The sequence below is a fragment of the Elephas maximus genome, chromosome 18 (genome assembly GCF_024166365.1).
Source record: "Elephas maximus indicus isolate mEleMax1 chromosome 18, mEleMax1 primary haplotype, whole genome shotgun sequence".
NCBI lineage: Eukaryota > Metazoa > Chordata > Mammalia > Proboscidea > Elephantidae > Elephas > Elephas maximus.
Window position 1 is genome coordinate 10656461 of NC_064836.1, and position 68358 is coordinate 10724818.

General features: G+C 45.4%; 1 long non-coding RNA gene across 2 annotated transcripts; it reads left to right on the forward strand.

Annotated features, from left to right (window-relative positions):
- The first annotated feature begins 10755 nt into the window (after nucleotides 1-10755).
- LOC126061571 (uncharacterized) lies at nucleotides 10756-52420 on the forward strand. 2 transcript variants are annotated; one of them, XR_007513833.1, is made up of 6 exons: nucleotides 10756-11006; nucleotides 11118-11256; nucleotides 13221-13368; nucleotides 31201-31311; nucleotides 51541-51623; nucleotides 52320-52420. It is a non-coding gene; the product is annotated as an uncharacterized LOC126061571 (long non-coding RNA). The 2 variants fall into 2 exon arrangements; XR_007513832.1 differs by lacking the exons at nucleotides 31201-31311; nucleotides 51541-51623; nucleotides 52320-52420 and adding an exon at nucleotides 20044-21088.
- The last annotated feature ends 15938 nt before the right edge of the window (nucleotides 52421-68358 follow it).

A 68358-nucleotide genomic window follows, 5' to 3' on the forward strand; every position in this document is an offset into this window, starting at 1 on the left:
AATGCCTATGGAACAGCAGGCAGAAATCAAATGACGTATTGCATTGGGCAAATATTCTGCAAAAGACCTCTTTAAAGTGTTAGAAAGCAAAGATGTCACTTTGAGGATGAAGGTGTACCTGATGCAAGCCATAGTGTTTTCAATGGCCTCATATGCATGTGAAAGCTGGACAATGGATAAGGAAGACTGAAGAAGAACTTCTGCCTTTGAATTATGGTGTTGGTGAAGAATACTGAATATACCATGGACTGCCAGAAGAATGGATAAATCTGTCTTGGAAGAAGTACAACTCGAATGTTCCTTAGAAGTGAGGATGGCTAGACTGTATCTCACATACTTTGGAAATGTTATTAGGAGGGATCAGTCCCTGGAGAAGGATATCATGCTTCGTAAAGTAGAGGGTCAGTGAAAAAGAGGAAGACCCTCAAAAAGATGGATTGACACAGTGGCTGCAACAAGGGGCTCAAGCATAGCAACGATTGTGAGGATGGTGCAGGACCGGGCACTGTTTCGTTCCGCTGTACATAGGGGTTGCTCTGACTTGAAGGCACCTAACAAAAACAGCAACATACAATGAGGGCTCCCCTGAACCCCAGACTAGGTTGTCCAATTGCCTCTATGACACCTGTGCTTGCAACTCCAACTTTACATGCTCAAAACCCAACTCCTGATCTTCCTTTAGACTGTTCTTCCAAAATAAGTAGAAACTTCTTTCCATTTGCTCAAGCCAAAAACCTTGGGGTCATCCTTGACTCCTTCCTCTCTTTCTTTCACACTCCACATCCCACCTGTCAGCAAGTCCTGTTGTCCTTACAGTCACAGTATACCAAGAATCCACCCACTTCCACTGCTACCAACCTGGTCTCTTATCTTGACTAATAGGAAAGTCTCCTAATTGGTCTCCTTGCTTCCACCCATGCAATCACGTTAATCGTCTGCTCAAAATTCTGAAGCGCCCATCTCATCCAGAGGAAAAGCTGAGATCCTCCCAGTGAGGCCCAGCCATCTGCTTACCCCACTGCTCTGACCACACCTCTCATTATCCTCAGCTCTGCTCCAGACACAGCTCCCCACACTGCTCCGCTCCATGCTGCAGCCCCAGGGCTTTTGCACATCCACATTTTTCTGCCTAGAAGGCTTTCTTCCCCTCCTTTCCCGGCCCCCAATCCAAATAGTTTGCTCCTTCAAGTTCTTTCTTTGTGATGTCTTCTGATTAACTGAAATTAAAATTTAAATTACAAGCCATCTCCCACCCAGGCCTGCCAGCACTCCCCAGCCTCTTCTCCCGCATTATTTTTCATCAGACACACAATATATTCATTGGTTTGGTAATTGTCTTTCTCCCCGACTAGAATGTAAATTGGACGAAGGCATGGCATTTTGCCCATTTTGTGCACAGTTTTTTATCTACCACACAGAAGACATTCGTAAGTAACATATTGAATAAATGAATGTAACCACTTCACTTCATAAAGAAATTAACCCCCCGCCCCCGGCCCCGCAGCGTCCCTGTCCCTCAGCCTTAGCCTAGGCGAATGTGCTCTTCCAGGCCTCTCTCCTTCAGTCCGTGGTTCTTCCCACCTGGCCTGGAGTTTCCATGAGGACAGCTTGAGGTGGCGGGGCGGTGGTGGTGGTGGTTGGTGGTGAGGAATGTGCCCTTCGCTCAAGACAGCCCCCAGTCTCCCCCGCCGCCCCACCTCCGCGCCCCCCGTCCCCCGGCCCCAGTGCCCTCCACCCACGCGCCGCCTGGGGTGACGTCAGCCTTGCACTGCAGGCCCAGCTGGTTTGCCGGTGGCGGATTCTCGCCTGTCCCAGAGGGAGATCAGATGACCTCACCCTCCGAGCTGAGCGAATGGTTAACCAGCCCTGTCTCTGAGACCAGCAGCCCGGTGCAAGGGCCTTGCAGGCGGGCCCACGCCCAGAGGGCAGAGGGTGGAGGGGACTCCTGGCCTAGGCCGGGGAATGCAGTGGATGGGTCCTTGGCCACTGCCTTATCTGCATCACCGCTCATGGGTACCATGATTAAAGGTGAAACCGTGTCCATCATGTATATAAATTTATATATAATGGGGAAGGTTTCCTGATGGCAACCTGCATTTTACATTTTACATGAGTTCAAGCATTGTTCAAAAAGCCTATCTGCACTTAAACTAAGATATACGATGTATATTTAAATAACACTTTCCCTCTTAAGATTTTAGCATTCTGTCTATTCCATTCGTCAGTCTTCAGATTATCCAGGATGCCAAAAGTGCTTCCCAGCCTAGAAGTACACCCAGGAATTGAAATAAAACATTGAACTAGTATTGGCACTTTGGGGCAGCAAGTTCTTGACTAGGGGAAAGAAGGAAACCCCTCTCATTAAGCTAGTCTGTTCCCCTAAGCGGACTGTTGCAGAGGAGAGTTTGGCTGGAGCTCTTTCCTTCTGTGATGACATCGTCCACATTTGAATTGTGTCCTTTTTCAAAAGGTGATTTCTCATGATTGTAGTGAATTAGAAAAAAGAGCTACTTTTCAAGACACTTAGGGCTCTTGTGTAACAATTCTATTTTCAGTAGTGGATGTCTATTGACCTAGGGAAAAAAAAAAACCCGAACTCATTGCTGTCGAGTGGATTCTGACTCATAGGACACAGTAAAACTGCCCCATAGAGTTTCCAAGGAGCTCCTGGCGGATTTGAAGTGCCAACATTTTGGTTAGCAGCCATAGCACTTAACCACCAGGCCACCAGGGTTCCGGTGTATTGATCTTAGGAGTTAGTAAATGGTCTTCTAGGGCTGAAAATGCAAATTAAGCTGATTTTGTTTCCTCAAGAAATATTACAAGATTCTGGGTTTTTTTTTTTTAATAAAGTATACACACACACACACGCATATATATATAGTTGTTGTTAGTCAATTCCAAATTAGGATGACTCCATGTGTGTCAGAGTAGAACTGTGCTCCTTAGGGTTTTCAAGGCTGTGATCTTTCAGGAGCAGATTGCCATTCCAATCTTCTGAGGCACCTCTGAGTGGGTTCAAACTTCAAACCCCCAACCTTTCAGCTAGCAATAGAGCACTTAACCGTTTACATCATGCAGTTTTATTCACACAGTCTCTGGATTACAAAGGTCCATTCCTAAATCTGTCTTTAAGTCGAATTTGTACGTAAATTTGAACAGGTAGGTACAGTTCATATCTAACAACAGTTAGTCAAGTGTTTGTTTTTTTAGGTCCTGGGAAGATAGGGCTACAGGGGGTACAGGCAGGCAGGGGCTTTGCCCTACCCCAGGTGAGCTGGTGGGAAGTGGCACTTGGTCCAGCCCTACACTGCTGGCCCAGGAGTTGTGCCCAGTGCTGAGGGGGTGGTGGTCCCCACCATGCTTTTTCGGAAGAAATGGAGATTGTACCCGAGCACTTTGCCGCTGCTGTCCCGGGGCACTGTGGGTAAAGATGCTCCAGCCGGGCCCCCAGTGCGCTCTCTGGAGCACCTTCAAAGGTGGGCTTCAGGCTGGATAGCCACTGAGGGCTTTCTCTCCTCACACCCCAGCCAGTCAGTGGTGTCACTGGAGGGGTATAGGGGTTTGGGGGGCACGCAGACCACACTGGGTGACACTGTTGGAAGGGGTGAAGCCAAAATGACTGTCTATAAAATTTTTGTACAGTGTTCCAGCAAAAATTTATTATTTTTTTATAGAAATATCCCTGTAGTTAGTTATAACAACAAGAACATTTTTTGTAAGCCCAGCTTACGTGTGCTAATATACCTACAAGGCTCAAACTCTATGCTGATTTACCTTTTGAAGCTTCCGACGTGCTCTGGTCAGAGCTGCGTCCTTACCCCATCACAGTGATCCTTTAAATCGTGTGGTTCCATCTGCACGGGCTACAAGTGCTCGCTGTTGTTGTCCTTGGTGCCAGTGTTTTTATAGTTGCCGATTTTGTCACATTTTTCTGGTGTTTCAGCTACAATATTGTGGTAATTAGTATTTATGAACCTAGATCAGTATCTTTTTTTGAGAATGAAGTAGTAATTAAAGGAAAAGAAGGAGGAACATTTAAAAAATCTCCCTCTCAGTTACTAATAATGTAGTTCAATGTAGAAAGGTTTTATAAAACAATTTTGTTGTTAGTTATAAAATCTAAGAAATATTACATTAAGCAATTTACAACTGTATCACATATTATTCTATGATTAAAATCGTTCAAAAATATTACTAAGGATTCTGTAGGGTCTGGTGCAGGAGGAGGTCCATGGGGGGGGGGGGCGAGTTACGGCACTGGGTGACACCAATCCTAGTGACGTCACTGCAGCCAGCGAGGTTGCAGAGGAGGCACGAGGTGTGTTGTGCCCCCAGCTCTGTTCATGAGCTGCCTCGGAAGCCTGCGCTCCTGTCCCTCAATCGGCAGTAAGATCCTAAGGCAAGGAAGGCAAGAACAAGCAAGGGGGTGGGGGCTGCAGACTCCAGTGTCCTCCCAGTCCTCCTATGGGAAGACAGCAGGGCTGCTACTGGCAGAGAGGGGCTGCAAGGGGGAGAAAGAGAAAAGGCCCAGGCTCTCCTCCCCGCGTGTGCCTTTCTGTGCATAAAAAAAATTAAAGAAACACTTGCAGATGCACTAAAACCGCTTTAGCATAATAATGTGGTAATAATAATAACTTCTTGATGCACTTGGCTAAGTAGCCCCTGTTTGTTTTTAGTAACCACTGTATGTACCTAGAATTTTTAATGTAATAGGATTTATGGGGGTTGGTTCGTAACTGTGGGTTGCACATAAGTCGAATGTTCATAACCTGGGGACTGGCTGCATATATAAAAGCTATGTATGTATATATTCAAGCTTTATACATATATATATATATATATAGCAACAACTATATATACATGCATATGATATATGTGTATACAGTATATATATAACTTTAAAAGAACACTGGGAGAAAGATAAAAATTCAGAAAAGGACATCAGGGTTGATAATCGTGTATACATTGATTTGTTCCACAAATATTTAATGAGCTTTTATTAGCTATTGAATACCACAATACATATTGAGGGTATAATGGGGGAAATGAACAGAGCTGTTCCCCTCTCTCAAGAGTTTATAGTCTGTGGGATTAAAGGATAATATTCTGTAAACTGCACAGCTGGTGAGGCCTGCTGCTAGTTAGAGCTAATCTGAGTCAGAAACTGTAATTGATCAGTTTGCAGGGCTGGGCTGCACAGAGGCAGTCATGGGTTAAGCAGTAGTCCCCACCCTAGGCCTGGAGCGTAATAATACAGAAGCAGTCAGCACAAAACACGCCATAGCATAAACATTGCAGTTACTTAGTTAGAAAATAACAGCAGTGAAGGTGTTCCCTGGAAAGACACTTCACATCTTGAAATTTCTGGTTCATCTGGGCCAGCAGTCTGCCTACTGTGACCTTGAGTCTGGATTGTCACCAGGACCCCAATCAGTCCTCAAGGGGAGACTCTGCCTCCCTCTCCATCCTGGCAATACCTTCATTTGTTCCAGTCCCCGAAGCCCCTGCCCCTGGGGATTCCCAACCTCAGTCTTCTCTCTGCCGAGATGCTCCCCTAAGTATTTTCTCCACTGCTGACTCAGAACTTTGAGGTGTGGGACATCCACTCATTGGTATCCAGTTGGCTTACGGAATATATCTGGGTCAGCAGCAGTGTGACATTCCTTTTGTGACTTGCTGTAATGATTATCCCTTACCCATTGCCATCCAGTCAATTCTGACTCATAGTGATCCTATAGGATGGAGTAGAACTGCCGCATAGGGTTTCCTATGCTGTAATCTTTACTGGAGCAGATCACCAACTAGGTCTTTTCTCTCTTGGAGTGACTGGTGGGTTTCGAACTGCAGACCTTTGAGTTAGCAGCCGAACGCTTACTTAACCACTGGGCCGAGAGGGCTCCTTCCATAAAGATTACAGCCTGGGAAACCCTATGGAGCAGTTCTACTCTATCCTATAGGGTCACTAGGAGTCGGAGTCAACTTGACAGCATACGGCAACAACAATCATCATGGAAGCAAATCGCCAGATCTTTCTCCGCAGAGCCACTGGGTAGGTTCGAACTGCCAACCTTTCAGTTAGCAACTGAGCACTTAACCGTTGTGCCACGGGGGTGCCTCCTTTTTACTTAAACACATTTAATCCAAAAGGAAACTTTACATCTCAATGTCTCATCAAGAGTTTGATGTGCTAGATGTCACCTTGCTAGCATACATTAAAAATGAATTCACATCTATTAAAGTTTTAAAAATGTCTGTCCTCGTACCATCTAAGCGCACCTTGGGACCACCGGAGCACCAGCAGCACCCTCACCACCTTGGGAAACCCCGTCTTTCAGGAAGGCAGCCTGGGGTGAAGTGGGGGGAGGACTGTGGAGGTCAGCGGACCTTGGATCTCACTCCGGCATTGCCCTGTGTGAGCTGTGTGACCTTCAGCAAATGTCTGAACGTGTCTGAGCTCAGCTTCCTCAGCTGTAAGCTGGGGATGCTGAGTCCCTAGCTCGTGGGATTAGTGAGAGTATTAACTGATGCTGTGCCCACAAAGCACGCAGAGTGGCCCATGGCACCTCTCCTTAGCCAGCTACTACTGTCGTTAATGAGGGAGTCCTGGTGGTACCATGGTTAAATGCTCGGCTGCTAACCTTTCGGTTGGTGGTTTGAACCCACCCAGTGGTTCTGTGGGAGAAACCTGGTGATCTGCTTCCGTAAAGATTATAGCCCAGATAACCCGATGGGGCAGTTCTACTCTGTCACATGGAGTTGCTGTGAGTCAGAATCGATTCAACAGCACCCAACAACTATTGTTATTACTGAGCAGAGAATGAAGCAATATTTGGGCCATCTTCTCCAGGAAACCTTTGCTGACACCCACCCTCACTGCCCCAGACGGGGTTGGATATTCTGTGCTCACCAAATTCCCTGGAACTCTGTCATAAAGTTTCTATTCAATAGCAGTTTGAGGTAAGAGACTGGTAAGTCGCTAACGGGGGTGTCTAACCTGCATTGGCTCTAGAAGGCTTTAGGGAATGTGCAGTGGGCAGCCCTGTCACTACTGCAGTGTGGCAGGCGTGTACAGAAAGTGACACTGATTCAACAGGTGAGGGATGCTGTGGCATTAGGTGGCTGGTAGGAGGAATTGGTGTTCCTGCCCCTCATTAGAGTCAGCGCACCTCTTCTCCTGCCCCCAGCCAAGGGCAGCAGAGAGAGGGAAAGCCCTAGACTGTTGACCCAGGAACAGTACTTGGTGACCTCTCACGGCTCCTTTAATGTCTGAAAGGAAGCTCAGAAATCCCCCCAGTGCAGCCTGTCTTATCTTGCCTCCAGCTGGGTGACCTGCCCAGGGAAGAACAATGACAGTAACTATCCTAACATTTGAATTGGGCTTTATCACCTGCAAAATATATTCACATTCAGTATCTCCCTGGGTTTGTAAATGGCAATTCTGAGGTGGGCAAACAAGTATTATTATCTCCACTTTATAATGAAAGGGTTAAAAAAAAAAAGCTAACCTTTCATGGTAATATATTACTATTATATACATATATTCCTAACCAGCAGCCAGAGTGACCCAGCTAAATCATAAGTCGGTTCAGGACTCTTCTCTGCTCAGAACCCTCTGAGGTTGGTTCCCACCTCACTGGAGTACAAACAAGTCCCTGCAAGGTCCTCCCGAACAAACGGCTCCCTTATGCACCTGACCCACCTCCTCTCTCTGATGCACAGCAGCCACGCTGGCCTCCTCAGGGTTTCTTGGGGGCTACTCGCACTCCCACCTCAAGACCCTGGCATTGGCTGTTTGCTCTACCTGGCATGTTCTTCCTCTGGAGATTCGTAGCAATTGCTCCCTCACTATCTTCGGGTCTTTACTCAGATATTCTTGTCTCAGTGAGGGATCCCTAACAACCCACTTTCTATACGTTGTCTCTCTCCTTAGCACTTATTATTATCATCAAGTATACAATATATTTATGTACTTTGTTTATTGTCTATCACCCCACTAGAATGGAGGCTAATGTCAGCAGGCAGGGGTCTTTGTTTATTTCACTGATATACACTGGCACCTAGAATAGTACCTGAAACATGGTAGATAGTCAAGAGATATTTGTTGAATGCATGGAATTTTTTGAGAGTTTCCTGTGGACCAAGGATCCATGGTAAGCTCCTTGAATGGATTAACCTTAAGAGGTAGGTAATATTATGACCTGCATTCTACGTGAGCTCCTAACTGATTCCTGCTGAGGCCCTTTCAGATATCCTTGATCGTCTGTCCTCTAGCTCCTTTCAATTACTCAAGTGGGAAAATGAAACCTAAGGAGTCTGCCCTCCCTCTAAAGAGGCCATGTGGCAAACTCTGGCCAATGACTCAGCATCTACTGCTCTCTGGTTGTGTCCTGGCCATGGGCTGGGCAGGTAGGGCCTTGCCTAAGACCAAGGCCATGGCTGTGAGGGAGGACCGGTGGGCCAAGGGCAACCCTGGCCAATGGGCGGCATGGGGTGGGGAGAAGGTGGAATCTGGGAAGGCAAATGGGAACTCGTCAATGGCACTTTGTGCTGCCCCTCAGTGGGCTGGTCCCCCAGGTCCCAGGGTGCCAGCCCCCTGCAGTGTGATATAAGCTGGCTCTAGGCTGATTGGGGTGCAAACAAAAGACCCAGGTTACTTTTGTCCTCCACCTGCCCCTTGTCCTCTGTTTACATCCTTCCTTCCCGTAAATGAGTTGGTCACTGGGCCCCGCTGGCCCAGAGCCAGACACACCTGTAGGACAGGTTGTGCAGAGCTCTTGGGGGTGGGGAGCTGGCGGCTGTAGTGGCAGGTGATTCAAATCCTTGGGAAGCAAGCTCTATTCCTTTCTGTGGCAGTAGTCAGGCCAGGATCTTGCTGCCTTGGGCCAGGGATTCTTAGTCAACTCCAAGAGGATGAGATACCCCCAGGGGGCCTTCCTTGCCCAGGGAGTGCCAGGAAATTATATCTATGTCACCAGAGGCGGGAGGACCAAAGATTCTTCCGGGAGACATTTCCTAGAGGGAAACTGAGGTCTAAGGAGAGACAGAAATGGAGTTGTTGATAGTCTCCATGCTTAAGCCCTTGCTCCCCTGATGAGAGACCCCCCCGTCCATAGTGGTGTGGTGCTCTGGATGAGGTGGTCAGCTGGGCGAGGTCCTGCTGAGCTGGGCTCACTCCCTCCTCATAGCCTGGGTACCCCTGCAGAGCCTCTGCCCCTCTCTGGCCTTCAGTCTCCCAGTAGGGCCAAGTGAGGAAGCAAGAGTAAACATGGAGGTCCACATCTCTGGAAGGAGTGAGGGAGAAGGCAGGTTTGGGGAAGGCGTAGAGGAGAGGACCAAAGGCGCCAGGTAGGGCAAGTCTGATGGATAGTCAAGAGGCAGAACCTCTATCCCACAGGAAGAGAAATGCTGGGTGTCCAGCCCTCAGGGCATCTGCTATCCCAGGTTTATTCAGGCAGGTCGGAGTGGGGAGTCTAGACAGGGTCACGAGGCCTTGGGTAGGTGTGACTCAGATGGGAGGAGAAGTTTCCTCCTCCACCGGGGTATTAGTTGATGAAGTTCATGTCAGATGTGTTTTCCGCCTGGTCTCTCTGTCTTTCTCAACAGTGATGATTGGGCAGTCAGTCACCAAATATGTTCTGACTGCCTACTGATGTGCACAGCCCTTTGCTAGGTGTCTGCGTCACAGCTGTGCTCATTGGTGACCAATCCCTGGAGTCCCATCTCACTGGGGTGCTCAGTGCTGATTGGTAGTCCTTTGACATGCCCAGTAAGCTCCTTCTCCCACTTCCTTCAACTCTTTCACACCTCTCCTCCATTTCTGCAGCTCCACCTCCTCATCTACTCTCTCTTTTTTTTTTTAATTGTGCTTTAGGTGAAAGTTTACAGCTCAAGTTAGTTTCTCATACAAAAATGTATACACCTATTGTTATGTGACCCTTGTTGGTCCACCTACTCTTACCAAATGATCTTGCCATCTCCTTCACCAGGTGATGAAGGATATCAAACAGGACAGCCTTCAAATTCCTGCCCTGCTAAATCTGCGCCCATGTCACCTTCTTTTCCAGCTGAATGGAGCTGGTGCCAGCCCTGCCCTCCGTGCTGGGTGTCCCATCCCTGCTCGGCTTCTCAGGATGGGCAGGTCAACACACAGGGGCTCAGCTCCAAGACCACCTGGGGAGCCTACTTCAGGGGTCCTACAGTGGAAGAGGGAGGCCCAATGTGCTCACAGCTGAGAACTGCTGGCTTAGTCTGCCTTCTTGCACTATGCCTGGGATGCCTAAGCCAAGGCCTTGCAGCCCCCACACCTGACCCCGAATGTCCTGGGACACAAGTACTTGGGTTTCATCTTCCCTGCCCTTTTTCAAAGATCTTCATGTATCCTGGTGATGGTGGGTTTCCTCAACAGGCCTTTGTGAATGAGGTTCTCTTATTTCCACTACAGTGGGCTCTGAGTAGCCTGGGGCTAGGGGTCTCTTAACCAACCCCGAGTGAAGAGGTTCCTACCCCCAAGGAGAGTTAGGGCTTGTAGCCCCTGGACATATTGCCTATTGCCCATAGAGTGTCAAAGCGCCCTGATTTTTGCTCTCAGCCCCCAGTTTTTTCCCCAGCCCTAGAAGGAATGACTTAAGGTCCTCCAAGGCCATGGCCCGCTGCCCAGTACCACTTCCCACAAACCCATAGTGCTGAAGTCCAGTGAAGCATGTCATCGGACCTGGGAGAGCAGCTTTGTTGCTGCCCCTCGAGCTCCTGGGTTCCAGCCCACTTGTCTCACTCTGCTGAATTCACCTCCCACAGCCACTCCACCATAGTAGCTGCAGTTCCTCTCCCACACCTTCATCTACCCCCAACACCTGGGATACCCCAGTGACCCGCCATTAATTGAGCAAGCTGCAGGTCTTCCAAAGGGACTCCAGGATGCTGACTGGCAGGCCAAGGACTGGCCTAACAAGCTAATTAGAAGTGGGTTTCCTGCTCTCAAGGAGCTCAAGGTCTAATTAAGACAGGTGAGTCCTCTCCCTAAAACAGTCCCATGGGATGCTGAGCTCAGTCTTTTCAGCTCTTCCTCCATCTAGAAGGGATCCTTTAGCTCGCCTTGTTGTTCCCTGACTCTTTAGAGCTGTGAATCTGCCTGTCTCCAGACATGATTGCTCCATCTCTCTGTCTCCCTGGGATTCAGAATATATCACCCCAGAGTCAGCAGAAGACATGGAAAGGAACGAGAAGGGGTGGGAGGAACTACTACCTGTTACGTGTGTAAGTGTTTTACATATGTTATCTCACATAATTCTCACAAGCACCCTATGAGGTAGGTTCTATTATTATCCCCATTTTACTTCTGAGGGAACGGAAGAGTCACACAGGTTAGGTAACCTGCCTAAGGCCAAATCGTGAGCACAGAGGTGGAGTTTGGACACCTGCCCAGATCTCCTAGACCACAGCTTCTCAAACTATTTGTGGTGAAGGACCAGTTTCATTTCGTTTTTAATTTTCCATCTAATACTGTTGCAAAATGTGATAAGAAAGAATTTAATAAAATGAAAAGAAAAAAAAGACATGTAAACTACAAGTCCCTCTTTTTATTTTGGTCATTTGACTCAACAGATATAAAATTCTTCTGTCAAATTGATATGAAAGTTTCTAAACACGGACCAGCACCGGTCCATAGACCACATTGTTCTAGACATCACGTGCCTACATGGAGAGAATCTCTGGGTGATCCTTGCTCAGAGGTCCCATCCCCTCATGGATAACCTCGTGCGAGGGAAGAGAGATGAGGCTCCTAGTGCAGCCCTGCCCCGTCTGTCCTACTTTATAATGCTTAAGGCTAGGGTCTTTGAGTGGGCAAGGGATAAGATACTGATGGTGTTGTTATTAGTTGCCAGCTGATTCCGACTCATTTCGACCCCATGTGTACATAGTAGAACTGTTCTGTAGGGTTTTCAATGCTGTGACCTTTTGGAAGCAGATTGCCAGGCCTGTCTTCCAAGGTGCTTCTGAGCGGATTTGAACTGCCAACCTTTTGGCAAGTAGTCCACTGCTTAACCATTTGCACCACTCAGGGACTCTGGGATAGGGATAAACCACTGGTAATAACAGGATTTTAAAATACGAAAGTCTTCAGTTTCATGGGACATGATGTAACCTAGATAATCAGGACTTGTACTGTAGTTCGATGCACCTATTGTGCCTTTTTTATTGTGTCCCCTCATGTGAAGGAAGACCCAGTGTAACTCTTGGAAGGTCCCTGAATTGAGCACTGCCGGGGAGCAAAACAGTCTAGGACTCACACTTAAAGGCCGTAGGAAACTGAGTAAGACATTGACTTCTCTAAACTTCAGTTATTCCATGCAAAAATGGGTAGGATAATGCCTTCTTATCCATTGACATTCAATAGATGCTGTAAAATCAAAAGGAAGAGCTTATTGATTCAACAACTTAAGTTGTTTCCACCTTTTGGCTATTGTGGGTAGTGCTGCAATAAATGAACACTGATGTATAAGTACTTCATTTTCATTTTAAAGCATCTACTGAATGTCAATGGATATTGTTGTTGACTTGGTGGTATGAATAGATACATCGATACATGAACAGATAAACAAAATGTGGTACATCCATAGGATGGAATATTACTTAGCCACAAAGAGAAATGAAGTCCTGATACATGCTACAACATGGATGAAGCTTGAAAACATTATACTGAGTGAAATAAGTCAGTCACAAAAGGACAAATATAGTATGACCCCACTTATATGAAAGATCCAGAAAGGGAAGTGTACAGAGATCAAAGTTATTAGTGGTTACCAGGGTCAGGTAGGAGGGAGGAGGAAAGGCGGGCTGAATGCTTCGGGAACACTGAGCTTTTGTTAAGGTGATGGAAAAATTTGGAAACGGTTACTTGTGATAGTGGAACATAATGAATGTAATTAATGTCACTGAACTGTACATGTGAAGATTATAGAAATGGCAAATGTTTTATTACCTATATACTTACCACACACACACCAAAAAAAAAAAAAAAAAGCAAAAGGAAGGAGGCGATACATAGGAAAGAAATTCTAAAAATTTCTCAAATATAGAGGAAAAATAGTTTATTATCCACAACCTTGGAGACTCTTTGGGGATCTGCTCCAGGGTCAGATTTACCCTTTAATTGATCTATTCAGATTACTTGTCAATTCATTCTCTTTTCATTCATTTCATAAATATTTACCTGGCAGTCCTGGAGTCCAGGGAGGAAACAAAGGCAGCAGCAGTACATAGGCCTACCTCCAGGAGTTCCCGTCACACTGAAGAGATGGTGCCAGCAGCCCACACTGGTTGGGGTAGCCTTGGAAGTCTTCCTAGAAGAGGTGGCCTATCAAAGAGGTCTGTAAGTAAATCATGCCGTACCACACAGTGGACTGTGATGCAGTTGTTAAGGGTGGGTGTAGAGCTTCCCGTACCAACAGGAAGAGCTGTCTAGATGCACAGTTGAGTGAAAACAGCAGGCAAGAGCAGGGTGTCTATAATGTTACGCAATTTCTGCAAGATGTTCAGGGATTCTCTGGTATACTAGAGTTGCCTGGTGGGTCTCTGTAAACCATAGAGCCCTTTGCCCATCTCCATGGCCTGCTCCTGACAGCCCCTTCAGAAGCTTGTTTTTGGTCCCGGCCACACTCCTAAGGTTAGCCCAGGGTCCTCAGGAAATATGTCAAGTCTTTCAGATGTTTTAGTCTCAGAAAAGGTGGAGAAAAACTCAGCTCTGTCCGTCTGTAGGTACACACATCGGCAAAGAACTGTCTGGAAGGACACTCACCGAAAAGTTATCAGTTGCTCTCTCCAACCAAAAACCAAACCCACCGCCATCGAGTCAATTCCAACCCCCTCTAGGGTTTTTTTTCCCCCTAGGGGTGGGATTTAAGGTGATTTACAATTTCTTCTTTTTACTTTTTTGGCACTGTTTGAATCATTTACAATAAGCATATATTAATGTTTTAAAATAACGGCTTTATTGAGCAGTAATTCACATACTAGACAATTCGCCTTTTTACAGTGTACTATCCAGTGGCTTTTAGTCTATTCACAAAGCTGTGCGACCGTCATCACTACCTAATTTCAGAACATTTAAAACCCTGTTGCCACGATGTTGATTCTGACTCACAGCGGCCCTGTAGGACAGAGTGGAACTGTCCCATAGGGTTCCCAAGGCTGTAATCTTTATGAAAGCAGACCGCCACGTCTTTGTCCTGCAGAGCAGCTGGTGGGCTCTAACCGCCAACTTTTCCGTTAGCAGCCAAGTGCTTAACCACTGCCACCGGGATTCCTTTCAGAACATTCCCAAGACCCCCAAAAGAAGCCCAGTACCCATTAGCGGTCACCCCCATTCCCTCCTTCTCCCCCAGCCCCTGGCAACCACTAATGTACCTTCTGTGTTTATGAATTTGCCTATTTTGGACATTTCATATAAATGGAATCATACAATGTCTGGTCTTCTGTGACTGGCTCCTTTCATTTAGCACAACATTTTCTAGGTTCACTCATGTTATTGCATGTACTTTATTCCTTTTATTGTTGAATAATATTCATACCCTGCACTGCCTTTACAAATATTTTACAGAAACCTGGAGGGCCTAAGTTTAGAGTAAGAGTGGAGCCGATACCTAAGTTGTTAGCATCATTCATTTCTCAAAAACGTTTTTATTGAGCATCTCTCGTTTGAAGTGCTAGGGATACACATTTGAACAGGAGAGAAAAGAATTCTGTCCTTGGGCAGTTTACATTCGAGTTGGAGTTGGCGAGGGACAGATAATAAACAAGTCAAGAGGGACACTGACTAATGTCAGGTGGAGCTAAGTGCTCTGAAGACAAGATGGCGGGATGATGCTCTACAGAGTGGCCTAGGGTGGGAAGGGGGTCTATTTTAGGTGGGGTGTTTGCTGAAGGCCTCTCTGCACAGGTGAGATTTGAGCCAAGGCCTGTCTGATGAGGACTGAGCCATGAGAAGAGGAAACAGTAGCTGGGGCTACGACTGGAGCAAGCTGGGTGGTTTTTTATCTTGTGTCCCACCATCCACCCCGGGCTTTCCCTGAGGGCACTGGGGAGCAACAGAAAGGATTTGAGCAGAGGTGGAATATGGGCCCAGATCTCATATTTTAGGGAGAGAGGAAAGAAGAATACTGGCTCCCCTGCTGCTTCTTGACACAGCAGACATATTCCAACCTCAGCTGCCCGGATCTCTCTTCAAAGCTGGGTGTTTTGGAGAAACAGAAAAGCTGTGCGTTAAAGCTGGAGTCCCTGGGTGGTGAAAATGGTTAAGTGCCTGGCTGCTAGCAGAAAGGTTGGTGGCTTGGGCCCACACAGAGGCACCATGGAAGAGAGGCCTAGCGAGCTACTTCCAAAACATCAGCCACTGAAAACCCTGTGGAGCATGGCTCTACTGTGACACACATGCAGTCGCCATGAGTTGGAGTTGACTTGACAGCAACAGCTTACTGGCATGCTAAAGCCAGTGAATGCCTGATGGTGCCAGATGAGACTGAAGAGGTAGGCGCGGAGGGACCAAAACACACAGGGTATTGACTGCAAGCTAAAGACTTGGGGTGTCTTTTTAATAGTGGTGGGAGACCGCAGTAATGAATTGGGGAGCAGCCCAATCTGGTTTATGTTTTAAAAAGCTCACTCCACTGGCCATGGAGAACCTGTGTAGGAGCCAAGAGTGGAGCTGGGACACCAGTGGAGCTGGGATGCCAGTTAGGCTGCCATTGTGGGGGTTCAGGACGAAGATGATGGTGCCATGGATACGAGTGGGGCAGTGGAGATGGCGAGAAATGAGTAGATTAGTATTTTGATGGTAAACTGAAAGGATGTGCTGATGGATTAGCTGTGAGGCACAAGGAAGAGAGAAAGCAACGATGATGGCAAGATTTTTGCTCAGAGGAGGGTCAGTGCAGTCATGGACACAGCGGCTGGAAACATCATATCTGAAACACTTTTCCCAGGCCTATTGGGGTTAAGACAGGGCTAAAGCTGGTGCTGAGGCTAGACTTAGGTGCACGGGGCAAGTATGGACAAGCTCGGAGTGGCTTGATGAGGCTCCACACAAGGAATCCTGGGAAGAGGGAAGTGGGCCTGCTCTACAATTTGGTATCTATGACAACCAAGGCCGCTGCATGCCTTAGCTGCTCTCCCAGAGACCTCCAACGGGGCCCTGTTGTGTTCTTCAGGCACCTAAGCTACCTGAGGGATGGGGCGAGGCTCTCCCACCCAGGCCTAGGCCTCTTTGTAATCACAGAAGCACTGAGTAAGTAACCTGGGCTACCTCACTTGTGGGTGGGTAGGTGTGGTCCCGTGGGCTGGGGCCAGAGAATGGAGCAAAAACGTCAGCCCTGTTGGCTATGCTGGGTGCCAGCACTCTGCAAACAGACTCCAGTCACGAACCCAACAAATTGCTCGGCTGGATTATCATCAGTGCCGGAGCACAGAGGGCAACTGTAACTGCAAAGGGTGGGGCCAGGTCACACTCTGCTGACCAGCCTGTCCCTGCTCTGGTCTGGTTAGGATTATCCCAGGAGAGGGCCAGATTAACAAGATTGGTGGGGGTGGCCTGGAGGGCCCTGTGACCCTCAATGAAAGCATGTCCTGGGGGAGCTAGTAAAACTGCCTTTTCTGGTTTTCTTCCCCTTAGCCCTTCATCTGAAGAGACAGGCTCTACTGTACCTACAAGGGGTAAATTTGCAGAAGGGCTGATGCCATGTGATGGGGGGGGGCTTTGGAGGAGCGCCATCATTTTGAAGTTGCAGGAGTGGAAGGAAGACCAGAGGACAAGGATCTGGATGGTCGCAGTTGGGAAAGGGGAAGGGCAGGCTGGAAGGGGAGCCCATAATGCGTTGAATTACAGCTAGAAAGGAGACATGTTTATATTAATTCAGTAAATGCTTGTGGTGCACTTACTGGTATGTAAGACAAAGCTGAATCAGACGTCATTCTCTCCTTCTGGAGCTCAGAGTAGAGTGAAGCTAAGACATAGACATAAATTCCTTAACCACTGTGCCTCTCTCTTTCTCTCTCACTCATTCTCACTCTCCTCACCATCCATCCGTCTGTCCATCCGTCCATCCGTCCATCCGTCCATCCTTCCATCCACCCACCCACCCACCCATCCAAGTCTTTACCATGTTGTTTCATCGTTCTTGGCTGATGTGCTTGTCTCCTCTACCAAAAGTAAGCAGGGATTGTGTTTTGGGCATGGTTGTGTACTCATCGCTTAGTACAGAGTCTGACATTTAGTAGGTGCTCAGTGAATGTTTTCGTTGAATGTATAAACAAACACATTATTGACTATAATACAACACATAAGTGCCATAAGAGAGGTTTTGTGTCTTTATTGCTCACTACGATATCTCAGGATCTGAAGCATAGTTTTTGTTGTTGCTGTGTGCTGTTGATTCTAGCTCATACTAAGCCTACAGAACAGAGTAGAATTGCCTCATAAGGTTTCCTAGGCTGTAATGTTTACAACCAAAATGGTCCCTAGAAGCAAGGATGGCGAGACTGCGTCTTAGATACTTTGGACATGTTGTCAGGAGGGATCAGTCCCTGGAGAAGGACATCATGCTTGGTGAAGTACAGGCTCAGCAGAAAAGAGGAAGACCCTCAATGAGATGGATTGACACAGTGGCTGCAACAATGAGCTCAAGCATAACAATGATTGTAAGGATGGCAAAGGACCGGGCAGTGTTTGGTTCTGTGGTACATAGGGTAGCTATGAGTCAGAACCGACTCGACCGCACCTAACAACAACAAAACAACAACAATCTTTACAGGAGCAGATCACCAGGTCTTTTCTCCCGTGGAGTGGCTGGTGGGTTTAAACTACTGACCTTTTGGTTAGGAGCCAAGCACTTAACCATTGGGCCACCAGCGCTCTTTTGAAGCATAGTGGAACTCAACAAATATTAATTGGAGAAAAAAAAAAGTGAATGGAACTATGGGGAGTTCAAAGAAGGGGACAATCATGTTCTGTTGTAGAAAGAGGGACAAGAACAATAAGTAAGATCTGGTATCTGAGAAGGCTTCCAGTTGGTGGATCATCAGAAAGACCCTATGGAGGCCTTTGAGGTGGCAAGAGCTCTTTGAATTGCAAAATTGCAATAAAAAAAAAAAAAAAATCTGGGCTCAGTCTTTGGAACCCACTGTCAGAGTTGACCTTTCTCACTGGTGGCCTAAAGAATTGTTCTTGCCAAGGTGTGGTAAACCGAAAACCCATTGCCATCTAGTTGATTCCAACTCATAGCAACCCAGAACAGAACTGCCCCATATAGTTTCCAAGGGGCACCTGGTGGATTCGAACTGCTGACCTTTTGGTTAGCAGCGGTAGCTCTCAACCACTACGCCCAGGGTGAGCAAGCATGGAGGTAGAGGTGCTCTGCACTGTGTAGTTGATAAATCAAGGACCAATGAGCACAGGTCACTTGAGGACAGATTTGGGCTAGTAGAATTTCAACAAGGGGACGGGCAATTTCCTGAGACGTGGACACAGGGATGTTGGCACAAAGGCTAGATTTCAAGGGGGCAAACAAAGTCTTAGGAACCCACCAATATCATTGTTAGCTACCAACCTGGACCAGGCCAGCTGTGGTTAAATCCACAGTCTCGTTATTTTTGATCTGTCATCTCGCCCCTCCTGTAGGCTCACCCCAACTCTGCTTCGGGCTTTTTCTCCCTTGATTCAATCTCTCACAATATCCAAATCTCCACAAAGCCCTCTTCACTTTCTGGCCTCATTAAAACTTGGTCTAACTCTGAGGACTCTTCTTCTCCCCTGCAGCCCAGTCAGACTGAGGCTGCTAGCCTCCCACACCCTCGGGGCAGGGAAATGAGGTAGATACAGTCTTCCCGCTCCCTCTCAGTAAATGGCCCATTCATCTACTGGGTTGCTATAGCCAAAGTCAAGGAGTTTTCTCTGATTCTTCTCTACCCTGATCCCTCATTTTTAATCCATCAGCAAATCCTACTAACTCAAGCTTGAAGACATGTTCCAAATTTATCCAGTTTTCTCTGTCTTCACCTTTTCCACCTCAGTTTCAGCATGGTCCTCTCCCACCTGGGTTACTTACTACATTAGCCCCTTAACTGGTCTTCCTGGTTTCTCTCTTGACCCCCTGTAAAGATTCTCCACAGAGTTGCCAAAATGTTTTTAAAAGGCTCATTTGAAGGAAAAAATATCTCCAACTTAAAATTCTGTACTTATTAACCCAAGCGTGAGGGTGGAATGCACATTTTAAGTTATTAATAACTTCAGAAAAGTTACCTCCCACATATCCTGTCTCAGAAAGCTAACAAAAGATGTGTTCCACCAAAATGAGGGCTCGACATCATTTTGATTCTTGATCATTTGAACGTTTTCTCTCTCTCTGTAAACTTGTAGGAGCTCTTTATTCCTGGTGCTCTGAGAGAGAACTAATTGTATGACATGCCTTAGCATGCTTCTATTTTCAGACATTGTCCTGGATACTTGGTGTGGCCTTTCCACCTGGAAACTCATATCCTTCAGTTCTGATTTGGGGATTTTCTTGCATTATTTCAGTGATGAGTTTCTTACCCCTGTTTTCTCTCTTTTCTTTTTCAAGAGCTCCTATTTTTTAGAAGTTTGACTCTCCAGGACTGATTCTCTCATTTTCTTATCTTTTCTTTCCTATTTTCCATCTATTTTAGCTCTACTTTCTGGGAGATTTCCTCAAATTTATTTTCTAACCATCTGCTGTGTTTATTATTTCTGCTTTCATGAAGATCATTTCTTTTTTGTTCTCTAAATGTCCATTTTTGTAGATTCTATTCTTCTGCACTCACTTTTTTTATATTTTTATTCTGCTTTAAGTGAAAATTTACAAATTAAGTCAGTCTCTCACAGAAAAACTTATGTACACCTTGCTACATACTCCCAATTATTTATTTTATTAGTATTATATTTTAATGAGACAGCCCCCTCTCTCCCTCCACTCTCTCTTTTTGTGTCCATTTCACTAGCTTCTAACCCCCTCTACCCTCTCATCTCCCCTCCAGGCAGGAGATGCCAACATAGTCTCAAGTGTCCACCTGATCCAAGAAGCTCACTCCTCACCAGCATCCCTCTCCAACCCATTGTCCAGTCCAACCCATGTCTGAAGAGTTGGCTTCGGGAATGGTTCCTGTCCTGGGCCAACAGAAGGTCTGGGGGCCATGTGCACTCATCTTCTGTTGTTGTATAACAAACAACTTCAAAACTAGAGGTTTAAGACAGCAATAAACATTTATTGTTTTACAATTTCTTTGGGTCAGGAATTCAAGTGAGCCTTAGCTGGATGTGCTCAGGCTTGGGGTCTCCCATAAGGCTGTAGTCAAGATGTTGGCTGGAACCCTGAGAGTGTGGACCCCAGAAACCCTTATAGCTCAGTAATGAAGTCATTCCTGAGGTTCACCCTTCAGCCAAAGATTAGACAGGCCCATAAAACGGGCACATCAGCCCAGGGGCAAGGGATGAGAGGACAGGAAAGCTGGTTATACGGAATCCAAGGTCGAGAAGGGGAGAGTCAGTGTTGACATGTGGGGTTGGCAACCGATGTCACAAAACAATATGTATATTAATTGTTTGACGAGAAACTAGTTTGCCCTGTAAACCTTCATCTAAAGTACAATTAAAAAAAAAAAAAGGTGTTGGCTGGGCCTTCAGTTACCCGCAGGCTTGACTGGTGCTGGAAGATCTACTTCCAAGATAACTCACTCATATGTCTGAAGAGTTGATGCTTATTTTTGGCAAGGGGCCTCAGTCCCTCCTTCCCTCTTCCCACTAGGCCTCTGCTCAAGCTGCTTAAATGTCCTCCTGACACGGCAACTGACTTCTTCTAAAGCAAGCAACCCAAGAACGCACAAGGCAGAAGCAGCAATGCCTTTTCTGACTTAGCCTTGGAAGGCACACACAGTCAGCTCATCCACGTTCTGTGCATTAGAAATGCGTTACCCAACTGACCCACATTCAAGAAGAGGAGAGTTAGGTTCCACCTTTGAAGGGAGGACTGTCAAAGAATTTGTGGGCATATTTTAAAACCACTACATCTTGTTTCACATCGCTAAGGATATTAATGATAAATTGTTTTAAAGATTGATAATTTTTTGCGTAAGTTTTCTTCTTCCTACAAAGTTGCTGTTTTCCCAGTTGCGTTTTTTTTTTTTCTTCTGTTCACCTTATTCTCTCTTTTTCATGTGAGATGCTTTCCTCACATCAGTGGGAAGCCTTTGATGTCTGCTCATATTAAAGGCGAAAGACTAAAAAGTTGATTAGAAACTCTCAGCATGTGGGTAAGCTTATGGGTGATCTGGCTGTTGGGTAAGGAACTCACATTTTTAAACATCTTTAGATCTGTCCAATTGGGCTGGTCAGATTTCCCAGAGAAAACTCTTCCAATCTCCTACCTGGAGGGCAAAAGCCAGCCTGTTAGTAGGAAAATGAGCCAGAAGCGAGGAGAAAATGGGAGAAGAGATTTAGGAATCTCACCATTCTGCATAAAGACATTGCTTTATTATTTCCTGTTTTCTAGAAATTACATCTGCCTTCAGTTGTTCCCCTAAACTGAAGGCTCTTTGTTTTCTTTTCAGCAATAAATAAATCTCTAGTCCTCTGCTGGGTTGCAAAATGGTAACAGTGACACAGCAGAGTGGAGTAGGGGAGAAGATTTAGAAAGCAAACTGCTTCTTAAACCGATTCCATTCCCTTCTCTACCTCCTCCACTTCCAGGGGGCCTGGCTTTGCCAATCCCTGAACTTTATGAGAATTCTGCCTTGTAAATTGGGTTGCTTCTGGCTTTTCCCACTGATGTTTTAGGATTTTATTTTTATGAGTCTGTAAATCAGTTACCATTTGTCCTGCTTTATAGCTTTCAAAAGCTTTTTATTGTCTCTTCTGCCCTTATGAGTTTATGCTTTTAATACAAACTTATTTTTCATACTTTTGGTGGGCTTCAGGGAAGGAGCAAAAATTAGATATGAAAAATCTGTCAGACTTATTTACCTGAAACTCTGACAGAACAATCTTTTTTAAAAGATAAACCAAGTATACACAAGTATACCCTGTTGCCTGAGACGGCCTGGAAGCAATGACACCCCAACAGCAATAAGCACACCAGGATCCCGGATCCTAGTGTCTAAACACCATCCTCCTTTAAAAGGAACCAGGCCTCCTTGGACAAATGGCTGATTCTAGGCTTGGAGTAGGAAACGTACAAGATGTGCCTGGAGCATCTTGTAATGCCAGAAAGAAGGAGCTCAAAAAAATAAAAAAGGCAAACAAAAAAAACCCAAAACCACACCACAGTGATGTCAAAGGGATATAGGAGCCAACAGACATACATACAATGGAATGCTACTCAGCCAGTAAGAAAAACGAAGTCTTGTTACATGCTATAATATGGATAGAGCTGGAAAACATTATGCTGAGTGAAATAAGTCAATCACAAAAGGACAAACATTGTATGACCTCACTTATATAAAAAGACAAGAACAGGCGAATGTGTAGAGACCAAAGTTTATTAGTGGTTACCAGGGGCAAGAGAGAAGAGGAAGGGGGGGTGTATTGCTTAAGGAATACTGAGTTTTGGTTTATGGTGATGGGCCAATCACATTGATTAAGGGTAGCATTGCATAGCCAATTATTGTAATTGCTGTCAATAACCTCTACAACTAGAAAAGATTGAATTGGCAGAAGTTGTGTGATAGATATATTTACAACAACAACAAAAGGGAGTAGCTGCTGAGGCTGCTTATGTACAACCAAACACCTCATGGGATTTTGTTCCTTGGTTTAGAGGTTTAAGGTCATGGTTTTATGGGAAATCCCAATTAATTGGCCTAATAATGGGTTCACTGCATCTGTTCTACCTCCTAGTTCATTGGGTAGTGCCTGGGGTCTTAAAAGCTTGCAAGCGGCCATCCAAGGCACAAAAATTGGTCTCTACCCACCTGGGGCAACAGAGGAAGAAACAGAGTCAGGAATAAAAGGAGGATATGGAATGTGTGGCTAATTGCCTCCATGAACAACTGCCTCTTTTGCAATGAGACCAGAAGAACTAGATGGTGCCTGGCTGTCATTGCTGAACATTTTGATCAAAGAATTTATAGAAGAATCTTGATCACAAGGGGGAATATACAAACAGAATTTCAAATTCTAACGGAATCCACACTTTCTGGAGCCATGGAGGCTGGACGAACCCATGAAACTATTGCCCTAGTATAATCTTTAAACCTTAAACTGAAGATAATCCCTGAACTCTTCTTGAAGCCAAACAATAATTTAGCTTAGGTGGTAAGGAATGTCTACCTGAGGTTTTAAGCACACCCATACAGAATCAAATTGACAACTGTAATTCAAGTTTAGATAAGAAACGTAGGGGGCAGTGAGTTTATGTTAAGGGGGGAGTAACAACTCAGAAAATGAGGGTGAGAATGGTTGCACAACTCAAAGACTGTAATCAGTGTCACTGAATTGCACACATGGAAATTGTTGAATTGGTGTATGTTCACCTGTGTATATCTCAACAACAACAAATGAAATAAATTATTTTTAAAAATTCCCAGTTGAGGAACATTCTACAGTATACCTGAGCAGGTCTCCTCAGAACAGTCAAGGTCATCAAAACCAAGGAAAGTGCAGTGCAATGGATCAACTTGTATGGACTTTCTCCTCATGGTCTTGTAATTTCCACTCAAGTGATTGGCTGGGACTATGCAAATAGGGCAATTGTAGCCCACCAAGGGGATTGGTCAGTTTTGCCATTCTGCTGGGCTTGAAATGAGCAATCCCCGGGGGCAGGAAGGAGAGCACACCACAATCACCAAAGAAGGAGAGCAAAGAGTGGAGTGTGTCCTTTGGACCTAGGATGCCTGCGCTGAGGAGCTTCTGGAACCAAGCGACCAAGAGGAAGAGAGCTGTAACACTGAAGAAAGTGAGAAGGGGTGGCAGAGAAATGGTGGCAGGAGAGATTGGCAGGAGACAGTGCATTGGGCCTCCTGGCCCACTGAGAGAGAAAGCTGAGTGCCTTTGGGCCGAGGCTTACTGGTGGAGTAGGATGCCTCTGGGTACTTATTGGCAGAGCTAAAAGAGCTTTGTAACACTTGCCTGAGCAGGGCAGAGGCCGAGGGATCAGAGAGAGATTCATCTGTGGCACAGCTGGGAAAAAGCTGTCCTGATGGAAGTACTGTATCCTGAGCATTTCTGAACCTGAACTGTAACCTGTTTCTTCCCTAATAAACCCCAAAATCATGAGTATTGTCTGTGAGCAATACACCTTCACTGTCTTACCTCAGGGGTATGTCAGCTCTCCAGCCCTATGTCATAATTTAGTCCACAGGGACCTTGATCACCTTTCCCTTCCACGGGACATCACACTGGTCCATTACATTGATGACATTATACTGATTGGACCCAGTAAGGAAGTGTCAATGACTCTGGACTTATTGGCAAAACATTTGCATGTTAGAGGGTGGAAAATTTATCAGACAAAAATAAACGGTAAAATTTCTAGGGGTCCAGTGGTGTGGGGCATGTCAAGATATTTCTTCTAAAGTGAAGGATAAGTTATTACATCTGGCCCCTTCCACAACTAAAAAGGAGGTACAACACCTGGTAGGATTTTTTGGATTTTGGAGGCAACATATCCCTCATTTGGGTGTGCTACTCAGGTCTATTTATCAAGTGACTTGAAAAGCTGCTAGTTTTGAGTGGGGCCCAGAACAAGAGAAGGCTCTGCAACAGGTTCAGACTGCTATGGGAGCTGCTCTGCCACTTGGGCTGCATGATCTGGCTGATCCAATCGTGCTTGAAGTGTAAGTGGCAGATAGAGATGCTGTTTGGAGTCTTTGGCAGGCTCCTACTGGTAAATCACACCGAAGACCCTTAGGATCTTGGAGCAAAGCCCTGGCATCCTCTGCAGATAACTACTCTCCTTTTGAGAAACAGCATTTGGCTTGATATTGGGCCTTAGTAGAGACTGAACACTTAACCATGGGACACTAAGTCACCAAGTGGCTTGAGCTGCCCATCATGAACTGGGTGTTGTTTGACTCACAGAGTCATAAAGTTGGACTTGCACAGCGGCACTCCATTGTTAAATGTAAGTGGTATATACGAGATCCGGCCTGAGCAGGACTTAAAGGCACAAGTAAGTTGCATGAGGAAACGGCCAAAACGCCCATGGTCTCCACTCATGTCACATTACCTTCCCTCTCCCAGTCTGCACCTATGGTCTCATGGGGAGTTCTTTACGATCAGTTGACTGAAAAAGAGAAAACTCGTGCCTGTTTACAGATGGTTCTGCAAGACATGCAGGCACAACTCAAAAGTTGACAGCAGCAGTACTATAACCCCTTTTAGGGACCTCCCTGAAAGACAATGGTCCCAATGGGCAGAACTTCAAGCAGTGCACCTGGATGTTCACTTTGCTTGGAAGGAGAAACGGTCAGATGTGCGATTCTACGCTGATTCATGGGCTGTGGTCAATGGTTTGCCTGGATGGTCAGGTGTTGGAAGGAACATGACTGGAAAATTGGTCACAAGGATGTATGGGACAGAGGTAGGTGGATAGACCTCTCTGAATGGGCCAGAAAAGTGAATATAATTGTGTCTCATGTGAATGCTCACCAAAGAGTGACCTCAGCAGAGGAGGATTTTAACAATCAAGGGGATAGGATGACGCACTCTGTGGAAACCAGTCATCCTCTTTCCCTAGCCACTTGCGTCATTGCCCAGTGGGTTCATGAACAAAGTGACCATGATGGCAGGGATATTATGCATGGGCTCAGCAACGTGGACTTCCACTCACCAAGGACAACTTGGCTATAGCCACTGCTGAGTGCTCAATCTGCCAGCAGCAGAGACTAACTCTGAGTCTTCAATATGGCACCATTCCTCAAAGTGATCAGCCAGCAACCTAGTGGCAGGCTGATTATATTGGACTGCTTCCATCATGGAAAGGGCAGTGTTTTGTTCTTACTGGAATAGACACTTACTTTGGATATGAATTTGCCTTCCCGGAATGCAATGCTTCTGCCAAAACTACCATCCGTCGACTTACAGAGTGTCTTATCTGCCATCATGTATTTCACACAACAACACCTCAGATCAAGGGACTCACCTCACAGCAAATGAAGTGCGGCAATGGGCCCATGCTCATGGAATTCACTGGTTTTATCATGTTCCCCATCATCCTGAAGCAGCAGGCTTGATAGAATGATGGAATGGTCTTCTAAAGACACAGTTATGACACCAGTTAGGTGGCAATTCCTTGTGGGATTGGGGCAATGTTCTCCAGGAGGCTGTATATGCCCTAAACCAGGGTCCAATATGTGGTGCTGTTTCTCTCATAGCCAGAATTCATGGGTTTAGGAATCAAGAGGTGCAAAAGGGAGTGGCATCATTCACTATTATCCCTAGTGACCCACTCACAAATTTTTTGCTTCCAGTCCCCACAATCTTATGCTCTGCAGGTCTAGAGTCATTAGTTCCAAAGTGAGGAATGCTCCCACCTGGAGACACATCACTGATTCCATTGAACCGGAAGTTAAGAATGCCACCTGGTCACTTTGGGCTGCTTATGCCTGTGAATCTACAGGCAAATAAGGGAGTTACCATATTGACTGGTGTAATTAATCCTGATTACCAAGAGGAAATAAGATTGAGATTACATAATAGAGGTAAAGAAGAGTATGCCTGGAATACAGGAGATCCCTTAAGGCAGATGTGATTACCATGCCCTGGAATTACAGTCAGTGGAAAACCACAGCAACCCAATTCTGACATGACAACTAACGGCCCAGACCTTTCACCCCGCCAGGCAAAGAACCATGATCAGTTGAGGTTCTTGCTGAGGGTAAAGGGAATAAGGAATGGATGGTGGAAGAAGGTAGTTCTAAATACCAGCTGTGACCACGTGACCAGTTGCAGAAATGAGAACTGCAATTGTTGTGTTTTTCCTTTTATGTGTACATCAAATATTTTTGTTTTCTTCACTTATAAAATATAATATGTAAACAGGGTTAGTGCATCTGCAGTTGTATGCATGCTGTCTCATGTTAGGCACAAGCATGACTTCATAATTGTCTTTATTTAGAGATTGTATATGGCTTAAGGAGATGTGTACATGTGCCAATTTGACAAGTCGTGGACTGTGATGGTTAAGGTTGTGGGTCAGCTTGGCTGGGTCATGATTATCAGTGGTTTGGCAGTAATGTAATGATGAAATCAACTCCATGATGAGATCTACTGTGAGCAATCAATCAGTTTAAATGGAGTTTCCTTGGCGGTGTGGCCTGCCTCCAGTATATACATGGATGTTGTTGCTCTGGATCCTGCATCTGGCTCATCATCATCTGACCTCCAGCTCGTGGGGCTTAAGCTAGCAGCTTACCTGCTTATCTTGGAATTTGTTGGCATACAAAGCCTGTGAACCATTAACCTGCCATCTGACCTGCCCATTTTGGGTTTGTCAGCCCCTGTTGCTACGTGAGTCAGGAAAAGCCTCCAGCCTGACACCTGACCCATGAGCGCGGGACTTGCCAGCCTCTACAATACAACTGTATGAGCCATTCCTCGAGATAAATCTCTCTCTCTCCCTGCCTCCCTCTCTGTGTGTGTGTACATACACACACGCACACACACACTTCACTGGTTTTGCTTCTCTAGAGAACCCAGGCTAAGACATGGTGATTGTGACCTTGTTTGGAAACAGGTCTTTTTTTAATCAGTTAAATTAACAAGGTCATACTAGAGTAGGGTGGGTCCTAATCACTTCTTAGCGGTGCCTTATAAAAGAGGAGAACAGACGAAGGGACAGAATCACATACAGCACAGAGGTGCCTGGGGCTACCAGAAGCTCCAAGGCAAGGAAAGATCTTCCCCTAGAGCAGACAGAGAGCCGAAGACCCTGCCAACAAGGGTTGAATTAGGACCTCTAGCCTCCAGCTGAGTCGGAATCGACTTGACGGCAGTGGGTTTGGGTAGCCTCCAGAACTGTGTGACAATAAACCTGTTCTCTGTGACAATAAATTTCTGTTCTTTAAAGCCACCTACTTTGTGGTGTTTGTCATGGTAGCCCTAGAAAAGTAAGACATCCTGTCATGGATTGAATTGTGTCCTCCAGAAACATGTGTATCAATTTGGCTAGGCCATGATTCCCAGTATTGTGTGATTATCCAACATTTTGTCATCAGATGTGATTTTCCAATATGTTGTAAATCATACCTCGGTGGCAGTTGTGTCAATGAGGCAGGACTCAGTCTACAAGATTGGATTGTGTCTTCAGCCAATCTCTTTTGGGATATAAAAGAGAGAAGTGAACAAAGAGACAGGAGGACCTCATACCACCTAAAAAAACAGCCTTGGGGAACAGAGAGTGTCCTTTGGGCCCCGGGGTTCCTGCGTGGAGAAGCTCCTAGTCCAGGGGAAGATGATGACAAGGACCTTCCTCCAGAGCAGACAGAGAAAGCCTTCCCCTGGAGCTGACATCCTAAATTTGTACTTCTAGCCTACTAGGCTGTTAGAGAATAAACCTCTGTTTCTTAAAGCCATCCACTTGTGGTATTTCTGTCACAGCAGCACTAGATAACAAAAACACACTTTCTGCTGTCTTTTTTATTTATTTGTTGCCTTCTCCTTGGTTGGTCTCCATCTATGGAATGTAAATTCCTCGAGAGCAGGGCTTTGTCTCTCTTGTTCACTGCTTTAATCCCAGATCTTAGAAAACTTGGCATAAAAAGGCACTCAGTTAATATTTGTCCAATAAAAGACAAGATTTTCAGAAATGATGTTATGTCCAAATATTCTGTTCAGTTGCTATTAGACCTGCAGGTTTGTTTTTGGTTAGGAAAATCAGATCACTAAACACTATTCATTCTGGCTGGCCAGTCACATCCTTATTATTTACTGCCCCGTCTTGTCAGTTATCTCCTGATGCCCTAATTAGTGGTTTTTTAACTGTGCTTTACAAAGTTCTAGTAGTTTCAGGAGCTACCGCTGATAGGCTCCCGGGAAGACATTGGGCAGGGTGGCCTCAATCTTGGTTCCTTCTCACTTTTTCACCCACCCTGACCCTCAGCTCTAGGTTTCTTTGTTTTATGTATTAGAATTTCCTATGAATTCTAATTTGAAGAAAGAGTTCTAAGGCTCAGGCAAATATGAAAACCCCTGAACTGGATAATTTTAATTCCAGGCTAAAATTACCGAGGCTGCCAATAAGCACATGAAAGTTGCTAACATCATTAGCCATTATGGGCATGTAAATCAAAACTGCTTTACATGCACTTTGTTGTTGTTGTTGTTGTTAGGTGCCATTGACTCATAGAGACCCTGTGTACACTGCCTGGCCCTGCACCATCCTCGCAATTGTTGTTATGCTTGAACCACACATGCGCTCAGATGGCTAATTTAAAAAAAATTTTTTGAAAAATAATAAATGTTGGCGAGGATGCAGAGAAATCAGAACCCTTGTGCATTGCCAGTGGGAATGTAAAATGGTGCAGCCACAGTGGAAAACTTTGGTGGTTCCCCAAAAAGTTAAATGTAGAACTATCATGCCAACCAACCAGTTGCCATTGAGTCTATTCTGACTCATGGCAACCCCATGTGTGCAGTGCAGAACTGCTTCATCGGGTTTTTCGAGACTGTGACTTTTTAGAAGAAAATCAGCAGGCCTGTCTCCCAAGGCACATCTGGATGGGTTTGAACCACCAAATTTTGGCCAGTAGTCGAGCCATATGACTCAGCAATTCCACTCCTCAGTATATACCCAAAGCAAAACCCACTGCTGTTGAGTCAATTCTAACTCATATTGACTCCCTAGGGTTTCCAATGATGTAAATCCGTATGGAAACAAAGTGCCACGTCTTTTTCCTGCAGAGCTGCTGGTGGTTTTGAACTGCCGACCTTTCAGTTAGCAGTCAATCACTTTCAGTATATACCCAGGAGAAATGAAAACACTGTCCACATAAAAACTTGTACACAAACGTCCAACGCAGCATTATTCAAAATGGCCCAAGAGCAGAAACAACCCAAATGCCCATCAAGTGATCGTAGGATAAATAAAATGTGGTGTTTGGCCGTTTGAACCCACTCAGCTACTCATCTGAAAAAAGACCTGGCAATCTGCTCCTATAAAGATTACAGCTTAGAGAACCTTACGGAGCAGTTCTACTCTGTCACATGGGATCACTATGAGTTGAAATCGACTTGACGGCACTTAACAACAATAGTCATAAAAGAGAATTTTATTTGGCAATAAAAAAGAATGAAGTACCAATACATGGTACAACATGGATGAACCTTGAAAACATGATGCTGAGTGAAAGAAGCCAATCTCAAAAGACTACATGTGATTCTGTTTATGTAAAAAGTCCAGAAGAGGCATATCTATAGAGGTAGAAAGTAGATTAGTGGTTGCCTAGGGCTGGGGGATTGGGGGACGCAAAAGTCACTACAAATGGGTACAAGTTTCTTTCTGTGGTCATGAAAATACTCTAAAATGGTGGCAATGTTTGCATAACTAAATACACTAAAAGCCATTGAATTGTAGACTTTAAACGGGTGAGTTGTATGGAATGTGAATTATATTTCAGTAAAGCTGTTAAAAAAATTTTTTTATCGAAGCTCTGCTACATGCAGTGTAAATTTGGAACCTTCCTTACTCTTTTACACATTAAAGTAGACCACGAACAGTCATCTTAGAAGACTGCTGCCCCTCATCACCTCTGAGTGAATTATTCTATCCGGCAACGTCCTTATTAGAATCCTCAAGTTTTAGAAGCTGATGTCAAGCTGACCCCTAGTTGAACAGCCTGTTAAGTCACAGGGCTCCAGGAGAGAGCTTTTGTCTTCCACGCAGCTGTATCTAGAGCACTTAAAACAGTGATTAGCAGAGGATGGGTAGTAATTTTTTGGAACATTTTATTGTGTTTTAGGTGAAAGTTTACACAGCAAATTAGCTTCTCATTCAACAATTTATCTACAATTTGTTCCATGACATTGTTTGCTATCCCTTCAATGTGTCAGCACTCTCCCCATTTCTACCCTGCCCTCCCCTTTCTGTCCCTCCAATTTCCCTGACCTTCTTGCCTTTTATCTTTGCCTTTGGGCAAATGTTGCCCGTTTGGTCTCATATAGTTGATTGTTCTAGGGAGCACATGTTATTGTTTATTTTATAGGCCAATCGCTTATTTGGCCGAAAGGTGACCTCCGGGTGTGGCTTCAGTTCCAGGTTAAAAGGATGTCTTAGGGTGACAGTCTCAGGGGTTCCTCCAGTCGCATTCAGTCCGGTAAGTCTGGTCTTTTTTATGAATTTGAGTTTTGTTCTACATTTTTCTCCCATTCTAACAGGGACCTTCTATTGTATCCCCGGTCAGAGTGGTTGTTAGTGGTAGCCGGGCACCATCTAGTTCTTCTGGTCTCGGGCCAGAGAAGGCTGTGGTTTGTATGGGCCCTTAGTCCTATGGACTAATTGCTTCCATGGATCTTTGGTTTCCTTCACACTCCTTCACTCCAGACGGGAAGAGACCAATAGTCGTCTCTTAGACAGCTGGTGGCAAGCCTTTAAGGCCCCAGACACTACTCACCAAACTAAGATGTAGAACATTCCCTTTATGAACTATGTTATGCCAGTTGATCTAGAATGTCCCCCGAGACTGTGGTCCTTAGCCTTCAAGCCCAGTAGCTTAGTTCCACAAGGTGTTTGGATATGTCTAAGAAGTTTCCATAACTGTGCCCCCAGGTGTTCTGTTATACATATGAATATATATATGCAGGACATACAAGTATGTATGTATATACAAATGCCCACAACTACACACACGTACTCCCATATGCCTCCCACACTGATACAGCATGCATATCTAGCTATGTAACCACTCACAAATTTTGTGTTGCTATTTTTTTTTTATTACTGTGGTTGCAGAATGGTATGTGTTATAGCATTTATCGTTGTTGTCCTTTATTCTTGCTTACCTCTCAGTTCTTCATTACCTTGATTATGTTGTGCTGACTTCCCACATATTGTGTATTGCCTTTCCCTTCACCAGAATTAACACATATTTACTATCTAAATAAGTGATTCTTCCTCCCTCCCCGTCCCACCCCTGGTAACCATCAAAAAATGTTGCTTTCTGTGTGTAAAGTTATTCTAGGCTTTTTATAAAAGTGGTATCATACAATATTTGTCCTTTTGTTATTGACTTATTTCACTCAGCATAATGTCGTCCAGATTCATCCCTGTTATGTTTCGAGAACTCATTATTATTCTTCATTGTTGCATAGTATTTCACAGTATGTACGTACCACATTTTGTTTAGCCATTCATCCGTCAATGGACACTTAGGTTGTTTCCATCTTTTTGCTGAATAGTGCTGCAATGAACATGAATGTGCATATGTTTATTCATGTCACTGCTCTTAGTTCCCTAGGATATATACCTAGGAGTAGGATTGCTGGATCATATGCTATTTCTATTTCTAGCTTCTTGAGGAAGTGCCATATCATTTTCCAATAGTGGTTGTACCATTTTACAATCATGCCAGCACTGTATAAAAGTTCCAATCTCCTCACAGTTTCACCGGCATTTGTTGTTTTCTTTTTTTTGATTAGTGTCATTTTTGCAGGGGTGAGATGGTATCTCATTGTGGTTTTGATTTGCACCTTGCTAATGGCTAATGCAGTAGTACATTGACAGGAATCTGCATCAATTGAAGCTGGATTCAGAAGAGAATGTGGAACAAAGGATATCATTGCTGATGTCAGATGGATCTTGGCTGAAAGCACAGAGTACCAGAAAGATGTTTAACTGCGCTTTATTGACTATGCAAAGGAATTTGACTGTGTGGATCATAACTAATCATGGATAACATTGTTAAGCACAGAACATTTAATTGTGCTCTTGAAGAACCTGAACATGGATCAAGAGGCAGACATTTGAACAGAACAAGGGGATACTGCATGATTTACAGTCAGGAAATGTGTGTTTCACGGCAGTATCCTTTCATCATACTCATTCGATCTGTATGCCAAACAAATAATCCAAGGAGCTGGACGATATGAAGAAGAACAGGGCATCAGGATTGGAGGAAGACTTATTAACGACCTGTGATATACAAATGATACAACCTTGCTTGCTGAAAGTGAAGAGGACTTGAACACTTGCTAGTGAAGACCGATGACCATAGCCTTCAGTATGGATGACACCTCAACATAAAGAAAACAAAAATCCTCACAACTGGACCAATGAGCAACATCATGATAAACAGAGAAAAGACTGAAATTGTCAAGGATTCATTTTACCTGGATCCACAATCAACACCCATGGAAGTAACCGTCAAGAAATCAATGACGCACTGCATTGCGCAAATCTGCAGCAAAAGACATCTTGAAAGTGTTAAAAAGCAAAGATGTCACTTTAAGAACTAAGGTGCATCTGACTCAAGCCTTGGTGTTTTCAATTGCCTCATCTGCATGTGAAAGCCAGACAATGGATAAGGAAGACTGGAAGAGTTGATGCCTTTGAATCATGGTGTTGGTGAAGAATATTGAATATACCATGGCCTGCCAAAGAACAAACAAATCTGTCTTGGAGGAAGTCCAGCTGGAATGCTGATTAGAAGTGAGGGTGGAGAGACTTCATCTCACACACTTTGGACATGTTATCAGGAGGGACCAATCCCTGGAGAAGGACATCATGCTTGGTAGAGTAGAGGGTCAGTGAAAAAGAGGAAGACCCTCAATGAGAGGGACTGACACAGTGGCTGCGACAATGCACTGGAACATGGCAATGATTGTGAGGATGGCACAGGACCTGACGGTGTTTCGTTCTGTTGCACATAGGGTCACTATGAGTTGGAACTGACTTGATGGCACCTAACGATGACAGCAATGGCTAAGAATTGCGAGCATCTTTTCATGTGTTTGTTAGCAGTCTGAATGTCTTCTTTGGTGTGGTTAGTAATGTTTTTTTGATGTCTGTCAGTCCATCACCCATTTGTCAGTTTGTTGTACTGTGGTGGCTTGTGTATTGCTACCATACTGGAAGCTATGTGCAGTGCAGTGGGTTTCTCTTATATGTGGTCTTTCTGGCCTTAGGTTTATAATTTTGCCAAAGTGATTGGCTAGGCCACAATCTTGCAAGGGATTGGTCAATATACTATGCAAATAGGGTATATAAACATCCAATAGTAAGTGACCTTGTAGGAATTGATCTATTAGTATACAAATTGAGTGACTGTAGTCTACTGAGGGGATTGGTCAATTCTTGATCTGGCTGGGAGGGCCATCCCTTGAAATTGAATATAAGGGCCAATCTCACAGAGGTTGAGGGGTGACCTCACTACCATCAAGGAGAGCCTGGAGCAGAGCGTGTCCTTTGGACCTGTGGTCCGTGTTCTGAGAACCTTCTAGGCACAGGAGAGAGAGAGGGAGAGCTGTAACACTGAAGAAGGTGAGGGATGGAAACAGCAATAACCACAGCAGAGCCCAGTAGGCAGAGAAGCAGTGGCAGCAGTATGAGTGACAGGAACCACAGGACTGGCAGATGGCTGTGGTGGGCTTGCTTGCCCATGGAGCAAAAGAGAGCTGAGTACCTTCAGACAGGAGGCTTGCTGGTGGAGTGGGTTGCCTTCAGGCACTTGCTGGCAGAGCTAAAGAGTTGAAACACTTGCCCAAGTGGGGCAGAAGCCTAGACAAGGCCTGCAGGCTGGGAAGGGCTGAAGGCTGGCATGCCCGAGAGAAAGGCCTGCCTGCAGGTATGGCCAAGAGGGAGCTGAGAGCCTACCTGGTTGAAAGCCGCCCCGATTGAAAGACTGTATCCTGTCTTCTGAGTTGTTTCCTGTTAATTCTAAGCTGAGCCTGATCCTGAGTTGTAGCCCATTACTTCATTAACAAACCTCATACCGTGGGTATGGTCTGTGAGTTCTGTGTGGCCACTGCAGTGAATTATCGAACCCAGCAGGGACGTAGAGCGTGCGTGGGGTGGGGAGTGACGGCTGACATCAGAAATGGTGAAAAAGTTGGGAACTGGAGGTGTGTCTGCCCTCTACCTGATAGGAATCGCCTTTGGCCTGATCCTGATTCTCATCCCCCCTTCTGATGCCACTAGATTAAACTACATCACTGGTGTTTCAAATACCAGCAGGGTCCCCATGGTGGACAGGTTTCGGTGGTGCATCCAAACTAAGACACACTAGGAAGAAAGGCCTGGAATCTAATTCCAAAAATTAGCCAATGAAAACTTCATGGATCACAACAGAGCATTTTATGATTCAGTGGACCCAGGGACATTTCATTCTGTTATACATAAGGTTGCCATGAATCAGAGCCAACTTTATGGCAGCAAACAAGAGTGTTATTAAACTGCTGTTTGGTAGAAGCAGAGATGTGCTACTCAGATCCCCCTTCAGGAAAAGAATTGCTGCTTAGATGTAGAGTGAGGTCACCAGACAGCCCCTAGTTGTCAGCTCTTTCAAGGTCTGCCTCAGTTTTGGAGAGCCTGAGGTCACGCCTTTCCCAGGGTAGCCCACATCCAATGACTGAACAAGAGGGGGTAGAAACACCCTGGCCATCTCGGCCCAGTGCGGGACAACTCTGACACAGTACTCACTCCAGAGCTCCCAGCCAGCTGGTCCAGGCTTTGACAGGCCCGCATTGCAGTGTGACTTCTTCCTTTCCAGGGCCGACCTCCTCTCCCTTTCTTTTATAGGTGTTGATCTCTAATAAACTGCTTATACCCTAGTGGTGTCTCAGCATCTGCTTCCAGAGAAAACCACCTGAGAGTGGTTCAAGAAAGCAGGTGATAAGATAGGGTTTTGGACTTGATTACTGACCACCCACCTGGCAACGAGGACTCCATCACTGGTGGCAAGGGCAGCACAGACAGTCCTTGGTACCAGGTGACATTGTAAAACTTTCGCTAGTGGTAAATCTGGATGGTGTGTCAGTGGGAAAGAATGCACTAGAGGTTTGACTTGCCAGGAGTTTCACACGTGTGGAGGAAATTTATCTATAAGGGGAAGGATACTGAACGGCTACTGGTAAGAGCAGCTACCACTCATCGGCCAGTGGAAGCTTGTGTGTTAGAGTGATGTTGAACAGGTTTCAGCGGAGCTTCCAGTCTAAGATGGGCAACGTAGAAAGGGCTGGTGATCTGCTTCTGAAAACCAGCCGATGAGAACCTTATGGATAACAATGGTCTGATCCCATTGTGCATGAAGTACCCATGAGTTGGAAGCCAACTCCATGGCAGCTAACAACAATAACAGCTGGTAAGAGCAACTGACGCTCTACAGAAAGATAAGGAGCAGCTGAGAGGAGTAACAGGCAATTGAAAGTCAGGTGTAAAAGCCAAAGAGCCTCTTTGGCTGTATACAAAGGAGCTCTCATCAGCTGCATGGGATAGAGGGTGCAGAAAACTGAAGGCCAAGTCTAGGACTTAATAGTCAGAACATCCGGACTTCAAAGTTGGTTAAACACTCAACCAAGGCAGGTACTCTATGTCAAGGTCTGAGCCCTGGTTAGAAAAATCTGGGACCCTGACACATTGATGGAGACATCTCTGGATGGAGATGCCTGGGTGAGGGTTCTGAAGATTTTGATACCCCAAGCTCCTCTGGATCTGTAGATGTGGCTCATCCCTCCATATTAAGAGCTAGCAGAGGCCTGCCAACCCCTGCTTGAATATAACTCAGAGACCTCTCTGGAGACAGCATGTGTCCCATCAGGACCCACCCCTTGTTCAGGGCACTAGGCTTAAGTTTTCAGTAGTTGGAAAATATGGCCTTGGTGATAGAAATAATGCTGGAGATCGAATGATAGAATTTTGCAAGACCAATGACTTCTTCATTGCAAATACCTTCTTTCACCAACATAAACAGCGACTATACACGTGGACCTCACCAGATGGAACACACAGAAATCAAATTGACTACATCTGTGGAAAGAGATGATGGAAAGCTCAGTATCATCAGTCAGAACAAGGCCAGGGGCCGACTGCGGAACAGACCATCAATTGCTCATATGTAAGTTCAAGCTGAAACTGAAGAAAATCAGAGCAAGTCCATGAGAGCCAAAATGTGACCTTGAGTATATCCCACCTGAATTTAGAGACCATCTGAAGAACAGGTTCAACGCATTGAACACTAGTGACCGAAGACCAGACGAGTTGTGGAATGACATGAAGGACATCATCCATGAAGAAAGCAAGAGGTCACTGAAAAGACAGGAAAGAAAGAAAAGAGCAAGATGGATGTCAGAGGAGACTCTGAAACTTGCTCTTGAGCGTCGAGCAGCTAAAGCAAAAGGAAGAATTGATGAAGTGAAAGAACTGAACAGAAGACCTCAAAGGGCCTCTCGAGAAGACAAAGTAAAGTATTATAATGACATGTGCAAAGAGCTGGAGATGGAAAACCAAAAGGGAAGAACACGCTCGGTGTTTCTCAAGCTGAAAGAACTGAAGAAAAAATTCAAGCCTCCAGTTGCAATAGTGAAGGATTCCATGGCGAATACATTAAATGATGCAGGAAGCATCAAAAGAAGATGGAAGGAATACACAGAGTCATTATACCAAAAAGAATTAGTCGATATTCAACCATTTCAAGAGGTCATATGATCAGGAACCGATGGTACTGAAGGAAGAAGTCCAAGCTGCTCTGAAGGCATTGGCAAAAAACAAGGCTCTAGGAATTGATGGAATATCTATTGAGATGTTTCAACAAACAGATGCAGCGCTGGAGGTGCTCACTTGTCTATGCCAAGAAATATGGAAGACAGCTTCCTGGCCAACTGACTGGAAAAGATCCATATTTATGCTTATTCCCAAGAAAGGTGATCCAAACAAATGTGGAAATTATAGAACAATATCATTAATATCACACACAAGCAAAATTTTGCTGAAGATCATTCAAAAACGGCTGCAGCAGTATATCGACAGGGAACTGCCAGAAATTCAGGCCGGTTTCAGAAGAGGGAGTGGAACCAGGGATGTCATTGCTGATGTCAGATGGATCCTGGCTGAAAGCAGAGAATACCAGAAGGATGTTTACCTGTGTTTTATTGACCATGTAAAGGCATTCGACTGTGTGAATTGTAACAAACTATGGATAACACTGCAAAGAATGGGAATTCCAGAACACTTAATTGTGCTCATAAGGAACCTTTACATGGATCAAGAGGCAGTTGTTCAGACAGAACAAGAGGATACTGATTGGTTTAAAGTCAGGAAAGGTGTGCGTCAGGGCTATATTCTTTCACCGCACCTATTTAATCTGTATGCTGAGCAAATAATACGAGAAGCTGGACTATACGAATGAAGAACGGGGCATCAGGATTGGAGGAAGACTCATTAACAACCTGCGTTATGCAGATGACACAACCTTGCTTGCTGAAAGTGAAGAGGACCTGATGCACTTATTAACGAAGACCAAAGACCACAGCCTTTAGTATGGATTACACCTCAAGATAAAGAAAATAAAAATCCTCACAACCGGACCAATGAGCAACGTCATGATAAACGGAGAAAAGATTCAAGTTGTCAAGGATTTCATTTTACTTGGATCCACAATCAACAGCCATGGAAGCAGCAGTTAAGAAATCAAAAGATGCATTGCATTGGGTAAATCTGCTGCAAAGGACCTCTTCAAAGTGTTGAAGAGCAAAGATGTCACCCTGAGGACTAAGGTGTGCCTGACCCAAGCCGTGGTATTTTTTTTTTTTTAATAACTTTTATTAAGCTTCAGGTGAACGTTTACAAATCCAATCAGTCTGTCACATATAAGTTTACATACATCTCACTCCCTACTCCCACTTGCTCTCCCCCTCTTGAGTCAGCCGTGGCATTTTCAATCACATCATATGCATGTAAAAGCTGGACAATGAATAAGGAAGACCGAAGAAGAGTTGACGCTTTTGAATTGTGGTGTTGGCAAAGAATATTGAATATACCATGGACTGCCAAAAGAACGAACAAATCTGTCTTGGAAGAAGTACAGCCAGAATGCTCCCTAGAGGCAAGGATGGCGAATCTGCGTCTTACATACTTTGGACATGTTGTCAGGAGGGATCAGTCCCTGGAGAAGGACATCATGCTTGGCAGAGTACAGGGTCAGTGGAAAAGAGGAAGACCTTCAAGGAGGTGGATTGACTCAGTGGCTGCAACAGTGGGCTCAGGCATAACAACGATTGTAAGGATGGCGCAGGACCAGGCAGTGTTTCGTTCTGTTGTGCATAGGGTCGCCATGCGTCAGACCCGATTCGACGGCACCTAACAACAACAGCTGGGGAGGTGCTGGGCCTAATGAAAGAGGAAAGGGACAATACTCCAAATGAACTGCAAGAACTAGCTAGCATAACATAGTTCATAAAGATATTGTTTTACATCCTAGTTTGGTGAGTAGTGTCTAAGGTCTTAAAAGCTTGCAAGTGGCCATCTAAAATACAACTATTGGTCTGTACTCATCTGGAGGAAAAGAGAAAGAAGGAAACCAAGAACTCAAAGAAAAAACTAGTCTACAGGACTGATAGCTCTCCTGAAACATGGCGTCATCTATCTTGAGACCAGAAGAACTAGATGGTGCCCAGCTACCACTGCCAACCGTTCTGACCAGGAACATAATAAATGGTCCCATACAGAATGGGAGAAAAATGTAGAACGAACTTCAAATTCCTAAAAAAGGCCAGACTTACAGAGACTAGAGGATTCCTCAAAACTATCTTCCTGAGATACCTTTTAAACCTGTAACTGAACCCACTCCTGGGGATCATCTTTCTGCCAAATAATAGATTGGCTCATAAAATAAATAAACAATATCACTGGTGAGTACTGCGCTCCTTTAAACAATCATCTATATGAGAACTAAAGGTCAATATTTACCACAAAGCAAAGATGAGACGGTAAAGTGTGGCGGGGGGACGGGGGGCGGCGGGGAAGGTATAGAGGAAGCTAGACTAATGGAAACAGAACAACCAGAATGGAAATAATGGGAATGCTGACACATTGTGAAAAATATAACCAATGTCACTGAACAACACGTATAGAAATTGTTAAATGGGAACGCAATTTGCTGTGTAAACTTTCATCAAAAATACAATAAAAAAAAAAAAAAAGAACTAGCCAGCAAGCATGGGCAGGGTAGGGGATTTTGCTTGAAACTAGATAAGGAAATGCTTGAATAAGGGGCTGGAACATAAAATTGAAAAGGAAGAGTTTATTGACCTGGGAGGAGTCCCCTGAGATATAGGATTTAGCACCCGGGCAAGGACCTCAGGAGATGAGGTGAACTTGCTAAAAGGATGGCTCCTAGAAGCATGGAAAAGTGACTGCCCACACTGGATGAAGTCATAGTACAAGACTTACTCTGGCTGATGGTGAAGGAAAGGCTCAGGGAAGTGGGCTGCAGCAATGGATACACTGTGTACCTTGGGAAGATCCACCAGATGCTTATGTTCTATAGGAAGGCCCAAAGGACACACCGTTTACTGAGACCATAAGGAATGCCCTCCTGAGAGGGGCACCAGCATCACTCAGAGTTTAGGGGGGCTCTACTTTTTTTTTTTCTACTCTGTAGGCCGAGGCTTTTAATAGGAGAGGTTTGTTGATAGCAATGGGGAAGACTGATGTGAAATAATGGAGACTAGGTGGCTGCACTTAATGTCAAGAAGCCAGATTATAGCAGTCATTGTAAACACGGCAGGCCTAGAGCGGCATCCAAGGAAGCCTGACTTTCAGAGAATTATGTACATGACCCTAGGGGCAAAATATATGGGAAGCTGACAAGAGTACTAAGCTTGTACCATTAGAAGAAATGAAGGATGACTAGAAGGGTGACTAGTAGTCATCCCAAGAAAAAGTCATGATCTCTGCTCCATTTTCTATACTGAGCTAGTTCTTTGAGCTCTGCAGGGCTAGAGGACACACAGCAAGGGCCCCACTGAATCATACGCTGTGGTTGCCTCCTGGGCCCTTTAGGCTCATTGTGTCCAGCGACCAGCACGGAAGAAGAGGAGTCATCATCCTGGCAGGGATAATTGACCCTGATCATCAGGAGGCGGTATGGTTGCTATTACACATGAGGGCAGGGAGAAACTGTGTGGAACCCTGCCAATTAACTTGGATGCCCCTTGCTGTTCCCGTGGCCCAATTGTGACTATGAATAGATAAATGCAGCAACCCCAGCCTGACAGCCATGATGACCAGGGCCCCTCAGAAGTCACACCACCAATTAAGTCACTGAGGCCAGCCCACTTCTGGCTGGGGATGAAGGAGTGTAGAACAGATAGTGAAGGCGGGAGAAGGTGAGTATCTATTGCAGATCTGAGATCCACTGCAGCATCAAGGATGTAGTTTGTCCCATTAACCTCTTTCTTCTAAGTTTCCCATCAGGAAGACAGAGGCCCACCAGAATGCTGAAGGAATTGCTCCCCAAACATAAAGGAGAAGTGAACCTGAGCCACATAAGAAGCGGTCTGTGGTAGATGGAGATGTGTTGCTCAGGTCCCACTTCAAAGGAATTGCTTTGGACTAAAACACAAGAGTAGGCAGTAGTGGGGGGAATGAGGGACAAAAAAGGTATAATACACATAGAAAATAAATAGCAAGCTCCATGGACACATCCAGACTCCCTGAGGGAGCAAATTACTAGGCTGAGGGCTCTGGGGACCACGGTCTCAGGGAATATCTAGCTCAATTGGCATAATGTAATTTATAAAGAAAATGTTCTACATCCTACTTTGGTGAGTAGTGTCTGGGGTGTTAAAAGCTTGTGACTGGCCATCTAAAGTAGTCCGCAGGTCCCACCCAATCTGGAAAAAGGCAGACTGAAGAAAACCAAAGACACAAGGGAAAGATTAGTCCAAAGGACTAATGGACCACAACTACCACAGCCTCCACCAGACTGAGTCCAACATTAGACGGTGCCCAGCTACCACCACCGTCTGCTCTGACAGGAATAACAACAGAGAGTCCCAGTCAGAGCTAGAGAAAAATGTAGAACAAAATTCTAACTCAATAAATAAATAAAGACCAGACTTATTTGTCTGACAGAGACTGGGAAACCCCAAGAGTATGGCCCCCGGACACTCTTTTATCTCAGTGATGAAGTCGTTTCTGAGGTTCACCCTTCAGGCAAAGATTAGACAGGCCCACAAAACAAAACGAGACTAAAGGGGCACACCAGCCCCAGGGCAAGGACTAGAAGGCAGGATGGGACAGGAACTCGAAGGAACCCGAAGTCGAGAAGGGGAGAGTGTTGACATGTCGTGGAGTCGGCAACCAATGTTGCAAAACAATATGTGTATTAATTGTTTAATGAGAAGCTAGTTTGCTCTGTAAATCTTCATCTAAAGTACAGTAAAAAAAAAAAAAAAAATTAAAAACAACAAAAAAGAAAAGAAATAGCAAAATGGCAGAAGTTAAGTTCGTCCTTATCAGTAATAGCTTTAAACGTAAATCAATTAAACTCTGCAATCAAAAGGCAGAGATTGGCAGAATGGGTAGGAAAACATGATCTAACTATGTGCTATCTACAAGAGATCCATTTTAGATCCAAAGACAGATAGGTTAAAAGTGAAAGGTGAAAAAGCCTGTTCCATGCAAATAGTAACCAAAAGACACTTGGGGTGGCTGTATTAATATTGACAAAATAGACATTAAATTAAAACTCAAATGACTTGAAAGCAGGGATGCAGACAGACACTTGTACACCAGTGCTCATCGTAATATTATTCACAATAGGCAAAAGGTGTCCGTTAACAGATGAATGAATAAACAAAACGTGGTAGATGCATACAACGGAATATTACTCCGCCATAAAGAGAAACGAAGTTCCAATACATGCTATGACTCGGATGAGCCTTGAAAACATTATGCTCAGTGAAATAAGTCTGTCACAAAAGGACAAATATTGTATGATTACACTTATATGAACTGCATAGAATAGGCAAGTGTGTAGAGACCAAAGGTTATTAGTGGTTACCAGGGGCTGGGGGAGGACAAAATAGGAGTTATTGCTGAAAGGGAACTGAGTTTCTGTTTTGCATGATGAAAAAGTTTTGGAAATAGATAGTTGGCGATGGTTGCACAACCTGGTGAATGTAATTAATGTAATTAATTGAACACTTAAAAATTGTTAAAATGGTAATTTTATCATAATAAAATAAAATTAAAAAAAAAAAAAAAAAGGATTTACTGCCCAGCTGTGAGGAGTGTAATCACCAGACAGCTTCTACTTGTTAGTTCCTTTGGGGTCTGCCTCAGCTGAAGGGGGCCCCTTCACCAAGCTCACACCTTTCTGAGGCAGCCCACATACAGTGAATGAGTGAGGTGCGGCTATAAAGTCCTGGCCATCTCAGCCTCATATGGACAACCCTGAGAGGCCACATTCACCCTGGAGCTCCCTGCCAGTGTGGCTGAGGCTCTGGGGGGCCTTCAGCTTCTTCCTCTCCCCAATCCTGCTTCCTCCCTTCCCCTTCACAGAAAACATCTTGCACCGCAAGCTCTGACTCAGCTTCTGCTTCTGGAGAACCCAACCAATGATATGTTGGTAGAGGTGTTGTCAGAAAATTGTTTCAACCCCGCAGCTGCCCAGTGGCTATCTGAAGCTTGGTGGAGAGGACCATATTTAGGAAATATCAATTCATCTATTCCTCTAGTCTAGATAGTCTACCTAGGGTACCCTGGGCCCTTCAAGGGCACACCTCAGTCCCTTCCCAGTGGGGTCTTTGGCTCAAGATGAGGGGCCCGGAAGATGCCCAGAAGGCCCCTGAATATGCTGATTTGGAGCTCAGAAGAGGGATCTGAGAAGAGCTAAGATTAAGGATCTTAGCTGGATCTGAGAGTGTGTGAATGGGTAGAATTACCCAGGGCATGGGCTTAGACAGTAAAGAGAGGGTTTAGGGAGAATGAACTCTGAGGAACTGCAACATATAAGAGAAGGAGGAATACCAGTAAAAGACACCTCTGAGAAAGAAGCCTGCTACAAATGGGGCTGAGCACACTAAAGCTACAGACTCTTGGGAATAAGTATGATATGGAGTAAGAAGGAAGAGTAATAACATTTACTGAGGCCAAGATGGTGTCGTAATGCAAAGCACAGACTCTGGGTTCAGTTTCTAGTCCTATCATTACTAGCCGGTGAACCAAGTCGCTGTTACTTAACTGCTCTAGGCCTTGACTTAACCACCTATAAGATGGTGGATGTGGTTATTCGTTGCCTTCAAGTCAGCTCCAACTCGTGGCGACTTTACGTATAACATAACGAAACATCTTACGAAACATCGCCCAATCCTGCCCCACCTTTGTGATTGTTGGTATGTTTGACCCTACTGTTTCAATCATTGTGTCAATCCATCTCATCGAGGATTTCCTTTGCCTTCACTGGCCCTCCACTTTACCAAACATGATGTCTCTCCAGTGATCAGTCTCTCCTGATGATGCATCCAAAGTAAGCAAGTCATAGTCTCAGACAATGTTCTGTGAGCCATAGGGTTTTATTGACTAATTTTTGGAAACTGACTGCCAGGCCTTTCTCGCTAGTCTGCCTTGGTCTGGAAGCTCCACTGAAACTGGTCCATCATGGGTGACCCTGCCGGTATTTGAAACACAAGCCACCACAGTATGACAACCACTTGTAAAACAGATGAGTCTATCTGTCGTGAGGATCAAATGAGGTAAAGCACTTAGAACCACACCCCACACATAGTAGGAGCCAATGAATGCCAGCCTGTAAAAATGGTGTGGCAGAGGCATCTGATCTCCTCTAACTTCAGGAGGGGGAGGAAAGAATCACCATCAGCATCAGCCCAAGGCTGATTCCTATGAGGAGGAGGTCAGACATACCTCTTCACTCCAATCTTTTTACCAATTCTGACACCAGCCATCCCTCCTGCAGCACTCTCTACACCTCTGCTGGGTTTGATAATCCATTGCAGTGGCCACACAGAACTCACAGACCATACTCACAGTTATGGGGTTTATTAGGGAAGTAACAGGTTACAATTCAGGATCAGGAACAACTCAGGATATAGTTCTTCAGTCAGGACAGATTCTTGGCTGTGCCCACAGGCAGTTCTCTCCCTGGCCCTCAGGCCTCTTGGGCCTTTTGGGCTGGCCTGGCCTCTGCCCTGCTCAGGCAAGTGTTACAAAGCTCTTTAGCTCCACTAATAAGTGCCCAGAGGCACCCTACTCTGCCAGCCACCCTCCTGCCCAAAGGTGCTCAGCTTTCTCACTCTGTGGGCTGGGAAGCCCATTACTCTCTCTCCTGTCAGTCTCTCAGTTCTGCTGCCTCTGCTGCTACCGTTTCTCTTTTGCTGCTTCTGGCCGTCTCTGGTGTTAAAGCTCTCTGTGTTTGTATGCTGGGCGCACAGATCCCAAGTACGAAGGAATTGCTCCACTTCTAGCTCTTCCTTCTTGGTGATAATGAAGTCCCCCTGTCCACCTCTGGTATGGCTCATTTTAAGCCTAACAGGATGGCAAAACTGACCAAAGCCCTCATTAGGGTTCCGTACACCTTATTTGCATGGTCCGCCCTCCACAAGCAGAGATGGATTACCCAATAAGCAAGGCAGGCACATGCTTACGGCATCAATAAGACAGGGGCCCCGGATGTCCAAAGCAAAGACCCATAGATGCCAAGCAGACAGGACTCAAGGAAAAGCAAGTGCTGCAGTGGAAGGAAACTGGCAGGGTACTAAATGAAACTGATACCATTTTATAAATTTTGTGTATGATAACAATTATATTTTCCTTTTCATTTTGGGCCAATTAGGTATAACCTCACATTCAGTTCTCTCTCGTCAGCCACATAAGAATGCTCCAGGGGCACTGTAGTCGTGTGACTCGTGACGTATATGGCCCTGCACAAAGCAAACCAAAATGGGTCTTCAGATCGAGGGTACCCTTGTATTTGTATCATGCTCCCTGCAATTGCTCTGGCCCCCATAGGGTATCAATGGTAGTCCAGCGAACTGTGAAGACGGGGCATCAAAGGATGGAAATGAGTGTGCAAGTTTTTAAGTATTATTTCAAGGTGAAAACACTGGTGGAGATCTGCGAAGGGCTCGCCAACAAACATCGTAATACAAACGAATGAAATCACTTCCAACTGCCTTGTAAGTACTATTTAAGAGAAAATTTTGAAAACACAACAAAACAAATGGGCAGTATGGACAACTTGTACTTGACTTTTGTTACAAAAATTTGCCCTCACTTTGAAATGAATAAACCAACCCCTACTCGAAACAAATTTCTTTATCACAACCACCTTCACCTGCTGCGCGTGCAGCTTTTCAATCTTTGAAAAGGCTTCAAGCCTTTTCTTGCACTAAAGTAAAGCTAAACAAAAGCCATATGCACCTAAAGAACAAAATTACATGTTACAAATCCATTTTTTTACTTACTAATTTTCAAATATAAATTTTTGTGCTAAAGTCCAAATCTGGATATAAATTTTATTTTCAATTATTCAAATTTATTTGCTATAGTAGAGCCAATTAAAACAAACAAACAAACAAACCAAAAACTGGTGCCATCGAGTCAATTCTGACTCATAGCGACCCTGTAGGACAGAGTAGAACTGCCCCATAGTGTTTCCAAGAAGTGGCTGGTGGATTCAAACTGCCCACCTTTTGGTTAGCAGCCATAACATAACATAACTCTTAACTACTGAGCTACCAGGGCATAATTTTACATCCAGATAAAATGAAACAGCAACAACTAAGTGGAGGGCAAAAATGAAAACTGGCAGAAGATAAAAAGAAAAGGATTTGTGAATCCCCAAAGACAATTCCAAAATTAACGTCCTTTTTAAAATGTAATGAATCAGAAGAGATTTCCTCCATTGAACACTCAAGTTTAATGCATGCAAATTGTATACTAGTACTGCTAGTGCTGAAATTACTAATAACCATATGAATATGACAGAATTTGTTCCGAATTCTGAATTCATTCCTTGCTGTAGTAAAACAATAATGGTGCGGAAACTAAAACTTTTTTAGCATCTGAAATGGTCGCGTCTGCAGACACCATAAATAACAAAAATACAGATCCTGCTTGGTGGAATAATTTTTCTTCTAATGACATAAGTTATTGGATTGAAAGAGGGCCAAGTGATTATCAATATCCAGTGGGCCATTTGAAAACTTATGTGAAAATTTTCTGGATGGTAAACAAACAAGGTCCTGCCAGAATATATTTCTAGGGTGCAAAGTTAATGATGAAAGAGAGGGTGGCTACTGTATTCTCCATCAGTTGCCTCTGTATATTGTTTTGCTTGCAAACTATTCAGTCCTAAATCATTTAATTCTTGATTTGCTAATGGATTTAACAATTGCTGCAACTCAAATATGATTGATAAACCTGAAAACAGTTCAATTCACAGAGATTATATGTTGTCACATTGAAACCAAAGACATAGTTTTGGCTTAACTCATGAACTGGAAACACAAATTAATGAAGAACATCAGTATTGGAAAGCCGTCTTGCAACGTGTTGTTGTTGCTGTCATTATAACAATCACTGAACCTGGACTATCTTTTCAAGGAAGAAATGAAGTATTTGGGTCCCCACAAAACGGAAATTTTTGTGTTTACTTGAACTTGTTGCTCAGTTTGATCCATTTTTAGCAGATCACATCTCCAAATATGGTAACACAGGAAAGGGCAACCCATCGTGTATACCTGAAACAACGTGTGAAGAATCAATAAACTTAATAAATGATAAAGTTCGATCAGCTATTTTCAGTGAAATAAATATAGCTCGATATTTCAGTTGGTCTGTAGATTCTACCCCTGATCTTTCTCACACAAAGCAGCTAAGTAATGTTTTAAGATACGTATCTCCAACAGATGGAAAGCCCGTCAAGCGATTTATCACATATACTAGCTTAAAAATCGTACCAGTGAAGAAACTGCAGATCAAGTATTTCACTATTTATGTGAAGTTTGCAAAATTGATTTTTCTAAGTGCAGAGGCCAGTCCTATGACAATGCTGCCGATATGTCAGGGCATTATAAAGGCAGCAACAGAAATACTTAGAACATAATGAATATGCCATTTTCATACCACATGCTGCAAATTCACTTAACCTTGTAGGACGTGGAGAAGTAGATTGTCATCCAGAAGCAGCTGATCTTTTTTCTACTGTTCAGTCACTCTACTTGCCACCTTTATTCACCAATGGGCAATTCTTAAAATGTATTTAGGTAATGATTGAATATTAAAATGTCTCTGTAAGACATGCTGGGAAGCGCATGCTGTAGCAAGGAGGGCAGTCCTGGAATCGTACACTCAGGTTCTGGGTGCCTCAGAAAATATTTCTAAAGACCAGACACAAAAGGAGATACCAAAAGAGCGGCTGAAAACATCATCAACAAAATGCAAACACTAGAATATGTATTTATGTTGGTTATGCGGAATAATATATTGCAGCCTTTTGATTGGATGAGTCAAGCTCTCCAAGATTCAGAAGTAAATTTAAAGACGTGCACAGATCTCTACCGATCATTAACAGGGTGTTTACATAATTTAAGAGGAGATTTTGAGAATTTTGAAAACACAAGAAAACAAATAGGCAGTACGGACAATTTGTGCTTGACCTTTAACACATAAATTTGCCCTCACTTTGAAATGAAGAAACCAACCCCTACTCGAAACAAATTTCTTCATCACGATCACCTTCACTTGCAGCGTGTGCAGCTTTTGAATCCTTGAAAACGCTTCAAGCCTTTTCTTGCACTAAAACAAAGCTAAGCAAGAACCATATGCACCTGCTACGGACTTAACCTACAAATTCAACTTGAAGACACAGTTAGGATCTCGTTTGTAACACAGGGTCTGCCCGTACTGCCAAATGCTGATTATTAAGCAGTTCACTGCAGCAGAAGCATGAGGAAAAAAGAAACAAGTAAATGAGGGAAATACTCCAGAAGTATCACTGAGTGCCAGACATCAGTTTCCCGCAGCCACACCCTACACCATCATTGACACTGGAATCTTGCATGAAAAGAAGGGCGAAAGTGTATGAAGTTCTTTCAAATAGATTTCCCTTCTTAAACAATGTCATATGCCTGATAAAGAATGCTGAAGGCATCCAAGAAATTAGTGTAGGCTTATCCTGATAACTGAAATACAAGTCCTTACGGAGAAGTTCGACAATTCCATTCTGACATGAAAACTAAATTTACAGAATCAGGAAAGACAATTTTCACTCATGTCAGCATGTATGATTCCCTAATAGAAGATAAAATACAATGCGTATTTCCCAATATTGAAATTGCTTTACGCATATCCTACCTGTAATGATCAAAAACTGCACAACAGAACGCTCATTTATGTCCCTAGGAAGGCTTGATGGAAAACCCTCGGCATACAACAATGATTCAGAAAAGACCGAGTCACTCTCCTTAGTATGTATGGAAGTAGACCTTGTTCGGGCACTTAATTGTGATGAAATCGTTGTAGAATTTGTAAGAGCAAAGAATAGGAAGAACTGTTTTTGATTATAACATGTTAGAGAGGAAAGATTTATCTAAAAGTAAAATACAGTGATTCGTAGTAATATTTGTTTTCTGATCATTAAATTTTTTTATGACATCTTCTTCTTTGTTCATTTATAACTATAGCATTTATTACCAAACAGACACCAAAACTGAACCATGGGCCATTTAAAGCAAAATTGGTGAAAGTCAATTTTTCACTGGGAGACCAACAGCATTTTACATTGATGGGTGAAATAACTAAGTTACTGGCTCGTTTTCTTTGTTGTAGAATATGTGGTATTCTTTTTGTAGAAAATGTGGTATCTAGTAAAAATCTTAGTACCCCACATCCACTAAAAATTTTATAACCCAGTTCATCCTGTTCTGCTAAAATGCCATATGCCACTTTTGCACTCAATCTCTGATATTGTTATCACATTTAAAAAGAAGTTACATCATGGATAGCTAACACACACACATATGTATGTATATACATGTGTATATATATATGTGACTCACATATCCCATTCAAAGGCATGAGTAAGCAGAGGAGAGGGCACCACAGATTATCCGTGTTTACAGCCCTCACATGCCTTATTCTGGCCCTGCCCACAAGGGCGCCATGCACCTTATTTACATTATTAGCATGCTATCCAATTCCCTGGGGCTACAAGCACCTCATTTGCATAGTCCCACCCAGTCATTTGGTGGAAGTTACAAGACGATGGTGAGAAAAGCCATGTAAAAATGATTCATCACACAGCACAGCCATTATTATTACCAGTGTGAAGTGCTTATACACAGAATTTAGGATGACCCAACCTCACATTTGCCCTGGGCAGTCTATTTAGGCCTGTCGTTCCAGGGTAATTGTTAATAGTGGCCCCCTTTCACTCTCAAACGTATCCCAGTTTGGACAATATATGGTCACTCTGACATTTAATGATCGCAACTGTAAATGATTAGATATTGTTATCCCAATGTACAAATAAAGAATTATAAGGTTCAGAGACTGCCATAATTTGCTAGTTGGTCAGTTCTGTCTGCATCCCTGATGACAGTTCTGTCCTTTCCCTCTGATGAACCCACCCCTAGCTAAACAGTAACCACAGGGAAGTCACAACAGGTTTGTTGGGGGAGCCCAGAGGCTCTAGAAGGTGAAGTCTGGAGGGACTGGGGAAGAAGCACCCATCCAGCCCCGGCTGGAAGAGCTGCCCCAGAGCCCAGCTGTTAGGCAGACTGGTAGCTGGGCCTTGGCTGTTGGCCCTGCCACGCCAACATATATGGGCACTCCCAGGCACTGCAGGGTCCCTCCCAATCTTGTCATCACCCTGGCCAGTCTTTCTTTTTTATTCTTCTCCCATTTTATAAATTTAAAAAAATGTTATCTTCACTTTGGGCCTTCTTGCTTTTTGGCCACACTGAGGAACAAGGTCTTGGAGGCGCTAAACTGTCAGCTTTGGGGTTCAGGAGTGAGAAAGCTGTGAATGAAGCCAGAATAACAAAGCTACCATTTATCAGACGCCTGCTAAACTCTTGACACAAATTACGTAACTTACTTCTTACATTTCTCTGAAGGAATAAGTACTATTATCACCCTCATTTTCCTATGTGGAAACTGAGGATGAAGGGGTGCCCCAGGTCATCATTAAATGGTACAGCTAGGATTTGAACCTGGGTCTCTCTGAATCTGGAGGACCTTGGACTAACCACTAGGTTACAGAGAATGTGGTAGAGATACAGAAGAGATAGACTAAAAACGCTGCGGTTACTCAAAGGGGATCGGGGATGGTTTCAGAGAGCTGCTAGCCATTCATTCGATGAGCATTTATTGAGAGTCCCTGGGTGACACAAATGATTAAGCACCCAGCTGCTAACTGAAAGGATGGTGAGTCTACCTAGAGGTGCCTCAGAAGAAAGGCCTGGCTATCCACGTCCAAAAAATCAGCCATTGAAAACCTTATGGAGCATGGTTCTCTGACACACATTGGGTCATGATAAGCCAGAATCAACTCGATAGCAACTGGTTTTTGTTTTTGTTTTTCTAGTTTCCTATTAGTGAGGACACTAGGATGAAAAAGACACAGCCCTCAAAGGGCTCTCAGTAGGGGTGGAGATGTCAAGTAAACAGGTAAGTGCAAAACAACTTAGGTGGGGTGTGAGAGAGAGGTGTGGACTCTGCAGAGGGAGGTGAAAGAGGGGGTGAGTGACCCGGCTGTGTATGAAACAAACATACTGATTGAGAGGCTGCCATGTGCCAGGCACTGCACTGCTGGGTGTTGAACAAGACACAGAAGGAGAGGGGCAACCTAGAGAGAGGGGACAGTGCACAGTGGTGTGGAGGCATGGGGCACTCTGGTTACAGCGGGAATTTTTAGCCTTCGTTGGCATTAGCTGGAAAATAGGGTAAAAAAGGAAATGGGGTTGGAGAACCAGGCTTGGCCACATCATGAAAGGCTTTGCAGACATAAATAAGGGGTTTGGATTTTATCCTGTAGATGAATGGCCCCCCAATCTGTATGAAGACCCCCTTAAAAAAAACTTCTGAGGGCCTTCCCTGAAAAGGGAGAGGAAGGCACTGTTCTTCTGTGCCCTCCCATCTGTGAAAGATATTGTAGTCCTATGCAAATAATCTTACTCCCTCATTAACAAGAGCATGTGAAAGTGTACCTATTGTGATTACCGAAGACCAGAAATAAAAAAGCCTGGGGTCTATGCTAAGAAGCTGAGGTTTTGTGTGTGTGTGTGTGTGTGTTTCTGTATTGCTTTGGTTTTTATGGTAACGAGATTTTGCATGCAATTTTAAAATCCTTATTTCTGGTTCTAGGGCTTCCCTTAAGGTCCCTGGGGAGTGCAAATAGTTTGTACTCAACTACTAACCTAAAGGTTGGTGATTTGAACCCACCCAGCTGCACCACGAAAGAAAGGCCTGGCAATCAGCTTCCATTAAGATTACAGCCAATAAAACCCTGTGGAGCAACTCTACTCTGTAACACATGGGGTCACCATGAGTGGAAATTGACTCAGAAGCAAAAAAAAAGGGCTTATCTCAGTTAACGGTTATTATAAATCAATTAATTCATTTCTATTTTAATCACTAAAACCTGTTTTATTTTAAGAGCAAACAAAAAGAGAGAAGAAACAAGACTTCTGAGGGTTCTCAGATATTTTTATTGTGAAAACACACGTGCCCTCGCGGACTTGCTCAAGCAGTCCATTTCTCTCCTTCAGCACTACCTACATCCCTTATCTGAGAGCTGGTGTCCCTGCCTCCCTGCCTGCTCTCTGGGTCCCACCCCCCCACCGCCCCGCCTCCTCCACACACTGCAGCCAGAAGGATCTTTCGAACCTGCAAATCTACTTGACACCCTTCAACAGCTTTCCTTTGTCCTTAGGACCAAGTCCAAGCTCTTTAACCCAGCTCAGCAGCCCATTTATCATCAATAACTTGCCCACCTCTGCCAACCTCGTTTTAAGCCATTTGCCTTTCCCTTTCTCTGTTCCAGTCACACTGGCCTTTGGCCAAGGATCAACTGCTCTGTAATGAGCACTGACATGTGTTACTAATTCTACTGGGGAGTCTGCTGTCTTTCCTCAGTGGCATCCCCCCTGCTTCAAGGTACGATGGTGTGAGGATGTGAGGGGTCTGACCAACTCCCAAAGATGCCTTCACAAGCTTTTCTATCCCCCAGCTAATAGGGAGAGGGCAGAGTAGGAGACATCTAATGCTGTGCCCACTCTTGCGCCCCCACCCCAACGCATAGAGTAAAGCGCTGGCTCTCCTATGTCAATGGGGCCTGGGCCTGGGCCTGGGCACCACTTGGTGTGAAGTGAGGTGAGGTGACTGTCAGGCTCTGGTCTTGGGGGGTGTTGTTTGAGCTCCGTCGGGAGTCTATGTCCTGCTGGGGCTGGTAAAGAGGCAGAGTCCTGGGGCCTGGTCTACAACCAGGCTGCCAGAGAAGGCTGCAGAATGACCCTGTATCCCCTTTGCCCATTTGGCTTCAAAGTCTTGAGGGTAACATGGTCCCGGGCAGGTGAGAGGCAGTTCTCAAGCAGGATAAACCAAGGCACCTTGGCCTGCTTCTCCCTGGCAAACTTCTCTCCTGCCCTGAAAGAGTGTTAAGACTCGGCTATTCACAGAGAAGGTCTAACAACTGGGCCATGTTTGGGCCCCCAGGGGGCCCACTGCCAGGTGATAATAAGTGGCCTAGCACCTGCTCCATAGCATGCTTGCAAGACTAGTTAGACCCTGGGGCTAAATTTTTTAGCTCTGACTACTCAAGGTGACATCATGGGGATTTAACTTGTCTCCCACCTCTCCCTAAGAGGGTGATGTGGGACCCTGAGGTGCAGAGAGCTGACACCCAGGGCTAGGAGGAGTTGGGCATTGACTAGTGAAGGGAAGGCAGACACACACAGCCACCTTCCCCAGGCCAGGCTGGAGGCCTGGCACTGGGCTCTAGGCAGCCGAGAAAGCTGTTATTCTAGAACCTGATAACTGCCTGGGCTGGGCCCAAGATAAGAGGCAGCTGTTTGAAGTCCAGAGAGATAACAGCTTCAGAGAAAGTTGATAAGAGGCGTGAGATGCACTGGGTTAAGCTCACAAGTCTTACCTGTTTGCCTTTTGCCAGTTTCAGTAACCGGTACTCTACCCCCAAGCCAGATACCCCAAGGGGCATCAGTGTCACTGGTCCCCTAACAGGTAGTCTGCATGTCGTGGAGATACCACTGTCTGGGCCTGTGGCTACTGTTCTTGTCCTGCAGGGTGGCTCTTGGCCCCCCGCCCTGCGTTTCCAGCCCTGTATCTTTACTGCCCATTGGGCCTTCTTCCCAAATATATTCACTCACTTATCCATTAGGTCGTTTAGCAAATATTTCATGAGTGCCCACTTTGTGTCAGGGTGGGCGCCATTGATATAGTGGGGAAGCCACCAGGCACGGTCTCTGTCCTCACAGGGCTTGTATTCTGGGTGGCTGGGGACAAGCTATAAACCAATAATTATAGCGAATGGTGCATGCAGATAAGGAAATGGGGTGTGGTGGAGGGTAACGGGGGAGAAGACTGGGTGACTTTAGATGGAGTGGTCAGGATGGCCTTTCCAAGGAGACTTGAAGGATAAAGAGCCAGCTCCTGAAGCCAAGGGAAAACCTTTCTGGAGAGGAGGAGACAGCAAATGCAAGGCCCCAAGGTATGAGTGAGCTTCATCCGTCTGGGGGACACACAGAAGGCTGGGCTGTGGGCGAGCCTGGTAGGAAGTGATGGTGAGTTGACGCGCCATGACGGCAGCCTCGAAGGTCCTGATAAGAACTTTGCAGACGATCATACATGGAACGGGAAGCAATGGGAGGGGAGAATCAGAAGGAATCTCATCTGCATTTAGAAAATTTCACATTGGCTGCTGTGTGGAAACTGGACCGGAGGGAAGACTGTCACTGAGATGCAAGCAAATGGTCCGGAAGCCCAGGCATGGAAGGACGACGACTCTCGGGTCTGCCACTTTGTTGTTGTTAGTTGCTGTCGAGTTGGCTCCGACTCATGGTGACCCCACGTACAACATAAGGAATCATTGCCTGGTCCTGCCCCGTCTTCGTCATCGTTGGTATGTTTGAGTCCACTGTTGCGCTATTGTGTCTGCCAACCTAGGGGCTCATTTTCAAGCACTCCAGAACAATATTCTTCCTGTTGTGATCCAGAGGGTTTTCATCGGCTGATTTTCAGAAGTAGATTGCCAGGCCTTTCTTCCTAATCTTAGTCTGAAAGCTCTGCTGAAACCTGTCCATCATGGATGACCCTGCTGGTTCTGGACATACTGGCGGCATAGCTTCTAGCATCATAGCAACACGCAAGCCACCACAGCACAACAAACTGACAGACGGGTATTGGCTCTGTTACTTACTGTCTGTACAACCTTGGGCAAATCATTTAACCTCTTTGTACCTCTGTTGTCATAGCTATAAAATGGGCCTTCACCAAGCCTATCTTTATTGCTTGCCTACTGTGTCCAGGCACTGCTCCGGGTGTGGGATACAGGGTGAACAAGACAGACGTAGCCCCTGCTTTTGTGGGGCTCACGTTCTAGAGAAGGACGGACATCAAATCAGAAAACATGCAGAGAATGCCAAGTGTTCTGTCGGGAATTAAAACAGGACTATTTTTTTTTTTGTTAGGAGGTGGCTGGATGTGGTCAGGGTAGAATCCTCCGAGGTGACATTTGCCCTGAGACCCAAATGACAAGGAGCCAGTCCCAGAAAAGTGCCTTCAACCAGGGAAGGGCCAGGGGAGGAAAGGAGCTTGAGGGATGGTAACAGAAACTGCTTCACTGGGGCTGTTAAAAAATGCCTGTTGCCATAGAGTCAATCCCGACTTATAGCGACCCTATAGGACAGAGTAGAACTGCCCCATAAGGTGTCCAAGGAGCAGCTGGTGGATTCAAACTGACAGACATTTTGTTCAGCAGCCAAGCTCTTAACCACTGTGCCACCAAGACTTCACTGGAGCTGTTAGGATGAAACAAATGCTCAGAATAGCGTCTGGCCTGTTGTTAGTGCTCAATAAATGTTAGTGTTTATAAATATTACAATTGTGACTGCAGAGCTGGGCATAAGTGGGAGGTTCCACATACTTTAAAGGTAGTCCCAACTCAGAAGTTGGCTGGGGACTGAGGGAGAAGGAAGAATCCAGAGGACTCTTAGGTTTTGGGCTTCGCGGTAGTAGGGGATGCTGCTACTTAGTGAGGTGCTGCTGTTTACTTAAAACGTCCCATGGCCTGACCCAGGCCACCCTCACCTAGGCCCTACCTCATTCCGAGGAATTTTGGAATCCTCTGGAAGGTCCTTCCAAAGCCTGCCCACCCTCCGTTCACGGTGCCTTGCCCTTCGGCTTACAGGACTTGTTCTCTTCAGAGTCTGTGAGCACAGTGCCCCTCTCGGGCCCTCCCCACCTCAGTGCCTATGCCCACCCAGGCCACCCCAGCACAGCCTGGCTGTGGCGAGCCAGATGGAATCATAGATGTGGCTATCCAGTTTAATTCCCTCCCATTTTCCATATGGGGAAATTGGAGCCCATGTGACTTATCTAACATTCCTTGTCTGGTATTCACTCAACAATAGTCATTAAAACATTTATTGAGCACCTGCTATGTGCTGTCTGGAGTTCCTAGGTAGTACAAATGTGCTCAGCTCCTAACAGAGAGGTTGAAGGTTGGAGTCCACCCAGAGGTGCCTTGGAAGAAAGGCCTGGTGATCTACTTCCAAAAAATCAGCCATTGAAAACCCCATGGGTCACAGTGCTATTCTGACACGCGTGGGGTCGCCATGAATCGGAATCGACTTAATGGCAACCGTTTTGAGTTTTTTTGTGTGTCGTTTTTTAAACAAATAATTACGCCAGATCCTATGTTCTCTGAAGAAAAACAAAGTGGAGGAAAGGGATAGAAATGAAGCTGGGGCTAAGGATGGGGTTTTAATCACTCGACGTCTCCTGTTAAGGGGATGTTCAAGCAGAGAGGAAGATGTGAGAATGCAAGCTGCGGAGTCGGCTCATCTCGGAAAGGCCTCCCGGGCAGAGAACAGTTTACAGGTGGGGGGAAGGGCAGAGGCTGAAGAGTGAGGCTGGTGTGAGGAACAGCCAGGAGACCTGTGTGGCTGAGTACCTGAACGGAATGGAACGAGGGAGAGGGAGGGAGGAGGTGAGGTGTACAGATCTCACAGGGTCTCTGTAGGGCTTTGGCTTTTACTTTGAGTGAGATGAGGAGCCCCTGGAGGGTCTGAACTCAGGCCTCTGTATGGGGAATAGTGTGGGTGCCATGTGCCCTGTCTTTTGAACAAAACAAACAAAAAACTGGCCGTGGAGTCCATTCTGGGACCAAGTAGAAGTGCCCCGTAAGGTTTCTGGGGCTGTAATCCTTACTGAAGCAGATTACCACGGCTTTCTCCCAGAGTGGCTGGTGGGTTCAAACCACCAACCTTCCGGTTAGCAGCCGGGCCCTTTAACCACTGTGCCACCAGGGCTCCTGTGTTATGAAAAAAAAGTGTTATGAACAGGACGTTAAATTTCTTTGGGGGAGGTTCCCTGCCTTCTTCCTCTCTACAGAGCCCAGTCAGGGGCTCAGTAATGCTGCCCTTGGCCCCATGTGGGTCCCTCATGCATCTCAGGTGAGACTCACAGAATGCCTGTCCAATCCACACTGGAGTGGAAGTGTCACGTCCTGCCCACAGCAGGCCTAGCAGAAGGATGGTCAGCAGGTCACACAGGCCTGCCTTATTCTGAGTCCTAGTTTTCATGTGTAATTGTAGTAGGCATGTTTTTGATGTAATCTCTGTGCAATGCATTGAGCCGGTGTACGGTTTCATACCCCTGTCTGTCAGCTCTTATCTATTCCATCTCCACTTGATTGCTGAGTTTCCTCAGGGGAGGGTCTCTGCTGGCAACTCAACTAACCCTGATCTTTGTCAAAGGTCATAAACCCCTGTGGGTGATTGCCATCAGGGAGACAAGCAGATAGAGGGAAGAGCAGGGATCTACATCCCTGGCCCGGGAGTTAGGACACCTAACTTCTAGTCTCAGTTGTGCCACAAAATTTGCTGAGTGACTTGCCCTGAACCTCAGTTTTCACATTGGTAAAATGATGTGGATTGGGCTAGATTAAAAAAAAAAAAAAAATTCCTTGGAGTTGATTTTGGCTCATGACAACCCCATGTGTTACAGAGTAGATAGAACTGCTCCACAGCGTTTTCTTGGCGGTAATCTCTATGGAAGCGGATTACCAGACCCTTCTTCCGAGGCACTGCTGGGTGGTTCAAACCACCAACCTTTTCTAAAAGCCCATTGCCATCACGTCGATTCTGACTCATAGTGACCCTATGGGACAGAGTAGAACTGCCCCACTGAGTTTCCAAGGAACGTCTGGTGGATTGAACTGCTGACTTTCTGGTTATCCGGAGCACTTAACCACTACGCCACCAGGGTTTCCAGTCTTTATGGAAGCAGATCACCAGACCTTTCTACCGAGGCACTGCTGGGTGGGTTCAAACCACTAACCTTTAGGTTAAAGTCAAGTGCTACCTAGGGGCCTTCTCAGCGGTTCTTAAACTGTGTTGAAGCCCCCAACAAAATATGGACCTCACCAGAATAATGGGGGCAACAAAATACACCCAAAACTTTGCTGCGATTGGGAGGAGAGGGATCACAAGCTGATGGATTTGTCTGAAGGCCTCTTCTAGTTCTGACAGTGTAATTCTCTGCACCTTGATCCTACAGCAACCTGGGGAGGATCCTACCATGGGGGTACGATGGTTTTCATCTCCGTGTGATCTAGGACTTGTTTCCGTTGGGTTCTAAAAAAAAAAAAGGTGTGTGGGTACATTCATGGAGGCAAAGAAGGAGTTTGTGGTCTGGGACCTGTGTGGGGGGATGATGGAGAAGGGAAGGGCCACCTAGATGCTCAGTGAGGAGGATGCAGGAGAAGGCAGGGAGGGCCACAGGTGAGGTGGAGCAGAGAAAGGAACTGGTGGTGGCAAGAGGTTGCAGGGGAGGGGTGACAGGCTGAGGGCTAAAGAGTTGTGGGCAGAAGAGGGGACCTGGGTAGGGTCTCGCCCTCTGCCAAAGGTATTGGGGAGAAGAGGCCCCTGTGAATAGTGACGGGTTGCCCCCCTTGACTGAGGGCCTAGAGGGTGGCTCTGGGCCAAACCAGGCAACGTCCTTTCTCACCAGGCAGTGCCTCTGTGCACGTTCACACCCAATGCCTCGCTGGCAGGAGCTGCCACTGTAACCTGAGCCCCCGGATGCCAGAAGCGGGAGAGATCCACCCTGTCCTGTCGGTCTCCCCAGCTCCCTCCTGGTGCCAAGGCTCATGCAGGCCCAGCCCAGGGTAGAAAGGGTGTTCTCAGTGGGCTTGGAACAGGTAGGGCTTAGGGGCTGATGACAGGTTGTCAGCGGTTCTAAGGACAACTTCATAATCCCCAGCACCCTGTGCTGCAGTGCCCTTTGATCCGGCCTTTGAAAGCTTGATTATGAGACACTGCCCATGTTTCCATAAAGGGAAGAACAATTGTTTCCAGCCCAAAGGACTCTTTGTACAGCCCTGGGATCAAGCCCCAGGAGCCGCTGGGGGGAGGAAGGACGGCCCCGCCCCGGGGAGGGGGTTGGGGCAGGGCCCTGCTGGGCGAGGCAGCTGCTTGGCTCCCACCAAGCCTGCCCGTGATGGGCAAAGGGCATGAATGACAACCTGCTGTCCACCCAAGGGGCAAGCCCAGGCCCCGTGCGGGTGGAAGGGGTCCTTTCTGAACTGCACCAGCCTCAGGCTCAGAATGCATGCATACTCTGGGCCCCAGTTAAGGCTGGTGTTGGGATATCTAGCTGCCAGGTTGGCAACGCCCCCTCTATTTGGGGGAAGGACTGACTCCTCCTGGCCAGCTTTTTAACCTGACCAGTTATCAGGGTACGGAGTAGGGGATTTGGGATGCAGAGTGTCTAGGGGTGAGGAGAGCTTGGAGAACAATTGGAGTGGGGATGAAGGAGGGACATGCTGGGAGCAAGTATAATTCTGAATGCAGCAGAATCTCTCCAGACGGAGCTGCCTCCTGCCCATCTCCGCCAGCTCTGGAGGTTTCCCAGAGGCCTGGGCACAGCACACCCTCGGGTTTTGCAAAACAAATCAGGCTGTTGGAGAAGTGAGAGCTTTGCTCCTCTTCCAGAGCAAGCAAGAGTAGTCTGGCTCGATGGGGGCTTCTGCGCAACTGCTTGCCCATTTGTTAGTTAAATCCAACTCTCCCTCCCCACCTTCCCTTCTGTGGGCATGTGACCAGGCCTGAGGATTGGCCTCCCAGTCAGTCAGCTCTAGGGCAAGGAGCTGGCCTTGACCTTGAGGAATTTAGGAAGCACATCCTTTTTTTTTTTTTTTTTTTTTGGCAGGGGAGGGGGAGTGGGGAGAGGCTGGTTGGAGATGGAGGCCAGGTTTGGGATCTTACAAGGCTGTGTCTGGAGAGACCAGAAAGACTCAGCTGGGTGGAAGATAAGCAGAAAGCGTTGAATGGTGGCTCCCCAAACATTATCCCAGAGTCTCTGGGTGGCTCGAATGGTTAAGTGCTCAACTATCAGCCGAAAGCTTAGTGGTTTGAGCCAATGCAGGGGCGTCTTGGAAGACAGGTCTGGTGATCTGCTTCCAAAAGTTCACAGCTTGAAAAGCCTATGGAGCAGTTCTACTCCGCACACACGGGGTCACCGTGAGTCAGAATCGACTCAACGGTGACTAACAACAAAACATTACAATACAACCTGTGGGTAATGCAAAGCTGAGCTGATTGTTTACCACACAGTCTTGGAGAGGAGAAGGCAAGGCCAGAGTTCATTGAGACGGAATTGGAAGTTTGGATTAAGATGGATCTTTCAGGTTTTTTTTCAGTGTTTTTGATTAGGATTGGATAAGGATCAGGTTACAACAGACCAGGAATGGTAGAAACAGCAAGGTGAGGATTTTTTTGTGTGTGGTAAAATCTATATATGATGAAACATTTGCCAATTCAACAATTTTTACATGCACAGTTCAGTGATGGTTGATTACCTTCGTCCTGTGCAACCATCGGCACGAATTATTCCACAAAAGGGAAAATATTTGAGACCCGGGAGTCAAAGAATCTTACAGAGCCAAACGTTGATGCTTCCCATTGAGAACCTGGTGCGCCTTTTGGGATGTTCCCACAGCGAACATTCAAGCCTTTTACTTGCGGAAGAGTCTCCAGGAACAGTAAAGCAATGCTAATGAAGACAATGCGAGAGTGAAGTCATGTTAATGTCCCGTGAACTGTGTGTGTCTCAGATGTAAATCTGGAGAATGAGGGGGTAGAGGCTTGTCTGGGGCCTGGGTGGGGAGTGGGGGTTGGCAGGTCTGTGGTGCTGAAGAGCAAAGAATAGACTGCCCTACAGGAGACACAGAAACTTTAGACTTGGAGAACTGGAAGGAAAGAAACTGTGGCTGACCCCAGGAGAGGCCAAGACCCAGGCATGTGGACTGGGAACCAGGCCTGCCGGTGCCAAACCGGTCTCTACCTATAAGCCAGGCTGTGTTGACTTTGGCAGCCCTGCCCTGAGCCTCCTCCCACCCCAGAAGGGCCTGAAACTGACACTGGGCCCTATTAGGGGTTGGAGATGTTCCCAACCCAGTCCTGCTCAAGCCGGCTGTGCCCGCTGCCGTGGCAGAGGAAGCCAGTGGGTGGGTATCGGAAGAGGGGGGCTGGTACCTGGGCCCAGCTGGGTGAGGCCAGGGCTAGGGAGTACCAGGACTGAGTGAGAGGCCTCTTGGGCTCACATTGGTGAAGACCTGGACAGACAAGATGAGGGAAAGAAGAGATGAGCTTTGGGACCATCAATCAACTAACGTCCTATGGGCTTCTATGGATGGGGTACCTATAACAAGCTGAAATCAGCTGTTGGGTGCCATTGAGTCGATAGCAACCCATAGTGATCCCATATGACAGAGCAGAACTCCTTTGTAGGGTTTTCTAGGCTGTAATCTTTATGAGACGGGAGCAGATCGCCAGGTCTTTTTCCTGTGGGGCTGCTGGGTGAGTTCGAACGCCAACCTTTCAGTTAGCAGCTGAGCACCATTGGCACTAATCTTTTCTCACAACGGACCATCTTATAGATGGGGAAATCAGGCATGGAGAGCTTCAGGGGCTTGAACAAGCAAAGCAAGCAGATGGAATTCGAAGTCAAATTGTTTGTCTTCAAAGGCCAACTCTTTGCTGTGCCACCTGGCAGCATTCTCCGGAGCTCTCTAAGGCACCTCATTCTCGAAGATGCCAAGAGGAAAGCTCAGATCACTTTGATCTTGGCCGAAGGGATGACATGATAGCCAGAAACAGAGACCTGGAAGATGGAGAGAAATGAGGGAAAAAGATGTGTAGGGACAGAGATGGGCAGGAGAACTAGAAGGGGGAGATGGAGAATGTGTGCATGTGTGTCTGATGTTGTTAGGTGCCATCAAGTCGGTTCTGATTCATAATGACCCTGTGTACAACAGAACAAAACACTGCCTGGTCCTGTACCATCCTCACAACCACTGCTATGTTTGAGCCCATTGTTGCAGCCACTGTGTCAGTCCATCTTGTTGAGGATCTTTCTCTTTTTTGGCTGACCCTCTACTTTACCAAGCAGGATGTCCTTTTCCAGGGACCGGTCCCTCCTGGTAACATGTCCTAAGTATGTGAGAAGAAGTCTCACCATTCTCACTTCCAAGGAGCACTCTGGCAGTACTTTTTCCAAGACAGACTTGTTCGTTCTTCTGGCAGTCCATGGTTTATCTAATATTCTTTGCTAACACCATAATTCAAAGGCATCAATCCTTCTTCAGTCTTTCTTATTCATTGTCCAGCTTTCACACGCACATGAGGAGATTGAAAATACCATGGCTTGGGTCAGGCACACCTTAGGTCTTAAAGTGACATCTTTGCTTTTGAACACCTTAAAGAGGTCTTTCGTAGCAGGTTTGCCCGATGCAATACGTCGTTTGATTTCTTGACTTCCGATTCCACCAGCGTTGATTGTGGATCCAAGTAAAATGAAATCCTTGACAACTTCAATCTTTTCTCTCCTTATCAGGTTGTTGTTTATTGGTTCAGGTGTGAGGATTTTTGTTTTCTTTATGTCGAGGTGGAATCCATACTGAAGGCTGTGGTCTTTGATCTCCATCAGTAAGTGCTTCAAGTCCTCTTCACTTTCAGCAAGCAAGATTGTGTCATTCTGCATATTGCAGGTTGTTAAAATAAGTCTCCAATTCTGAAACCATGTTCTTCTTCATATAGTCTAGCTTCTCAGATTATTTGCTCAGCATTCAGTTTGAACAAGTATGCTGAAAAAGATACAACCCTGACGCTCACCTTTCCTGATTTTAAACCATGCAGTATCCCCTTGTTCTGTCAGAACAACTGTCTCTTCGTCTATGTACAGGTTCCTTATGAACACAATTAAGTGTTCTGGAATTTTCATTCTTCGCAATGTCATCCATGATTTGTTATGATCCACACAGTTGAATGCCTTTGCATAGTCAATAAAACACAGGTAGACATCTTTCTGATATTCTCTGCTTTCAGCCAAGGTCCATCTGATATTAGCAGTGATATTCCTCATTCCGCAGTTGGCCCCTGGCCTTGTTCTGACTGACGATATTGAGCTTTTCCATTGTTCTATCCACAGATATAGTTAATTTGATTCCTGTGTTTCCCATCTGGTGAGGTCCACATGTATAGTTGCCGTGTATGTTGTTGAAAAAAGGTATTTGCAATGAATGAGTCGTAGGTCTTTTGAAATTCTATCATTTGATCTTCGGTGTCCTGCCACCAAAGCCATATTTTCCAACTACGGGTCCTCCTTTTTGTTTCCAACTTTCTCATTCCAATCACCAGTAATTACCAATGCACCTTGATAATGCATGTTTGGTCAATTTCAGACTGCATAAATTGGTAAAAATCTTCAATTTCCTCATCTTTGGCATTAGTGGTTGGCGAGTAAATTTGAATAACAGTCTCGTTAACTGGTCTTCCTTGTAGATGAATGGATATTATCCTGTCACTGACAGCATTGTACTTTAGGATACAAAAAAAAAAATCCAAACCTGTTGCTGTCAAGTCGATTCTGACTCATAGGGACCCTATAGGACAGAGTAGAACAGCCCGTTAGGGTTTTCAAGGAGCAGCTGGTGGATTCAAACTGCAGACCTTTTGGTTAGTAGCTGAGCTCTTAACCACTGGGCTACCAGGGCGCCCATATTTCAAGATGGATCTTAAAAAGTTCTTTTTGACAATGAATGTGATGCTACTGCTCTTCAATTTGTCATTCCCAGCATAGTATATACCACGTTTGTCTTATTCAAAATGGCCAATATCAGCCAATTTCAGCTCACTAATGCCTAAGATATCAATCTTTATGAGTTCCATTTCATTTTTGACGACTTCTAATTTTTCTAGATTCATATTTCGTACATTCCACATTACAGTTATCAATTCTTAATTTCGAGTTGTGACACACCAACAAATGAAGGTCCCAAAAGCTTTACTCCATCCCCATCATTAAGGTCGACTCTACCTTAAGGAGGCAGCTCTTCCCCAGTCGTATTTTGAGTACCTTCCGACCTGAGGGGCCCATCTTCCGGCCCTAAATCAGACAGTGTTCCGCTGCTATTCATAAGGTTTTCACTGGCCAATTTTTTCAGAAGTAAACCGCCAGGTCCTTCTTCCTAGTTTTAGTCCAGCAGCTATGCTAAAACCTGTCCACCATGGGTAACACTGCTGGTATTTGAAATACACAAGCTCCCACAGTCCGACAAACTGATAGACGCGCCATGGTTTTTTTTCTTGCCACCTTCATGGACACCCCATATCCACAACTACCGGCAACTCCCACCCACACTTCCCAACAGCCTGGAGCCCAGGGAGCCGCCTAGCGTCAACACTCCAAACTTTAAAAATAATTATCATATCTATTGTTCCTATTCAGAAAGAGATGGAGACAGGTGGAATGGGGCCAGGGAGTGTCAGAGAAGGCCAAAGACAGGTGCAGAGTTGGTTTTTATGTGGGGGAGGAGTGGTGGGAAAGGCAACTAGGAAGACTGGAGAGAGGGGCAGAAGGAGCAGGGTGCCTGAGACAGGCTGGCACAGAGCTGCACTCTCCACAGCTCGGCGGCCAGCTCCCTACAGTTACCTCAGGCCCTCCAGCTTGTCACCATGGTGATGGCTGGGCCCAGGGACTTTGTGTCTGGCCTCTGCTGCCCATGACAATCCTCTGGCCAAGATTTTGTCTTGCTGGAGGCTGAAGGGTGGGGGTGGGGACGGGGAGGGTGTTTAGGGACTCAGAGAGACTGTTGAGAGAAGACCGGGTCAGGCGCAGGGCATAAGGTGTACCCTGAATCTTGGGCACTAGGACCTGAGGGATGGTCTACTCTTAAGGGTACTTTCTGTCTGGTGATGGTGAGAGATTCTATCTTCAGTACCCTAGATTGACATAAATAGTGCCCCTGGGTCCTAAAGAAGCAAAGGGCAAACTTTCTTGAAGAGGGCAGGAAGGACAGGAAAGGAAGCCATGGACTGGACCCTAAGATTTCTCAAGCCCAGGGATGCCCCACCCCCACCCCCACACACATTCATCTCTCATCCAGGCCTCAGCCTCCCCAAAAGGACTTAATTATAATAACAAGAAAAGTAATAGCAGCCATTTTTACTGAAAACTTACCTTGAGCCAGATATTCAGTTAAGTGCCTTATTTTAGCTTCATTTTTTAATTTGCCACAACTTGGCAAGTTAGGTATTATTGTACCCATTTTTCAAAAGAGAAAACTGAGGGGGAGAGCAATTAGGAGTATATAACAAGGTGTTTATAAATTTTTGTATGACAGTCTGACTCGATTTGTAAACTTTCACTTAAAGCACAACAAAAATTAAAAAAAAGAGAGAGAGAGAGAAAACTGAGTTCCGGAGAGGTTAAGTAATTTTCTCACTTGGTCTAGGATTCCTTTAAAGACCATCAGTCCTGACTGGGGCTGATCCCTTCCTCAGAGGCCAGTCCACTCTGATTTGCCAGCATTTTATGGAGACTGAGTCCTCTGGAGTCCTAGCGGCCACTGGGCCCCATCAGTCATGCCAGTTACCACTTAAAATACAAGCCCCTCGCAGCATATGCTCATTCCTGTATGCTCAGCCCCTTGCTGTTTTGAATTTCCTCTCTCCAACCAAGCCTTCCACTGCTTCCTTCCCTTCCAAGCCTTTCCATTTTACCATCTAGAATCCTCATTCATGAAAGCTCCCTATGTGGTCATCCCTTTCAGAGTCTACTCCCAGCACCTATGGCCTTAACATCCCTGGTGGTGCATGTGGTAATGTGTAATGTGCTTGGCTGCTAACTGAAAGTGTGGAGGTTTGACTCTACCCAGAGGTGCCTTGGAAGAAAGGCCTGGTGGTTTCATTCCAAAATATCAGCCATTGAAAATCCTATGGAGCACAGTTCTACTCTGACACAGCACGGGGTTGCTATGAATAGGAATCAACTCCATGGCAAGTGATTTTTTGTTTTTTTTAATGGCACTAACAGAGAACCTGGCTCCCCTGATGACCCTATCTTCCTGGCAGCATCTCCAGTGAGGCTGTGACTTTCCCCACACCTCAGGCACCCTGGGGCCCTTATGCATTAGTGTTGCTTCCAGAGATTCCTGCAAGGTTCCTTCCTTTCAGTTTTGCCATTTCTCTCCTCTTTGAAACTCTACCACCTGCTGGTTACTCACCCGCAGTCCTTAAGGATCTGGGGACCTGGACTGGAGTCTCTCTCTCTCTTCCCATCCTGCCCTTATTCCAGGTGACTTCAATGTCAAGAGATAACAATCCAATATCTTAACCTCTTCGTTGCTTGACCTCCTCAACTTCAATGATCTTCCCTTCCATTCCACAACAGCCCACGACCACATCCTGTATTTTGTCATCATGAGAGTGCTCCTGGAAACTCCGGTGGCATAGTGGTTAAGTGCTATGGCTGCTAACAAAAAGGTTGGCAGTTCAAATCCGCCAGGCACTCCTTGGAAACTCTATGGGGCAGTTCTACTCTGTCCTATAGGGTTGCTATGAGTTGGAATCGACTGGATGGCAATGGGTTTGGTTTTTGGTTTTTTAGAGTGCTCCTGGGAAGCGAGGATGGTGAGACTTCATTTTGTCTCACATACTTCGGACATGTTATCAGGAGAGGCCAATCTCTAGAGAAAGAGGCTATGCTTGGTAAGGTAGAGAGTCAGTGGAAAAGAGAAAGACCCTCAAGGAGATGGATTGACACAGTAGTGGCAACAATGGGCTCAAACATAGCAACAATTGTGAGGATGGCACAGGACAGGGCAGTGTTTCGTTCTGTTGTACACGGGGTTGCTGTGAGTTGGAACTGACCTGACGGCACCTAACGACAACAGGAACTGCCCTAACTGTCAAATCTTAAATTCAAATATCCCATGACCTGTTACCCTCAGCCTATTCTATCCTTTCTTTTTTATATATATATTTTATGAGAAATTTAATTTTTATTGATTGAAAACATGAGTGTCTATGTACATAGACATGAAAATACATTCAAATATTTTTATTATATATATATACATATATAGTTTCCATGTGTGACTGAAAAGCATCGTTAAGTCCAAAGCACTATTATACTTGTTAATAAGTATCAATATTTTGTACTTGTACTTTCCATTGGAATTTCTGGAACATTTTTTATTAAGATTCTATAAAAATAGAAGATGGCAAATAGTCCTCTAGATAAAAGTAATTTGGGAGTGAGAAACAGCAGCTATCTAGGACTACATAAGCAAACCACAAAAACCAAACCGGTTGCTGTCAAGTTGATTCTGACTCAGTGACTCTACAGGACAGACTAGAACTGCCCCACAGGGTTTCCAAGGAGCACCTGGTGGATTCAAACTGCCAACCTTTTTTGTAGCTCTTAACCACTACGCTACCAGGGTAAAAAAGTTTTTCTTTTTAAAAAAAGTTAAAGTCCCTTCCCTCCAGCATACTGACCATATAGTTATGTGTCTTAAAATATATGAAACAATTATTTTTCTCCTTTTACCAAAAAATAATAATAATAAATCCTCGTGGAACTGACCGTGGGTGCGTGGTGACATGGACTAGGTGAAAGGGGTTTGGTTTGCCACATTTTCTCCAAGTTAATCCATTACGATGAAAGTGTGTGGATTGCTGCCTATTTAATGTGCACATTTGTGGAACTTGTTATTTAGAAATGTATTCTTCACATAATTTTTAAAGATCTTTTCCTGCCCCCCCCCAAACTAATCGTGCTCATTTTAGTACAGTTAGAAAATACAGAAAACTATGGAGAA